At 37.8% G+C, this 72089-nt stretch overlaps 3 protein-coding genes and 1 long non-coding RNA gene across 4 annotated transcripts in view; 1 reads left to right on the forward strand and 3 right to left on the reverse strand.

Moving 5' to 3' along the window:
• Nucleotides 1–4081: 4081 nt before the first annotated feature.
• On the reverse strand, nucleotides 4082–12788 carry LOC124288518. The gene is made up of 4 exons (XM_046725042.1): nucleotides 12750–12788; nucleotides 11666–11923; nucleotides 10691–10885; nucleotides 4082–4724 (listed from the first exon to the last, which is right to left on the reverse strand). The coding sequence occupies exons 2-4, from the start codon at nucleotides 11907–11909 to the stop codon at nucleotides 4522–4524; spliced, it is 642 nt and encodes a 213-aa protein (XP_046580998.1). The 5' UTR covers nucleotides 11910–11923; nucleotides 12750–12788; the 3' UTR covers nucleotides 4082–4521.
• A 14095-nt stretch (nucleotides 12789–26883) lies between these two features.
• LOC124288536 lies at nucleotides 26884–40503 on the forward strand. The gene is made up of 3 exons (XR_006901469.1): nucleotides 26884–27080; nucleotides 38111–38117; nucleotides 40489–40503. It is a non-coding gene; the product is annotated as an uncharacterized LOC124288536 (long non-coding RNA).
• On the reverse strand, nucleotides 37494–42589 carry LOC124288527 (macrophage mannose receptor 1-like). The gene is made up of 3 exons (XM_046725052.1): nucleotides 42337–42589; nucleotides 40793–40987; nucleotides 37494–38020 (listed from the first exon to the last, which is right to left on the reverse strand). Exons 1-3 carry the CDS (start codon nucleotides 42578–42580, stop codon nucleotides 37818–37820), a joined length of 642 nt encoding a protein of 213 aa, XP_046581008.1. The 5' UTR covers nucleotides 42581–42589; the 3' UTR covers nucleotides 37494–37817.
• Nucleotides 42590–68559: 25970 nt separating this feature from the next.
• The window catches only part of LOC124288508, a 7197-nt gene continuing 3667 nt past the window's right edge, over nucleotides 68560–72089 (reverse strand). Inside the window, exon 4 of the mRNA XM_046725033.1 lies at nucleotides 68560–70725. Coding sequence (XP_046580989.1) covers nucleotides 70520–70725 — 206 coding nt within the window. The 3' untranslated portion in view covers nucleotides 68560–70519. The remainder of the gene's footprint in view (nucleotides 70726–72089) is intronic.

Below are 72089 nucleotides of genomic sequence, written 5' to 3' on the forward strand. Positions count from 1 at the left end.
AGAACCATATATAGGACCACTGGATACATAGCACTACACCATATTATAGATTTACTGAATACATGCCACAGAACCATATATAGGACCACTGGATACATAGCACTACACCATATTATAGATTTACTGAATACATGCCACAGAACCATATATAGGACCACTGGATACATAGCACTACACCATATTATAGATTTACTGAATACATGCCACAGAACCATATATAGGACCACTGGATACATAGCACTACACCATATTATAGATTTACTGAATACATGTAGATTTACTGAATCCATGTATATAGGACCACTGGATACATAGCACTACACCATATTATAGATTTACTGAATACATGCCACAGAACCATATATAGGACCACTGGATACATAGCACTACACCATATTATAGATTTACTGAATACATGCTACAGAACCATATATAGGACCACTGGATACATAGCACTACACCATATTATAGATTTACTGAATACATGCCACAGAACCACTGGATACATAGCACTACACCATATTATATATAGGAACCATATATAGGACCACTGGATACATAGCACTACACCATATTATAGATTTACTGAATACATGCCACAGAACCATATATAGGACCACTGGATACATAGCACTACACCATATTATAGATTTACTGAATACATGCCACAGAACCATATATAGGACCACTGGATACATAGCACTACACCATATTATAGATTTACTGAATACATGCCACAGAACCATATATAGGACCACTGGATACATAGCACTACACCATATTATAGATTTACTGAATACATGCCACAGAACCATATATAGGACCACTGGATACATAGCACTACACCATATTATAGATTTACTGAATACATGCCACAGAACCATATATAGGACCACTGGATACATAGCACTACACCATATTATAAGGAAATTCAATACATAACACAACACCATATATATACCCACCACCACAACATGTGTAAGGCCATTCAATACAAACCCCTAAACCATATAGAGGACCACTGAATAAATATCACTACACCATACACAGGGTCATCCTATATATACCACTACAAGATGCATCATGACCATTGAATACATACCACTACACCGTATATAGAATATATCGCATGACTCCATATACAGGATCACTGAATATATTTTACCACTCCTCTTCACCCAAAGTTAATGTTGGTACTAAATAATAGACCCGTGAAGGTCCGGGTTAGAATGAATCTTCAGTAACCCATGCTTGTCGTAAGAGGCGACTAACGAGATCGGGTGGTCAGGCTCGCTGACTTGGTAGACACATGTCATCGGTTCCCAGTTGCGCAGATCGATGTTCATGCTGTTCAAGACTCGATTATTTACAGACCGCCGCTATATAGCTGGGATATTGCTGAGTGCGGCGTAAAACTAAACTCACTCACTAAATAATAAATACATCACTCACTGAATACATTCTAATAGTTCCTATGCAGTACCAATGACTTTATAGCACTACAACAGATATGGGACCATTGAACATAAACAACTGCTCCGTGTATAGTGTAACAACATATATACATGTAGAACCACTCAATACATGGGACTGCTTCATAGATCGTACCATTCCATATACAATATCAGTCAATGTACAGTAACTTCCTTACAGAGCCGCTTCATGCATTGTACTTCTGCTACAGTACCATTTCCTGTAGACCACTACTCTGTATATATAGCCAATTTCGACTACAATCGCCAACGGCTGAAGGGATGATATAAATCCATCTAAGGTCTATGAAGGTACCAAAAGTACTGTAAGTACCCATGGTCCCTAGTATGGTGATCAGCTTTCAGTTGTTGGCGATCAATAGCCCATTTTTGCATTGTATTGTCAAAAAATAGTTTTCTACTTTTAAAGATATATGCTAGCTAGTTTTAACTCATTTTGTGATAATCTAGTAATTTTACTGTCCTTCGTTGACAGGGTTTTATATATTATATGTATATATTATGCATTTAGAACTAGTTTTAGTCACGATATGGCTGAAATATTGCCGATGCGACTTAAAATCTTAACTCAATCACTCCGTAAATTGTGCCACTCTGTATGTAATACCCTTCATTTATACCACATACATAACACAACTTGACAGACAGTACAACCTCCTAATAAACCTCGTTCTAAATCTAGAAACACTGCGTATAATACCAAACCACATGGTCAACCACACCAGGGAAACTTTCTTCGCGAGAGATTTTTGCATTAACCCTTTTCTACTGCAAGTACAACGTGTTAAGATTAGTCATCGTTAAGGGACGCGTTAATAAGCATATGCCAACAAATATACTCTGATCTGAGAAACCGCATTATTAATATCTACATACCATCATTAACTTTGGGTGAAGAGGAATGGGATGAAGCCAATATGTATTCTGCAAGGTAATATGGCCAAGAATTAACTTCGATAATTTGATCGTTCAAAAACCATCAAATAGCCAATACCCTTCCACTGATTTACCCACCTGTACTTGAATTAATCAATCAATTTGTTTATTGTTATACAGTTCATTAAATATACATGAAAATATACACATGCGTATCAAAGGACTTCTCCTCGAATACGAAACACATTCTAAAGATATTTTGCTAACATGAATTTATGATCATTGGAATTCATTAAAGATATTAAACCATTGATATTTCCACCATGCTGGAAAATAAGAGGTACATCACAACGAAGAGTTTGATACATTGGACATTAATATAAAATTTGTATTTCATCTTCCGTTACATTATATAAAGCACATTTAGAATCAGAGCTTTCATAATCACAAAATCCTTTTCTAATACATTGTATTCCTAGCCTGTTGTAACAGCTTCTGAAGATAAGCAGTGATTTACGATATTTAATATTATTAAGATCAAAGATGTACAAATCTGTGGTAAGTGATGACTTAATAATAGAATAAAACTGTAACGAGGTTTTGTTTGTAAGTTGTGCATGTCAGTACTTGAAATTAAGGAGACAAGTGAGACCGCCTCATATTTAGATCGAAGCATAAAGATATATTTTGACTTGTACGTTCCCAAATTATTATCGGTGAACAAATGATTAGCATATGTTTATGACGGGTGCCTCCGGTGGTGCAGGATACGCTCACCTTGTCGCGAACACCTGGTATCATCACTAATCAGTGATTCATAAACACATGCTCTGTCATCGTGACATGGTAATAATCACTGGATTGTCTGGGGTAGGAAACAAAGCCGGATTCCTGTCACTTGTACTCCAGAGATGTAACGACAGTTTCCAACAGAAATTGAGCACCAACTTAAATTAAAATACATGTTCATAGACATATTCCTTTTTAAAAGAACAATTTATTAGTGAAAAGTTCATCTATTGTATATACATTGTGTCAATGAGACCATCATTGGCCCAGTCCCAGTGTTGCTATTATGATGTTTTGCAAAGGAAAATTTCATGCAGTTGTAAATATATGTAAAAAGCACAGTGGTAATGCTACTGAAGAATATTTTCATGTTCGTTTGGTATGTGCTTTTTACTTCATATCACCTAAATTGACTAATTGTTCATCTGAGCAAACTTTTTGTATTCTTATGTCAACGCCAAACAGGAACCCATCGTGTAAAACTGCGTTGTTTGCTCAACATGCCATGTTAAGCTCACCCATTGTAACCCCTGTAAATACTGTGCAATGGATTTACGGACTGCAGTTCAAAGAAGTAAAACACATGAAATAATACCAATTTTTGCGTAGAATACTATTTCCAGTATTCTAATTTATCATCAAAAACTGTGTTCCACTGGAGATATCGCTTTGTCAGTAGATTTTGTACGATACCCTGACGTCAACAATTACAAGACTCACAATGCTATGACATCGCTGCACTACAAGTCTAATGGCAGTACCGTGTTCAGGGATGTTCATTTTTCATTGAAACCTAATGAAAAGAGATTTTTTAATAAAAAAATAGAACTTCACCCTCGTGTCTTCTGATATTGAATATATCAACACTCGTTGATAAAAGTAAAAATATCCTCCGCAGATATTTGTAACTTTATCAACTCGTGTTGATATAATTGATATTAGCAGACAGTGGATCAGTGAGCTTCTCCATATACTCTTCTTCCCACTAAAACCCCTACAACAAAGCAAAAAGCTTAGTTCACCAACAATACCTAACATACAATTTAGTCATTTAGTCGGCTTGCCTAAGCCGTGTGATGTAGGCACGTACATGCGTCAGTCTTTAAGTTGTGAAAACAACATTCAAATCATGATAAAGGCCATGCTTAAAGTAAGCTCTAATGTTTGAATGATAAAGGGCAATAAAGCATGAGGATACCTGCGTGTTGTTTGTAACGATCGTTATCGAAGTGGTTAACCGCCAAAATGAACAGTAATGAAGGAGGAGAAAACGTACCGATGACAAGCTATTGTTGTATACGGTTCACTTTGATCCAAATGATTAATCATTTGTAAAATTACAAATCGTGTACCATACACTGCTTTATATGTCGATTTCACATATAAATGGCATAAGAAGGTAACATGAGACGTCGTTACAACCAGACGAGTTTGCTTCCAGACACCTCCACCATCCAACGCCGCAGGTGTCACTTGGTTGACCTGGCCTCCACCTGAAGTAGGTTATGTTGTCACCATTCGAGTAAATCCAGCCTTCGTCCCCTCTACACGCGCCATCGACATGAACTGAAATTATGTGTAAATGATATCATTTAGTTTAGCTTCATAAAACTGTTAAACATTTCAACAATCAGTTTCACATCAACGTTTTATCAGAATTCTGGCTGTGCACAAAACCCACAATATGTGCCTACTTTTTCTCTAAAAGTATTTCCATTTGTATATGTGCAAATTATTCATCATCTATCCGGACAATCACTCCTGGAGAGGTCATACAGCAAATTGTAGAGATAATAGACGTCTAGATATAAACATAACTGACTTGATAATTGACGAAAATTAACGATTGAGTCGTTATTGCTTTCACTGTTCCGGGTCAATGGTTACGCCACATTCATTTCAACTGGGCGTCTTATTTGTCGGACTCGTGTAAAAGTTAGAACTGCAGGTGTTTTGATCAAATCGAATTTTACTTACTGACATTTTAACATGTTAACTTCGAACGAACTACATCTGAGGCAATTATAGCAGATATGCCACATCTGTGCATTTAGTTATAAACGTGTATCACAAAGATTTGTAAAAGCGTTGTACGACTCTTAAAGTAGGTGCAAATGTTCAAGACCAAAAGAACAATCCAAACTGTTTTATTGTTGTTGTTTATTTTTTTACGTGTGGAGGCTGGTTGGTTGTTGTTTAACGCCGCACTCAACAATATTACAGCTATATGGGGCGATCTGTAAATAGTCTAGTCTAGACCAGACAATCCAGTGATCAATAGTATTGGCATCGATCTACTCAAATGGGATACGATGACACGACGTCGTGTCAACCAAGCTGGCGAGCCTAACCACCGATTAGACGCCTCTTACGATAAGCTTCGATTCCCCACATGGGTACAATGTGTGAAGCTCATTTCTGGTGTCCCCCGCCATGATATTGCTGGAATATTGCTAAAAGCGGCGTAAAACCAAACTCACTCACTCTTACAATAAGCATGGGTTACTGTGAACAATTCAAACCCGGATCTTCACGGGTCGACGTGTGGTGGACATTTCCAAAGTCCACCACACTGGGACTGTTTTCGAACTGCTTTGTTCCCAGTCTAATTGCCAAGTGCGGATAAAATGCTTACATGGAAACGTATAAATTATCCCAATTCTCGCTATTCTGGCTCCAAAAACGGCCTTGTTCAAAAGATTCAAAAGTGTTCTTAACATTCATGCATTCACTAACAATATTTCTGGGGCCTGTTACGTAGTACTTAGTTCTTAGTCTCATTAGAGACACGGTATTGCTTCCAATGACAAAACAATGAAGGGTATTTTTAATGTTAATGTCATATAATTATTGATTTTCTAAAATAAATAGAATTACTTGATAGATTTTGATTTATATATATATATTAGAGGTAGTTTAAATTAGCAGCTTAGATTGGTTTGTTTTTTGTTGTTGTTTTGGGGGGTTGTCACTTTATTTCTTTTTGATCTGGGTACAGCATATCATGCACATTTAACAAGTCAGCATATTTGTTGTTTTATACAGGAGTCAAATTACAAAGTCATTATCTATGTAAATAGATTGTGGCAAGACGACCAAAATGTAACAAAAGTGTCGTATTTGCAGTGAGAGTACGCTTTAAATTTGTGTAATTGGTAATTGTAATTCAGTTTTGGTTTCAGACCAGCGAGAGAAGGTACAATGTTTGCTACCTTTCTAGAATATATGTATTCTTTAGTTAATATGAACATGGCATTCAGTACATCATTTCTTCTCTCTTTGAATCCGAGAATAATGGTTTCTGCGTTTAATTTCAAATGGGTGTCTGTTTCATTTTCAATCCATTCTAGTAGATCTTGCCACAGCTTTTTGACAAGTTTGCATTCATATAATAAATGAATGATCGATTCTATTTCAACATCACAAAATGTACAAAGTGGTGATTCTATTAGTTTGTATTTATAAACATCTTTATTGTTAGGATCCTATGATAATACGATATTGAAGCCATCTGTGCATAGCACTATAAGATGCTCGAAATGGTATAAAATTATGTGTTTTCCATAGATTAAGTCTAATATCTATGTTCAATTATTTTTCCAATTTACTTTCATAAAGCAGTTTTTGGTGTATAGCTTCCTTGTGAAGAAGCCTGTTGTAAAATATGCCACATCCTTTCTTAGCTTTGAGTAGTATTTCCAAATTTGGAGAGGTAAAGGTAAATCTTTCTGAATATTAATTTTGAACGAACTCTGTTTTTGAGTATGTTTTCAATGAAGATAATAATCCTGTATATTCAAGGAAATTTGTTTCAACCCCATACACTTCTACGAATTCTTTATAAGAAAGAAATGTATTGTCATCTGTTAGAAAATTATTTATAAATTTTAATTTAGATTAAATTGTTTGTGGCTGTATCCTCATAGGGGGTTGTAGTCTTGTATAAGTATTGTCCTTCTGTGGGGATACGTAAGTCCCAAAATATTCAAGGTAAATTTATACTAACCAGACTTTTTAACATAGTATTTGTATTTGTGTTATTTTAAATCATGGCTAAATTTCCCCGCAATCGCCGGCGGATGAAGGGATGGTGTAAATCCAACTAGGGTCCATGCAGGTAGCAAAGGTACTGTAAGTTCCCATGGTCTCTAGTATGGCGACCTATCTTCAGCTGCTGGTGATCTCTAACCCGTTTTTATATACTGTATTGTTTTACAGTTACATGCTAGTTTTAATTCTCTATCTGTGATAATCTAGTTATTTTACAGTAGGGGTTTTATAATTTAATGGCATTTTATTATGAATTTTTAATTTGTTAAAATCACGATATGGCTCATTGACGTCAAACATAAACTTTTGTGTTTGGTTAGATTTTAATGTTCCTTACTCTTGTAAGCTCATTTTCTCGCGTACCTAATGCCCGATTAACCTCTCAGATACAATTTGGAAAGAGCCTCGTACCTAATGCCCGATTAACCTCTCAGATACAATTTGGAAAGAGCCTTGTACCTATTTGCGATGAGTAAGAAATCAGCTACCGTCAACTTAGACTCATCAAAGTAGTATCCTGGTCAGTCCGTGACAACATGTATGTATTAACACGGTAAAACTGGACAAAGTTTTACCAATATTTATGACAGTATATATTATTGAAAACTGGTCATGTACAGATTAACTGACCACGTTTCACAATCTTCAAACTGCCAAGGGTCACATTGATAATGAACATCCGAAACCAGTATCTGGTCCGGGTCTGCAGATAGCAATAAACTAATCAAATTCACTGTGAACTTCACCTATCAACACCGATGTCTTCAATACGTTTAAGAAAATTATCATATAATCCGGTCAAGATAGAGTAGCTTAAGTGCGTGGTTGGCACCGTATCGTCAGTCGAGTTAGGCAATAGGATTTAGATATAGCAACTGAAGTTCACAACAACAACTTTATCGTCAGTGTATCAGTAAATGGGATTATCTATGATAAATGGAATAGGTATAAAACAGGGACAACACACAGTCACAAATCGTTCAGTGACTGCTGTGTAATAAGCTCCTTGTTTATTTACTCAGGTAAGAAACTTTACTTTCTTCTACTTTGACATATATACCATTGTTATTCTAGGTTAACTTTAATCTATTGTAAATACCTTAACTATAAGTTACAACCCTCGCAGTACCTTCAGGTTTATGTGGAACAAACAATCTCTTAGTATGTGTCTCATATCTTCTGTATTGAAGTTTAGGATTGTGTATTTCATACTGATTGACACTACACTGTTTTGTGACTATTATAGAATGTATAGAGTGTGTCGGATATTTTAACTATTGTATTACGTTGTGCATGAATACTATATGCTGTTTGGGACCGTGATTGTAGATTGTATGAACCCCCACTGGGGTCATGTGTAGAGTTCTGAACTAGTGTTGTGTACATTGGAATATGTATTGCGATTAATGTAGTATGTGTCGTGTATAACGAATCTACATGTGATGTTTATGTACTTTGATATCTGATTGCATTCTGATCATGTTCTAATAATTAATTGTAAACTATGCTATTATTGACTGATTATGTTAGATCGTTCAGTGACTGCTGTGTAATAAACTCCTTGTTTATTTACTCAGGTGTTGTGTTGTGTGTGGGTTGGTATGGGCAGACCTCTTGCCAAGCGAGCTGATTCCCCGAAACTCGCGTTTTAATATATGGATATCGAAGTGGACAATTCTTATGTCGGTAGTAGTTTTTGTTCTACTCGGGCTAAACTTGGGGTCCCTTTCTACACCTTGGTGCCGTTCCACTAACCGATCTTAACTAAGATCAATCTTAGCAAGTTACGCCAATTTTACAATCGTCTTAGCTAAGAGTTACACCAGTTCCACTAACCGATCTTAGGCCGATCGTAGCCGGTCCCGATCTTACGATCCGATCCAAGCTTAGATGGAGACTCTTTCGTTAGAGAGATAGAGGAATGCGAGGCACGAGTTATTTCCCTTTTCATAGTCTAGCAAATGATGGAAGTAGTTTACGAACCAACTGAGTGAGTGAATGAGTTTAGATTTACGCCGCACTCAGCAATAGTCAAGCTATATCGCGGCGGTCTGTAAATAATTTAGCTAATTAAGATGTATAGCGTTCACTAACATGAGCGTTCATGTTAGTGAACGCTATGTATCTTAGCTATAAATAATCGAGTCTGGACCAGACAATCCAGTGATCAACAGCATGAGGATCGATCTGCGCAGTTGGGAACCGATGACATGTGTCAACCAAGTCAGCGAGCCTGGCCACCCAATCCCGTTAGTGGCCTCTTACGACAAGCATGGGTTATTGAAGTTCAATATTCTAATCCGGGCCTTCATGGGTATTCTTCTAACCAAGTGTAAACGTGGAGAAAAAACCTAGAGCCAAAAATTGGGGTACTGAGCACCTTGGTTTCAGGTGCAAGTGTGTGTGAACGCTGGGTATCAGGCATAATATAATAATAATATATGCATATTTATAGTGCGCCTATTCCACATCCTGGGGCATGCTCAAGGCGCTATGTACAGATAATTTACACGAGAGTATTTACAGCCGAGATTATAAGTAATATACTGAGAACAGGTTTTAAGTCTGGACTTAAAAAATGTCAATTGTGTCAGAGCTTTTATTATGTGCCTGAACCTTGTCAATCAGAATAAACAAGGCGTGACGAGGCATCCTCTATAACGTATCTAGAATCTGTCAGTGGTCTTGAATAACACGCGGCCTGCCTTTAGAATCCCCCACCAAATAAGCGCACGTGAAATCAAACAAATTTGTATCTTTTTGTTTCAGAACAGTGTTCACTTCACGGCTGTCCCTATTCTTAACTATGACGTTGCAATATTGTTGTACAAATGTGTTACACCGACTCGCTCGGTTGTGTTCCCATGACGACAGTGGTCAGACTGGCCTGACATTTGTAAGGCTTCAGTGCAGTGTTTGTTTACATCACAGAAATATACAAATTCATTTAATGGGGGATTTTAGGGGACGCTCACGGTGAAATGCTCGCTCTTATTTTTCACATAGAATAGGAAAGCCACCATTTTGGTTTCTCTACGATTGATTTGAGCGATCCTAAGTTGGTCATGAGCAACTTAGAATTTGGATCTTAACTTTACGATTGACTTAGGTAAGATTGGTTAGTGGAACGGTATGCCGATCGTAACGTCACGCTAAGATTGGGATTTTAGGGGTTTACGATTGGCGTAGGGCTAAGATCGGTTAGTGGAACGGCACCCTGGTCATTTTACAGTGGAGGTTCTTTGTGACTATGGACAATATTTTGTGGGTTTTCATTGGTATGATATCAAGCAATAGTTGCAGAAGTAGATGGACATGAGACAGTAAAATATTCAATCGTGGGTGTATTATGAGATTTACTCATAAGTGCAGTGGCTGCTAAAAAGTGAAATATGCAAATACTGAAACAATAGAAAATAGAGATTTCTTCTTCTATAACATCATTGTTAGGACAGTTTTCAATTTTTCATGCGATTGCTTACCAGATCCAGTTGGCCAAACGACAGACAAGAATTCATCCTTGGCACTTGAATTGATTCTGATGAGATGACCACCGTCGGCGACGCAGATGCTAGCAGCATTAAAGTGCGTCGTTTGAACGTCATCATGTATTTTGAAACACGCATTCACCGTGGAATTAAAATCATATCCAAGATGACTTGGACAACCATATCCATCTGAAATAAACATTCTCTATTACAACCACGGCAACTAAAAAAAGGTACGTCCAAATGGAAATTTTGCCATTTAATCAAACAATGTGATACCACATGGTGTTTCAGTCGTACTCTCATCTCTTTTCGACAAGGAAACATAAAAAGTACAACAACGTTTAGTAAAATACAGATGTAACACAGAGTGAATGAAGTATTGGGCTCAATGACTGGACTGAAAGGGTCCGAAGTGTCATTTGTCATTTTATGGAAGCAAAATCACGACCGGGACATCGGAAATGGGGCTCTACTGATGGAAACAAACATTGATTTGTTTTCGGAGTAAAACCTTCTGTGTTTGGGTGTACGATATTCAAACCAAGGAGTAGGCACAACCAGGGGCGCCAGTCGTGTCCTTTTCTTCCGTATGCACTGCTGCTTCATTTTGAATACACGTTAATACAACTTCGAGGCTTGGGAATTTCAAAAAAGGGAATTTAGCCAAGAAGCATCACATAAGCTTGAGTTGCAGACAGTTATATTCAGAGAGGCGGTTTGGAAATGGCGATTGTTCGACACATTGTAGACACGGGTTCGATTCCCCACATGGCTACAATGTGCGAAGCCCATGTGCGGTGTGCCCCTGCCGTGATATTGCTGGAAAATTGCTTAAATGCATACCCACTCATTCACCACTGTGTGTTCACGCAAAATGTCTCCGTGTGAACGACATGTGCATTTTAACATTCATGGTGTTATGTATCACGAATCTGTTTGACCAGATTGCAAGACAATCTCCCTTACCTCTGTTGGTGTTGTAAATGTCCAAGTCAGTATTGATGTCAGCTCCCCAGAAGGGAACTTCAAGCCTGCCTGGATAGGTGTAGCACTGTTTGTTGTTCCTGTCGTAAATCAGGGAGACACACTGCTGGTATCTCAAGCAAGAGCTGAAGCAGTCTAACACGTTGTCCACATTTGTTGGTGGAGCTATGTCCGAGGGGAGGAAGTGCACCAGAGACAGATGCAGCTGGAGTCGTAGGAGCGCCATGGTCCAGTCTTTGACTATTTGGAGAATAGTGATGTTTTACAGTGAATTGAGGTTATGACGTACTTAAATGAACCACTCAATTATATTTGTTACTCGTAGTTCTTGATAAGCATTATATGTAAAATGTGAAGCAAGTTGCCAGCATTTTATAACAGTTCTTTATATCAGTCATTTCGTCGTAACCATGTTCATAATAAACATAGTTTACAGTATTTGCTTGAGATGTAATATGCTAGCTGTTAAATTGGTGATCGTGTTAATAAGTTTCTCAAACTTTCAGAAAGAATGGGCTTTGTTAAAAGCTGATTACCTGTTAAATTAATCCAGATTTCCTTTCATAAGTTTAGACTAATGCAAATATAGGCACTTACTTCAGGCAACTATTCTAAACTAACTTTTGCCAAATATTCCATACCGTTTAAAGGTACTGTTTCCACATAAACTGATGTATTGTTAAACAAATTCGTGAATAAAATCAATAAATGATAACAAATCAATGAAAATTGGCGAATTCTTAACAAAACTTTACACCAGAACGCAGTTGTTCACATGCACGATATCTGCACATGCTTTTAAGCAATTTGATCATTTATTTTAATGAATTAGAGACAATGTTTCGTGAAGACATCGAGCAAATCTTTGAACAGATACTTTCCTGTACTTAAAAGTTATCAACTTTAAAATTTCTAACAAAGTGGGTATGGCTGATACAGCAGAAGTCCGATAACATCCCTCTGTTTAATAGCAGTATCTAACGCTATATAATTACGCATACGTTTTATAAATATATACTTAGTTAAGTGTAAGTTCATTAACTTGTATCTCAAAAATCTTACTTACGAAGTGACGAAGAGCACTTCCGAAACGTGTGGTGAAGAAGGTTTACGTACAGGAAATACATTCTGCTTCAATCGAAATATGTTTTCATTCCCTTCATTCGTCACATTAACATTTTTAAGTAATTGAAACGTTTGTGTTTGTTATGCAATCATAAATGCCTTCATTATTGTGTCATATTGATTTCGGCAGAGTAATCTCATACTCATCTATACCTGCCTGACGTAGTAAGGACTATAATTGGTTCCACTTGCTCCATAATTCAGTACATGCCATTAACGGTTCTCGCTAAAAAGAAAAAAAGACAATTCCAACGCACTTGTTAGCACTAAAACTCTCCACTGAGACATGAAAAGTTAGGTTGATAATGGTTGGGTTAAAACCTGGAATCGGGTGTATTAGACATGCATTGTCTATTCATAATAGACACATACAGTCCTCATTCTTCGTTTGAGTTAGATCAACCATACTGTACCAAAAAGTCATCAAACAAAAAAGCCTAATACTCCATCAAGAGAAGAATCATTAACTTAGGAAATCCCTAGACCGACATCATAAACACATTATTAGATAATTTATCTGTAGACCTGAAAAGAGAAAGCTATCAAAGTCTTTAACGACCCTACAAAATAATGTATCACACTCCATAACGACCCTACAAAATAACGACCCTACACACGGCAACGTCCTTGCTTTTAATATCCAAAAATATATACAAGCAGTATGAAAGTAAATGCATACCGAGACACATGGACAAACAATAATCCATTCGTAATATTAAAAGCGACAAAACCCGTTTCATTTTCTAAAGAATTGTTCAATTCCGACCGTATCAAGAGTATGCTACCGTTAAATCGTGCTGCCATTATCACAAACTTACACTATATGTTCCCTATTCAGTTTAGATAAGGTCCTACTGGTCTAACTCTTGGATTCTAATGGTTCCTTATTGACTGAAGGTTTTTTAGTGTGTGCTTTCAAACAACGTAAATATGTTATCGCCATTCCCAAAATTATAATTGGCTAGCAAAATTATGTTTAATTAATCATCGAGGATTAAGGTTTCGTGAAGACATGTTATTTGCGTTAAGATACCAATGTACATACTCACAGGAAATCTCAAAAGGAATCCGTCAATTAAGAAATGCTTATGAAGAACAGAGCTGGAGTTGGAGTGGTTGGAGAATTACTCAACATATAAGGAAAGTTGACTATTGGAAAGTTGAAATAATCACTTTTGTCAAAGAGCTTTCTGAAGAGATTCTTGTCACTCCGAATCTTTATGCATATTGAAACAGTTGATACGGTCTCACTTGTCCCCCCTTAGTATCAGGTGGGTAAACCAGTGGAAGAGATTTTGCTATTTGATGGTTATTGGAAGATACTAGATCATCGATAGATGAAATTAAATTGCCTTGTCTTGACACTTCCATTCAGGCAGAAATTGGGAATCGCATACCACACTTAAATCATGATGCCTACCAAACCTGAGGACCATGGTGTTGCATACTTCTTGCCCAGATGCCTTATCCATCAGGTTGCAACTACTTGGGTTGTCAGTCCAGATTTGACGAGGTCATCATGCGACGATGTCGTATTGGCCACACAAAGATATACTCATGAATACCTATGGAAAGGTGAGGATCCTCCGTTTTGCATCCCTTGTGATGAGAGAAACACGGTCAAGCATGTCCTGCTTGACTGTGTTGAACTTTCCATCATAAGGGATAACTATTTCAATGTAAAAACTGTTAAGGTTCTTTTTACAAATATTAATTTTCATTTAATTATTGGTTTTTAAAAGAAATTGATTTAATTGATTCATTTTGATTGACATGTTTTGTAGATAGATGTATTTTATAACTTGTATAGCTTAACTTAGCAACTGAGATTCTTAGTGGCTGTATCCTCAAAAGGGGTTAAAGTACTGTAAAAGTTTTGTCCTCTTGAGAGAGGGTACGTAAGTCCCCAAACATTCAAGATAAATTTATTCTTACCACCTTTTTAGTCGTAGAATATGTGTCATTTTTAATTTATGCTAGATTGCTAGATTTGACTGAATTGCTAACGGCTGAAGGGATGGTGTAAATCCAGCTAGGGTCCATGCAGGAAGCAAATGTACTGTAAGTCCCCATGGTCCCAAGTGATCTACCTTCAGTTGTTGGCAATACATAGCCTGTTTTTATATTGTATTGTCTTCTATAGTTGAATGTTTATAGTTTTTCATACTAGTTTTATATCTATACTGAGTCAAAAAAGAAACTTCACATTCTTTGTTCAGGGCACTATTAAAGAACAAGAGATGGTAAGATGGTTAAATTGTTATTATTTCATTGCTGAGATCTGTGTGATGTACTCGATACACATGCCATAATCAGTTCCATTAGGCTACACCGCCGTTCCAAAACATGGGTATACAGAATGTCAAGTCACAAGAATAAAAATGCGAAATTTCTCAGTTCAATATCGTGTATGGCCGCCCCGGCATTCACCACTGCCAAACACCGTCTCCTCATCGACTGCCTGATGCTTGTGAACACGTGGTTGGGGATTCTGCGCCATTGCTCTTGCAAGGCAGCGCCAAGTTCCTGCAAATTCTGAGGCTGGTTCCTAAGACCACGAAGCCTTCTCCCAAGTGCATCCCAAACGTGCTCTATTGGATTAAGGTCAGGGGACCTCGATGGCCAGCCCATGACGTTGATTCCAGCGTTTTGAAGGAAATTTCGTGTCAACATCGCGGTATGCGGCCGAGCATTATCATGCTGGAACTGTAGACCTGGGCCATGAGCCGCCATGAAAGGAACGAGTTCAGAGGTGAGCACCTGGTCGCGGTAAGCAGCAGTGACCAGAAGTCGGGAACGGTTGTTCCCACAGAAAGCACCCCACACCATGCAACTTCCGCCCCCCGAATCTGTCGACTTCCTGTACACAACATTGGGCATTCCGTTCACGACGTCGTCTCCAGACTCTATACCTGCCGTCCGAGAATCTGAGGGTAAACCTGGATTCATCACTAAAGACGACTCGATTCCAGTCTCTCTGGGTCCATCGGAGGTGACGTTGGGCCCACAGCAGACGTTGACGTTGATGAAACGGCGTCAATATTGGCCCACGATATGGACGTCGAGAATGGAGATTGGCAGCCCGCAACCGATTTCGAATGGTCTGTGAGGACAGTCGACCACTAAACATCTCAGCCCTGGTTCGTGTAGCCGGCAGAAATCTGTCACGTAGGTGACGTAGGACGATTTTGACGGTCTTCTGCTCGTGACGTCACACGTGGACGACCCGACCTTGGGCGATCAGAAGTGGTGCCAGTTTGTTGTAGACGACCTCGCAAGTCATACACAGTACGACGGCTGCATTCCATTGCTCTTGCGACGTCAATAACTGATCTTCCCGCTTGCAACATGCCAACGGCACGTTCACGTTGCACATTTGACAATCGTGGCATTTCAAGTACCGTTAGAACTGTGGTTTGAAAGTGTTTTTTCCAATTCTTGAGGCCAATGCAAACACGTGCATATGAAGAAAACTTCGATGCAAAGATCACGTGATCGACTGCACGTGCAAAACCTGATTTGGCACTAACGTCATTTGCACGAGGAATGGATGGGTTTGAGTGGGTTTTGCTAACGTTTTTCTAGAGTCGAAAGATAGGGATCCCATTTCGGATACATAGATGTATCATCAGAGAAAAATTATTCATTATTTTTCAAATTACATTTTGTGAAGTTTCTTTTTTGACTCAGTATATATCTGTGATCCTCTAGTTATTTTACTGTCCTTCGTTGACAGGGTTTTATAATTTGACTTTATTCATTACGACTTTTTTTATTATTCAAATCCTCGTCACGATATGCAATATTGCCAATGTGACGTGAAATTTTAACTAACTCACTCACTCTTATCCCTCAGTTAACATTGATTTTGTCTCTGACGAAATCCAGCATTTCACATTTTATTTTTAGTACGACTAGTCTGCATATAGCGTCAAAGTACTCACTGTATTTAACTTCGAAGTGGCGTTAAAACCAACGGCATTCAGCATAGAAGTGGCGTTCAATACAACTCACTTACTGTTCAATTAACACCAAGTCTCACTGAAAGAATAACACATTAAGATTGATCCTCATCCCACCTAATGAAACAAACAGAAACACTTCAGATTCTTAACCTGTTGTTCTACATTCACTTTGTACAGGCCTTTGTCTCAAGCCATTTAACTGAAAACATGTCCTCAATGTCAAAGTGTTATTGAAAGCTATTGTGTTTATGCTGACTCTTTACCCGTTTAAAAAGGGTTACAATTGGTCCTCAGCAACCTTTGCTTGTCATAAGAGACGACTAATGGGATTGAGTGGTCAGGCCCGCTAACTTGGTTGACACATGTCGTATCCAAATTGCGTAGATCGATGCTCCTGTTGTTGGTCACTGGATTGTCTGGTCCAGACTCTATTACTTAGAGGCCGCCGCTAGGTAGCTGGAAAATTGCTGAATCTGGCGTTAAACAACATACAGGTAAACGAGTATAATGTCAGGGGTCATAGAGTGAGTGAGTGAGTTAAAATTCACATTGAAGTCACATTGGCAATATTTCAGCCATATCATGACTAAAACTAGTTCTAAATTCATAATGCATACATATAATATATAAAACCCTGTCAACGAAGGACAGTAAAATTACTAGATTATCACAAAATGAGTTAAAACTAGCTAGCATATATCTTTAAAAGTAGAAAACTATGTTTGGACAATACAATGTAAAAATGGGCTATATATCGCCAGCAACTGAAAGCTGATCACCATGCTAGGGACCATGGGGACTGACAGTACTTTGGCTACCTGCATGGACCCTAGCTGGATTTACACCATCCCTTCAGCCACTGGCGATTGTAGTGAAATTTAGCCATTATTTAAAACAACAATTATTCTACGATTAAAATATTTTCGTAGGTAGAAATTGACTTTGAAAGTTGTGGGACTTTCGTACCCTCTCAGGAGGACCAGGGGTCATAGATAAATAGATAGATATTTTCAAATTATGTCTTGACATTTTGATGACAAGAAACATACAGATTGCCTCCCTTGGATGGCTAGGTGTGCGCACATGTGAACGCCAGCTCTCGCACAAAATGCCCTACAAAGCTATTTATGGAGTTCCGAGTAAGTCCCTAATGGATTAAAACGTAAGTTTCTAACCAACCGAAATAATACCTGTGAAATTTCTGACCACTACCCCCTTGAAACTTTGACTTTGAAAAAACCAACTCAACCCACGTGTGAATCTTTCACCTGTGGCAGGTCAAAGGTGAAGTCGCGTGAAGCGTGCTATACATGTATCGTGGAGTGGGGTGATTACAGGTGTGTTGACTTTCATTTATCAGCTGTTTTCTCTCTCATTAACTATGCCGCAAAAAAAAACTAATTTGACTGAAATAAATGTTGAAATACAGAACTTCGTCACATGATATCAGAAATGCCTACAAAGGATAAAATTAAAGAACTTTTGAAGGCCATTTTTGATGAGTGTGTTAAATCTCTAAGAGAAAGCTTAAAAGCCGAAATTTCACAGGCTGTTGTGTCCGAAATTGGCATGGGCAGGTCAAGAGTGATGTTATGGCGCTACAAAATGAAACTGAACAACTCCGTAAGGACTTAAAAGAGAAAGAAGAAAGAAGTCAAACTTAACAACTTGGAGATGGATTTTTCAGAAGTAGAGGCGCGGGCAAATCAAGCTGTCAAGCAAAGTAATCAGAATGAACAATTCTCAAGAGAAAACAATATTAAAGTGTTTAATGTACCTCAAACTGAGGATGAGGACTTGAGAGAGAAATTCACAGATTTGATGAAATCCAAGGCCAATTTTTGATGTAGACCATAGCAACATATTGGCGATTCATAGAATCGACCATGCCAATAAGTCGATTACCAAGCCCATTTTCATTAAGTTTGCTTCATCTGAAGCAAAGTCAACAGTAATTCGGTTGAGGAAACAAAAACAGGAGAGATCCGAGGCGAGGTTTTCGGATGACGTGACAAAGGCTAATGTCGCACTTATTAATAGACTTAAGAATCATGACGGCATTGACAATGCGTGGTACTTCTACGGGCGGGTGTACGGAACCACAACTGAGGGTAATAAGCGTTATAAAACAACCCGTACGATGACATCGACAGTGTTATCAGCCGTCACTAGCTAGACTTCCCTCCATCTCGCTATTCCACTGATAGGGGATACAGCATAAACATTCCATGCATCGAGTAAGATGGAGTGTGTTATTCTTATTCGAAATCTTACTATGTTTCAAGTTTCAGTTAAATACTGCATATAGATGAGGTAAGCCTATGATGTGTTGTGTGGTGTTTAAAATGTGTTACGACAATCCACATAATGTGTTATGTGGTGTCTTATACTGTTGAAAAAATACAACACATACGTCCATGATGCGACCATTAGACGTGACATAATGTGTTTAAATATTATCTTCAGGAGATATGGAGATAACTATGAACAGCAAACTCCAAGACGCTACTTATTGGACTCAAGTTGCGTTTTTTCTTTTTCTTTTTTCTTATTGACTTAATTCTGTTCATTTGTTGAACATATTCTTATATAAATATACTATATATAACTAGAGGATCACAGATATATACTGAGTCAAAAAAGAAACTTCACAAAATGTAATTTGAAAAATAATGAATAATTTTTCTCTGATGATACATCTATGTATCCGAAATGGGATCCCTATCTTTCGACTCTAGAAAAACGTTAGCAAAACCCACTCAAACCCATCCATTCCTCGTGCAAATGACGTTAGTGCCAAATCAGGTTTTGCACGTGCAGTCGATCACGTGATCTTTGCATCGAAGTTTTCTGCATATGCACGTGTTTGCATTGGCCTCAAGAATTGAAAAAAACACTTTCAAACCACAGTTCTAACGGTACTTGAAATGCCACGATTGTCAAATGTGCAACGTGAACGTGCCGTTGGCATGTTGCAAGCGGGAAGATCAGTTATTGACGTCGCAAGAGCAATGGGATGCAGCCGTCGTACTGTGTATGACTTGCGAGGTCGTCTACAACAAACTGGCACCACTTCTGATCGCCCAAGGTCGGGTCGTCCACGTGTGACGTCACGAGCAGAAGACCGTCAAATCGTCCTACGTCACCTACGTGACAGATTTCTGCCGGCTACACGAACCAGGGCTGAGATGTATAGAGGTCGACTGTCCTCACAGACCATTCGAAATCGGTTGCGGGCTGCCAATCTCCATTCTCGATGTCCATATCGTGGACCAATATTGACGCCGTTTCATCAACGTCAACGTCTGCTGTGGGCCCTACGTCACCTCCGATGGACCCAGAGAGACTGGAATCGAGTCGTCTTTTGCGATGAATCCAGGTTTACCCTCAGATTCGCGGACGGCAGGCATAGAGTCTGGAGACGACGTCGTGAACGGTATGCCCAATGTTGTGTACAGGAAGTCGACAGATTCGGGGACGGAAGTTGCATGGTGTGGGGTGCTTTCTGTGGGAACAACCGTTCCCGACTTCTGGTCATCCGTGGAAACCTCACAGCTGCTGCTGACCGCGACCAGGTGATCACCTCTGAACTCGTTCCTTTCATGGCGGCTCATGGCCCAGGTCTACAGTTCCAGCATGACAATGCTCGGCCGCATACCGCGATGTTGACACGAAATTTCCTTCAAAACGCTGGAATCAACGTCATGGACTGGCCATCGAGGTCCCCTGACCTTAATCCAATAGAGCACGTTTGGGATGCACTTGGGAGAAGGCTTCGTGGTCTTAGGAACCAACCTCAGAATTTGCAGGAACTTGGCGCTGCCTTGCAAGAGCAATGGCGCAGAATCCCCAACCACGTGTTCACAAGCATCAGGCAGTCGATGAGGAGACGGTGTTTGGCAGTGGTGATTGCGCGGGGCGGCCATACACGATATTGAACTGAGAAATTTCGCATTTTTATTCTTGTGACTTGACATTCTGTATACCCATGTTTTGGAACGGCGGTGTAGCCTAATGGAACTGATTATGGCACTGTCAGTGTATCGAGTACATCACACAGATCTCAGCAATGAAATAATAACAATTCAACCATCTTACCATCTCTTGTTCTTTTATAGTGCCCTGAACAAAGAATGTGAAGTTTCTTTTTTGATTCAGTATATATTCGACGTTGTGTTATCGTGTACTCACATGCTATATTCAGCAAATATGGAGATGACAATGATTACCGTATTACTATAACTGGATTCCTGGACTCAATACATGTGTATACTGCTTTTATTTATTCTAGATAAAAAATGGAAGATACTCCACTATCACTTTTTATTGTGGAAAGGGCCACTATCCAAGGCATATCAATCATTCATATTTTATTTTTAATCTTTCTCTCTCTCACACACACTCTCTCTCTCTCTCTCTCACACACACACACACTTAGGTTTTGAATACCCTTAAACCTGTGTTAGCATTATAATAAACAATAAATAAATCCACATGCGTGTAAGTGTGCAAGTGGTTTATGTGTGCAAGTCCTGCTCCAACTCTCTCTCTCTCTCTCTCTCTCTCTCTCTCTCTCTCTCTCTCTCTCTCTCTCTCTCTCTCTCTCTCTCTCTCTCTCTCTCTCTCTCTCTCTCTCTCTCTGAACTAAAAATGTAGATCAATTGGTTTTGAGATATTAAGCGAAAAAACAAAATGTAGAGGTAAAGAAAGAAAAGAGAAAACTGGAACGTGAAATATATGAAATGGAAGCCAGATTTTCATATAGATTTATGCTACAAAAAGGAAAACTTGAAAATATTAGAATTGCTAAAGTAAAAGGGCTTAAATTTCGGAGTAAGGCTAGATGGTACAAAGAGGGAGAAAAACATATGGAATACTTTATGAATTTAGAAAAGAGAAATTATATCAATAAAAATATGGGTGAACTTATAACACCAAGCGCAGTTTTGACAAAAAAGGAAGACATCGATGTTAAACTTTGAAATGATAAACGGGAATTTTGTGAAACTGAACTCACGCTTGACGAACGTGCACGAGCATTAAAAAATATGAAGAACAGAAAAAGTCCTGATACGGACGGTTTTAGTGCAGAATTTTATACTTTTTACTGGAAGGACATAGTTGTAATTCTCTGGCGATCTATTACATGTTCATACAAAACGGGAAATTTGTCAGATTTCCAAAGACAAGGTATAATTACATGTATACCAAAGACTCTCGCAACAGACACTACTTGAAAAATTGGCGACCAATTAGTCTTTTAAACGTAGACTATAAAGTTTGTTTTGGGGTTTTTCACATTTTTTTTTTGTTTTGTTTTTTTTAAATTTATTTTATTTATATTTTTAAAATTAGACCATAAAGTTGCATCCGCTGCAATTGCTTCACGACTTAAAGAAGTCCTTCCTGATATAATAAGTGAAACGCAAACAGGTTTTTTTAAAAATAGATTTGTAGGGGAAAATACTAGAATACTGTATGATCTAATGCATTATTGTGAAGAACATAAAGTACCAGGTCTTTTGGTTGCAATTGATTTTGGGAAAGCATTCGATACATTAATTTGAGGGGGACTCATTGACAAAACGTTGGAAGCCTTAACTTTGGCCCTGTACTTAGAAATTGGGTTAAACTTTTTCAAAGGAATAGCTGAAGCTCTATTATCAATTCTGGTACATTATCAGACTTTTTCACTTTAGGGCGTGGTTGTCGTCAAGGTGACCCGGTCGCCCCGTACATCTTTGTTGCTTGTGTCGAATTACTAGCTATTGCAATTAGAACAAATAAGAACATAAAAGGAGTTAAGATAAAGGGTATGGAATACCTCATTTTTCATTACACAGATGATATCAATTTTACACTTGAAGGATCTGAAAAGGGATATATGAACTTATATATGTTATTAAAAAATTTGCTACCGTGTCTGGTTTAAACCTCAACTGTGATAAAAACCATAGCAATATGGTTTGGTTCCAAGCGAAATTCTAATGAGCAACTCTGTCCGCATATACCTCTTAGTTGGTCGAAAGAACCATTCAAAATTCTGGGCATTACCTTTTTAACTAACTTACATGAAATGATTTCACTAAACTTTGAACAACAATCTTCAAAAATCAGAAAAAATACTATTTTCATGGTCAAACAGATCTTTAACTTTGAGAGGCAGAATTATGATTATCAAATCGCAGATTATCCCCCTTTTTACACACCTTTTCATGGCGCTTCCTAACCCATCTAAGCGCTTCTTTAAACGTTTGAATACGATCCTTTTCAGGTTTATCTGGGGCAGCAAACGTGATAAAATTAAAAGAAATATGTTAATAAATGACTATGAAAAGGGTGTGTGTATGTGTGAAAATGATAGATATCATATCTTTTGCAACTATATGAAGATTAAATGGATCAGCAGACTATTCAAAGCAAAGGGATTATGGCAGCACTTCAAACACTATCGCCTTTTGGGGACATTGATCTCTTTAACCTTCAAAGAGAAAAACTTTTTATCCTACTCCAAAAATAGTAAAAACCTGTTTGGGAAAGATGTTGTAGTATGCTACACTTGTATCAATAAAACACATACTGAATGCATTATGTCTACCAATTTTGAATTTTGTACCATATACTGATATAAGTCTGTTCGTTTCGTGGTATAAAAAAGGAATGAAAAATATGCGAGATATTATAACAGACGCTGGTGAAGTGAAGTCTTTTCTAATACTAAAAGAAGAATTTAATCTTCATGAAACATATCTCCTATATTTCAGATTTTTGAAGTACATACCTAAACAATACCTTAATCTTGCAAAGGCAACGCCTCATTATGATGAATTAGCCAATACTGACTTTACTATTCTTAAACAAATATGTAACTCAACTGACTGTAAATTTGTCTATTCACAATTATGTGATAATCACACAATATCATTGGATAATCTTCAACTCAAGTGGGAAACTAAGCTTCATACTGTTTTATCCGATACTTATCTTGCTGACTGTTTTACAATAATTAACGCTGTTACCATAGAAAATGAAGCTAGGAATTTTCAATCTAAAATATGCACAGAATAGTCTCAACGAAGTCATTTCTTTGTAAAATAGGTATTAATCAGGACGACATTTGTACTTTATGTGGCAGAGAAATAGAAACACTCGAGCACTTATTCTTTTTATGTGAGAAAACAAAACATCTAATCTCTCAGTTTGCAAACTGGTACAATTTGAAGACTAGCACTCGCCTCAATATTGATAGCGCAAAGCTTTTACTGGGGGACCCTGAGGCAAGTGTATTAGTGAACCACATTTTTATCATTATCAAGCAATATATCAATAAAACAAGATATACCTCAGCGGAATTAAATTTCGATCAACCTTTTTTATTTTATAAAACACCACTACCATTTGGAAAAATATATCTTTGGTGAAGATCACTCAGATTTCAAAAGAAAATGGTTATCTCTCTTTCAAAATGATTAAACCAACAAATTGACATAGCGAGTTTTTCTAGGCCGCACTCTGCACTCTTTCATCTTTTCTTATCTCTCTTTCCTTTATCTCCTTTCTTTCCCATCTTTATAAAAAAAATTCATATATATGTTGTCTATGTAACGCGTGATAAAAAAGAAAAGAAAACAGCAGAATACAGGCTTCAAAAAATGTTCAATCTGAAAAATGTATACGGTAACTCGTGAAATGTGTTTTCTGTAACATTTGACTGACTCAAAAAAAAACAAAGAAAGAAACCTAATACATCCAAATGAATAAACGTTGATCAAATTGGATGTTTGATGCCACAGTTTGCAGATAATAACAACACATGTACTTTATGTCACACACACACACATGTCTCTACAGCTGTGTTCTGTGCTGTTTTCCAATGTTGGCACGATTTCGGGACTATTCTGGATAGTTTCCGCAAAAGATGAAGACACAAATAGAATAGAATTTTTAATGATCTTGAACAAGATTACGTTTTGATAATGAAAAGAATGTGTAATAGAAAATAATTATCTTGAGAAAATAACAAGTACACATACTGCAGATTCAAAAACACACACCTCTTGGAAGAGGTATAATTCAAGTAAAACATCATAATCAGTATTGTTATCTAAAATTAACTCCACCTTCTCGTCATTGCCCAATCCCCTAATGCAGATGAAATATTTATTCATTTATAATAATAATGTAGTTTTGTTTCCCGCTAGATTTCATACATACGTGTATGCACAAAGCTGCACATAGTTCAAAGGTCATAGTGTTCACAGAATAGGAAGGTCTTTAGTCGGGATCTGAAAGAGTCAAATGAAGGAGAGAGTTTTATGTTTAGAGGCAGACTGTTCCAGAGTTTTGGGGTGTATAGACAGAATGACTTATCATTAAAGCTTGTGAAGTTGTATTGAGGAATTGACAGAGGGTGCAGGCTATCTGAGCACAGTGAACGTTGAGACTGGTGGTGATTGAGTAGACAGGATAGATATGCTAGAGCCAATCCATAGTAGCACTAGTACTGGACCCGGTTGTATCAACACGTAATTATGTAATCATCAATTAAACACTAATCATTGATTAAATACTTAATGTTTGATTAGTTAATGAAGTGTTTAAATACGGTTGTATAAACCCTTATTTAAACACCCATTAACTAAGTATGCCTCTAATAAAGGTCCCGTCATTAAACCATGATTAACTTAGGGGAATCCCTAATTATTATCCATGATGCATTGCATGTAAACACTCATCGATCGTCTGCATCATGGCTGCCGTCAGAAATCGCAGCAAAAACTTTGAAAGTTGTGAAATACAACTTCTAACAGATCTAGTTGAAGATCATATCGGTGTGCTAAACAGCAAACTTACCAACTCCATAACTAATGACAAAAAGAAGCAGATATGGGACAAAATAACGGCCGAGATCAATAGCCTTGGGGTAAGCAATAGGACGTCCAAAGAAATCAAGACAAAATGGAATAATATGTTTCAAAATGCAAAAAAAGAGTTTTCAGGTAGAAAACTTCAAACGAAAAAAACAGGTGGCGGTCCATGTCCCAAGCCTGTTTCCTCTTCCATCGAGAAAATCATGGATATTTATTCGGGATTCCGCATGTTTCAACGGTGTGGCCGGAGTGGAATCTCCTGTTCCCTTGCAAGGTAAATAGTTCTACAAACTGATAATAAAGATCATTAATTTTAAGTTTGATTGATGTTAGTATAGATTATATATGTCGATGCAAGTATTAAAACAAAATAGCAAGTAGACGAAGACATAGGCTAGCTGGCGACTTCAAAACATAATGTCGAAATTGCGGACAGTTTCATTTCATATTCTTACCTTCTGTGCAATGCAGTTGAACTTTATTCAATCACATTTCACCCGCTGTACATAACGTGCGTCCTCTTTCAACGAATATCCAAATCAATGTGAAGGCCGTTCACTCTTTTCTCACAAGAGTGAAGTCCCCCCTGTTACTATTTTTGTACATGGAACCCATCCCGTTACACTTTGCATACGCTTCCTATTATGTTTCTCACAATGCAAATATTTAAGAAGCGACAATATTAAAAAGGTTGTGCAAAAATGTAGCAAAGTTAGTAACAGACAGAAGCATTTGACGCTGCTGTTATTATTAATTATGCTTTAAAATTTAGAATATTTCAGGGAATTATCATCGAAAACTCGTAATGTAATTACATCAAATAAAAAGCGCTTGAGGAAATACAGGCCTGTGTCAACAGTATTAGTAATGTGATGTAATTTCCAGAGACTTATACGGTATGTTAATTTCGTGTAGCATAAATATTTTCCATGAATTTAATTTTCGTTGGGTCCTAATTAAAGTGAGCACAGTAATCATCTCAGCTACACCCACATAATTTCGACAGAATTTTCCGATTCCACCAGAATTAATTAAATAAAAATTGTGTTTTCTACACTAAATTCACATGTAAGTCTATTGAAATTAAGTTAAGTGGCAAATATTTTTGGCTCGGGTCCGTATTTGCATTTGTCATTTTTATTTTATTTTCAATGACTTTGTGGAAGGGTGGCATATTTTATATCTAATTTTTAAAAAACACAGTTTGATAAAAATCCTATCTATTTTCAGAAGCTCAAAGTGTAGAGATCCATGCCATGTTGATACAGCTAATGACGAGTTAATGATACCCCCAAACCTTCATTAGCTTAATGATGGATTAATGAAGGGATTCCTTTATAAAGGGTTTCATGCAACTGAAGATAATCAATGATTAACTAATCATAGTTTAATTAACGATTAAAGCTTTATTAAAGTTTGATACAACCGGGTCATGGCGTAGGTACGGATAAAAATATGCACGTTATGGTAGGAAATAATTTACAAAACGTCGGAGATACGCAGCAAATCAATGGTTTACGGTCTTAGAAGCATTTACAGACATATATATCTAAAACATATCAGTCTGATCTGATATGTCCATCTTTGAACTTACGTGATTGCGACACATTAGGGTTTCCCTCCTCTTTTTCAAATCTCAGTTGCTAAGGAAACCGCGAATTATCTCGGTTAGATTTGATTGGTCAAAATTGTGCACGTTTATATAAACATGGCGGCACAGAAACAAATTACAAGTTTCTTTCAGAAACAAGACTCTGCCTCGACGACTTGTAAACAGCCAGCAAGTAATCAAATTGCTGTACGAATAATAAACGAACTACTACCATCACTCGTTAGGCTTGTCGTACTCACTCTCCATTAAATTCCATTCAGTTCTCTTAAGTTTTGCCAGTATCCTATATTGAAGACATAAGGAGTACATACTCCTGACGTTGAAAAAGTATCTGGAGCCCTGGAATATATACCATTGCACCATATACAGGACCACTGAATACATATCACTACACCATATATTGGACAACGAAGTACGCAGCACTACACAGTATATAGACTACATACCACTACACCACACATAGGACCGTTGAATACATACCACTACACTATATATTGGACAACAGAATACATACCACTACACAATATATACTTATTCATACCACGACACCATATAATGGATCGTTGACCGTTTTACCTTGTGAAGCTTCAGCTTTTGGTATGGCCGAAATGTAATTGCCAGTGTGTTTAAAATAATAAAAAATTATGATTCTCATTTTGAGTAAATGAGTGACTAGGATGGAGGAAATACCTTCGGACTGTTAAGTAAATTTATGTCATAAATGGTTTTACCTCCGTTAGGGAACTGATGGACGCCAACAATGGACGCCGTAAACTTTCACTTTTCCTTCAAATAATACTTGTAAACAAATATACCTGTTGAAACATCAAGATATATACTAAGCAGCAAAAGAAACATCAGTTTAGAATTTTCCTTCGCATAAACGGATAACTGTAAACTCATTTAATGTTTTGATTGTATATTTTTGACAACATTTCGAACTTTATCTGAGCAAAGACATTCTTTCCCAAACTCAGAAATGAACCCAGAAATGGAATCAAAAACGCAACCTGAACTCGGAGATGGTACGGTGTTCTCCATGTTTTTCAGACAATTCATGCTGCATGTGCTGTTCACAAGGACCAGCCCTATAAAAGGCACCCCCAAACCTGGTCGTAACATTCACATTACAACGTCAGCAATATGCCGCGACTCACGACAGCTCAGAGGAACTAGGCGCTAGGAAGACTTCCAGGTCAACGTTCGGAACATTTATAGGCTGCAGGAACGTTTCCGGGCCACCATGATCACAAATGATCGCCCCGTACTTGCAGACCAAGAGTGACCACAAGACGACAAGACCGCCATGTTGTGCGACAGCATGTACAGAATCCCCCATGCAGGCATCCGAAACAGCACGCCAGACAGTTGGAACACACGGGAGACCAATCGGTACTGATACAGTACGCCAACGTCTTAACAGTGGGAACCTCCATTGCCGTATACCTTACCGTGGACCTATCCTAACCCCTCGTCATCGGCATGAACGTCTACAGTTTGCCCTACAACACCAAAAACTGGCGATACAGGCAATGGAGAACTGTTCTGCAGATGGCAGAACAAGAATATGGCCAGCGTTACTCAGTGTTATGGAAAGAGACTCATGGGGAGGTGCAAGCATCATGGTATGGGATGGAATAGACCTGAACCAGAGAGTTGGGTCTGTGGTGTTCCACAACCTTGGTCCAGGGAGAGGAGGCGGCACCACAGCGGTGCGCTACATCGACCAAGCTCTCAGACTCCACGTCATACCACATTTCGCACGTCACCGGAACAACATTTCCAGCATGATAACGCCCGGGCCCATACCGCCAGAGCTACACGGGACTTCTTACAGCACAACGGTGTCAACATTATGCAGTGGCCAGCTCTTAGTCTTGATTTACACCCAATTGAGCGTCTTTGGGGTGAAATTCAGAAGAAACTGGATAATGTAATACCAAGGCCGAACACAGCCGATTTATTGCGTCGGGCCTTTCTCAGAGTGTGGTTCCAGGTGCCATTGGCCATCGATTGGTGCACTCCATGCATAGACGCTGTGTTGCAGTTATTGCCGCTCGTGGTGGTCACACTAGATACTGAAGTCAAGGGTCTGGGTGGACTGCAAACGTTCACGTAATGTCTTAAAATTGTGCTGAGTTATTCATTGATGTGTCAAGATATTGTACACAAAAATGCTTTTGATCCGCTTATTATGTCAATTTCTGTAATGATTTGATTACAGTGCCTATCTAATTCGTACTGACGTTTTGTTTTTGTTGTTTGTTTTTTGCTGCTGAGTATATGTCAGATTTCCGAGGCAACTCTGGCTTCAAGAACGGAAACAGGCCTTGTTAACATGGAGTTCTTAACATTATTTCAGGGGCCTGTTACTTTGGGCTGTTGTAACTAATTGGTGACATCGTATTGCCTCATTGGCGCTACAAACAGTTGGTAGCGTTGGTGTACGTAATTACAGACGATATATAGAGAATACTCCACAAGGTCTCATTACATACGAATTATACGAAACGAGTGTCCTTCCTATGGTATCTGACCGAGCAAAAGCGAGGTCAGAAACCATAGGAAGGTCACGAGTTTCGTATAATTCGTATGTAATGAGACCAAGTGTGGTATTTTATTTATTACCCACGTCTTACATGCTTTAAATTGACAAAATAGCGTATTTTGGTTATTGTTATGGTTTCAAACCGAAACCGGTTTCATAAAGAGGTTGCGGAAGAATTTTGTTCTGAAGTACACTTTTGCATGACGTCACACTGTATTGACGTCACTAGGCCATTCTCGTCTGTCCCCTTGGTAACCGACGTCACGATGCATGTCAGTTTTCATCGCCTCTCGTACAGCCTCCTACAGTAAACTACTCCGTAGTACCCCGTTTCTTGGTTTGCAACTGCTTCACTCGGCTAACATCACTGGTGGAAACATTGCGTTTATGTTTTTCGACGGATATAATGTCTCAGTTCGACTCACAATTAAACAGCGACACGGCAACGTTCGCAATGTTTACATTCCCACAATGCATCTAAGTTGTAGAATGAATGAATTCACGTGTTTGTTATGAATGAACAAGTAGTTCCGTCACAGGTGACCTAACTGAGAGGTCATAGGTTATCCAATCAAATCGTTAGAATCTCAGGTCAGGTCGTTACGACACAGGTCAACGCGATACGACACTCGTGTGACGTACGAGATTAGTATGCAACTACCAATACGTTGACCACGTGGGTAATAAAAACTGCAACTACACCGATCTTGTCTTTATGCAGTTGTAAACTAAAAGAGAGTTTGATTATGGCACAGAATTATCTCGCAAATATGAAATCGCCTACAAAGAAATTGTGACAGCATTAAGAATAATAACATATTGGAAAGGAATGGCTTTTGAGAGAGAAATGGAATGGGTTGTTCTCTATTCGCCTACATCCCAATTCGCCTACTGTCTTAAAACAACATTTCATGGTCTGTTGACTGTTGATTACGCAATGATAAACTAGTGTCACCCCTACGATCTAAACGTGGACTCTTTTTGTTGAAGTAGTTGATGGACAAAAAGACTTTATTTAATTCACTAACTTGTCATTTTCTTATCACAGTGAAATAATAATGGATCATATATCACATCATACCATAACATCATATCATTTTCTGATCACAATGAAATTATCATTTATTTATCATATATCACATCAGTATTAAGAAAGTTGTGGGGATGTCCATTCTCTGTCTGGAAGTAGGGAAAAGACAACTGGATACATCTGGTCATAAACTTGAGTATTTTATAGTGAGAAATTAACTATATCTCATCATTGTTTTTACAATTCAGTTAATGAATGAATGAATGAATGAATGAATGAAGTCATCTGGTCATAAACATGAGTATTTTATAGTGAGAAATTAACTATATCTCATCATTGTTTTTACAATTCAGTTAATGAATTATTTCCTTTTATTGAATTATAACCCAGTTGTTACTTCTTAGTGGATGCACTATCTCTACTCAACTACATATCCTTAAAACAACAGTCGATCAAGATTAGTATGGCCCTGACCGGTCATGTCCCATTAGTCATACGCCTATTAGTCCTACTCCTACAGGCATATACCCTTTGCGCAAAATGGACTAGCCCGCTAATTAGAGAGCTTGAGGTTAGCTTAATCTCTATCACTAACACTGAGAATGCCAAAGTCTTTGGTAATGAAAACATATAAACGAATTTTATTAAAGTAAATTACATTGAAGTCATATGAATTTAATACACGACAACCGTTGGTTGATAATCAAAACATTTATACCAATGTTCAACTCTACTGAGTTTGATTGAGTTTACTCAATCTCGTAAGAAACATAAACTAGTGCAAAAACTTTCCATGTTATAGACTCTAGGATATCTTCAATTATTATTCCGTAAGAGGCCACAGGCCTATAGTACATAAAACAAACAAACATTTATATTCGCCCTAGTAGTAACTTTTATATTTTTTCAAATAATATTATTTTTCTTTCTTTAATGTTGCATGGAATATAAACATTGATAAATTCCGAAGTATAAAAATCTTTGTACTTGTTAGTAGGGCTCTGACGGGTAGCAAAAATCGGACTCGAGTACCCGGGGATAAAACCCGACCCGGACTCGAGTACCCGAAACTTATAGTATAAATTTTAGTGACAGCTATGTGCTTGTTTTAGGCAGTTTTCAATGGAATTTCACGCAAGAATGCAGCGTCTGTATTAAATTGAAAACTTACACGAAATCTTTCCTTAAAACACGTGGTTATCAATTTGACGAAATACAAACCTAAACTCAATGCAGGGCCACATTACTCAACTGAGCAATGGCGCAATAAGCCCACAGCAGAAACCGGTTCATGTGAGGTATAGCGTCACGTGTCGCAACACGTGGTTATGAATACACAAATATCGAGGGTTCTAAAAGCTTTGAGACTGGGGTAACAATGAGGTTCAACCCACAATGCAGAGAACAAAATTCAGAAAAAACAAGCCATTGTCAAAATCAGAACATTTATTAAAGCACATTTCGTTTAACCAATATCAAATGTGAATTTCTTTGAAAGGATTGTACATTGTAACAAAGTGCATCATGGACGATCGTCCACGCGTCTAATGGTAAGAATGCATGATTTTAGATCCCACTCATCTGTGATGTAATGCCCTGTGACGGTGATGTATTAAACCGTGGGTGGCACAGCTGGGCCAGATATCTGTTGTCAAAGACACGCCAGGTTACTGCTATAGAATATCTTGAAGCTGAATTTTGGTGTCGGCATATTACTTCATAAGGTAATCATGGAGGGTCTTTGGGCATGTTACTATACTCAGCAGCAAAACAAACGTCAGTACGAATTCAAAATTAGATAGGCACTGTAATCAAATCATTACAGAATTTGACATAAGCGGATCAAAAACATGTTTGTGTACAATATCTTGACACATCAATGAATAACTCAGAAGAATTTAAAGACATTACGTGAACGTTTGCAGTCCATTCAGACCTTTGACTTCAGTATCTAGTGTAACTGCAGCACAGCGTCTATGCATGGAGTGCACCAATCGATTGATGAAGCCCATTGGTACTTGGAACCACACTGAGAAAGGCCTGGCGCAACAAATCGGCTGTGTTCGGCCTTGGTATGACATTATTCAGTCTCCTCTGAATTTCATCCCAAAGATGTTCAATTGGGTTTAAATCAGGACTAAGGACTGGCCACTGCATAACATTGACACCGTTCTGCTGTAGGAAGTCCCATGTAGCTCTGGCAGTATGGGCCCGGGCGTTATCAAGCTGGAAAATGTTGTTCCGGTGACGTGCGAAATGTGGTATAGCTTGGTCGATGTAGCTCACCGCTGTGATGCCGCCTCCTCTCCCTGGACCAAGGTTGTGGAACACCACAGGACCTCTGGTTCAGGACTATTCCACCCCATACCATGATGTTTGCACCTCCCCATGAGTCTCTTTCACACACATTGGTCTGAGTAATGCTGGCCACGTCGTCGCCATATTCTTGTTCTGCCATCTGCAGTTGATACGCAGTACCGACTCTCATCTGAACAGAACAGTACTCCATTGCCTGTATCGCCAGTTTTGATGTTGTAGGGCAAACTGTAGACGTTCATGCCGATGACGAGGGGTGAGGATAGCTCCACGGTAAGGTATACGGCAATGGAGGTTCCCGCTGTTAAGACATCGGCGAACTGTATCAGTACTGATTGGTCTTCCATGTGTTCCAACTGTCTGGCGTGCTGTTTCGGATGCCTGCATGAAGGGATTCTGTACATGCTGTCGCACAACATAGCAGTTGTCGCCTTGTGGTCAGCCTTGGTCACCAGTGCGGGGGCGATTATTTGTTGTGTTGGTGGCCCGGAAACGTTGCTGCAGCCTGGAGATGGTCCGAACGTTGACCTGGATGTGATTGGCAACGGCTTGTGCAGTGTGGCCAGCTTCAAGTCTTCCTAGCGCCTGGTTCCTCTGAGCTGTCGTGAGTTGCGGCATCCTGCTGACGTTGTAATGTGAATGTTTCAACCAGGTTTGGGGTGTGCATTCTATAGGGCTGGTCCTTGTGAACAGCACATGCAGCATGAGTTGCATGAAAAACATGGAGAACACCGTACCATCTCCGAGATCAGGTTGCGTTTTTGAGACCATTTCCTGGGTTCCATTCTGAGTTTGGGAAGGAATGTCTTTGCTCGGGTAAAGTTGGAGATGTTGTCAAAAATATACAATCAAAACATTAAATGAGTTTACAGTTATCCGTTTCTGTGAAGGACAATTCCAAACTGACGTTTCTTTTGCTGCTTGGTATATATAACTGGGATTCAGTGAGTGACAAAAATCACGAAAACCTTTACCTTTAATGAAGGTCTAAGGTTTCTAAAGCACATCATCATGGCCTTGCGTGTGAGTGTCTCGTATGTTTTTAAGTCAAGCTTTTTTCGGTTGTAACCCCACAAATATCCCTGCGTCAGCGTGGATTGCTTTTTGACTGGATTTTGGGAAGAATCGTCCACACTAACGGACTTGTGTTTTCATGTTAAGATGTTTTCTCATTGAGCTTGTTGAGCTCCCTGCATAACACAGCATAATGCCGCAAAGGCGACACTTGGTTTTGTGTTTTGAAGTGTCAAGATCAAAATGGGCCCATACGTTCGACCTTTTCTGATCCATCACTGCACACGTTGTCACGTTTAGTTTAGAATTATCTCCCTTTGTCGGGTACTCGAGTCCTGGAATTTGGACTCGAGTCCTGCCATACCCGACCCGTTGCCGAGTACTCGAGTACCCGTCAGAGCCCTACTTGTTAGTAATGAGTGAGTGAGTGAGTTAAGATTTATCGTCACATCGGCAATATTTCAGCCATATCGTGACGAGAACATTTTATAATTATAGTAAAGATCAATAAAGTTAGAAATTAAAAAACCTGTTGACGAAGAACAGTAAAACTGCTAGTGTAGCACAGATATCCATTTAAAACTAGCAATTAAATCTAAAATATTGGAACTTTAAATGACAATACAATATAAAAACAGGCTATAGATTGCCAACGTGTTAGTAATGATATAAATTTAATAACGTTAGGATATCTATACAAATGATTTGGTAAATATTTTCTTCTAAGATCTGAGTACAGCGGACAAACAAAAAGGCAATGGTACTCAACCTCGACAGTATTTAAATCACATAGTTGGCATGGTCTCTCTTGTCGATTAATATTACTATAGCGTTCAGTCTCTATAAATAAATCATGAGATGAACATCGAAAACGTGATTATGCAACTCGGAACGTCATTACTGTTATCTTAGCGAGGTGCCACACGAAACTTATTAGCGCTTTAAAAGGTTTGTAAAAGAAATATTTGTTTGATAGAGTGACATGATAAAATTAGGGTAGCATCTAACGTTTTGCTCATACAATGCGTTTCCAAAACCAGTTTAAAACAGCAACGTTTATATATTCGTTACCCAGTTATTTTTTAAATTATTTTCATAAGCTATCATCATATTGTAACGCATTTTGGGAAATCTATATGCAGGCATGTTCAACAATCCTAACCATTATTTGATAGCCTTAACTTGAGAAAATATGTGCATCGGCAATCTACCACATACACCATAAACCATAACACTAGATGTACTTGTCTTAACGCCAAGAAATCTGTTACTAACATATAAATTAAGTTTTGTTCTATTACATCAAAATGGCTACATAAAATATAGCATATCACTCTTGTTATCATGGCAGGATTGATTGAAGTGGAATACTTACCTCTAGGCGAGGTATACAACATGCGATACTGTGAATTTAAGTTATTTAAGTTATTGAAGTTTTTGAAATAAAGAATAATGTGTTAGTGATACAGTTTAAGTGTACAGATTATGTATGTTTATTATGCTCAAAATCAGATTATCCATGTATACTATGCTGGAGACAGATTATTTAAGTTCACTAATGTGAAGCTGTACTTTTGTCTTTTGGATCATTCCACTTTATTTTTACGAAGGTGTTACAAAGGTAGTTGTTGGTGCAGTCAACCATACCATATGTTGTTTTAACCCGTATGACTAGTGGGGCGTATGACTAATGGGAGGACACCGCCCTGACAAGCGAGCCAGGCTCATTATAAGAGTATGGGGGTGCATTTTCTTATCCCAATTAGCCTACATTGTTTTTGTATGCGATATGGGTTGAAGGCGAATTGAGATGTAGGCGAATAGAGACTAAACCATTGGAATTACTAAACTGTTCAGTCTATATAACTATACATTTCTTAACTTATGCTGGCGCAATTATCGTGTACAAGGTGATCAAAAGCCACCTGAGAGAGCCATACACACAGTGAAGGTAACACGACTGACACACGATTTTAAGTTGAAAAATGAAAAATAGCTATTGCAGAAAACGTTAGTTGTAAGGAGTTACATATTATTAGAAATTTTCAGTGCCCTATTTCTTAAAACATAATAATGTCCATCATAAATGGGGGTGACAACTTTTATTGCAACTTTCTATCCAAGGTACATTCGTTTTTCGACCAATCGCCGCATAGCATGTACCCAAACACCAAAAGCATTTTGAAAACTGAATGTATGTGCTGAACGTATATGTGCAGACTAAATGACCATTGTTCCTTGATTTTAAACATTCATCTTACTCTCTGTTCTGTTACAACCATTAACGATTTTATGGACAATTCAGTCAGTTTATCAGCTATAGAGTTACCTCCCCCAGTAGAACTCTTCCCAGTGGAGATAGATTTGTGAGTCCTCACCAACAAGATGTCGTCTGCTACCCAGCAGCTCAATTTAGGAACCAATTAACTAAAGTCAGACAATTTTACAGTGCCCACAGTGTAAGTTTTGTTTCTTTCATCTGAGTAAGGCTTTTTTTCACTTTGATCATAACTTTTAGTCAGGAAATTAGCTTTAAATGTACTTTTAAATGATTTGAACTCTTGCTATGTTTTGGCTCCATTGGCAGAGGTCACAGAATTTAACTTCACTGAAAATATGATTGAATTTTCTCTTTATTGATTATTCATGTAGGAATCATTTCCATGAGTTAAATGCACTCTTTGCCTCATATTAGAATGTATAACGTAAGAAATATAAATAAGCTAAAAGATTTTGTACAGATTAATTTCAATGACCTTTTAAACTGACAGAACTATTGTTGAACTAATTCGATCTTGTTATGTCCGTTTCAGTCTTTTCACCATATACTATCATGTACTACCACATGAATATGTCAACTAAAAATCACCACTCTTCTGTAACGCTCTTTTATGCGTCAACAAGAATCTTGATAGCTGGTTAGCTGGCTGTGTCTTTTACCACATTGAATAACTGGTCACAGTACACTCTCAATACTAATAGTTGTGTTGAAAACAATTTCCAATATTTGACGACAACTGAGTGCTGTTTGTAGGAAACGTATCCAATACAATCAAAGTGTTCAAACCACCAAAAAGAAAAATAGTGAAGGAGTAGAAAACATACCGATGCCAGCTAGTGTTGTATACAGTTCAGATCGATCCGGAGGAGTAATCGTTACTAAATACAAATCGTTTATGATGGGATATTGATAGCTACAGCTGAGGTCAATGAAACCAGAGATCAGACGTCCCTCCCATTCGTCAGAGTTGCCATTGGGTCGACGTTGCCTTCATCTGAAGTAGGTTACAGTATCACAATTCGAGTACTTCCAGCCTTCGCCTGCTGTACACATGTCATCGATATGAACTGAAATTGTCTTTAAGATGAGCTTCCCAAAACAAATGTGATATTTTGATAATCAGCTTTACATCAACATCTTATTAGATTTCTGGTCACGCCCAAAACCAAAATATGTGTCTCTTGTTTTCTGTCAAATCATTTTCTAATTTCATGTTTGTTCAAATTGGGCACCACATGCCAAAATAATTTTACCCATGGACAGTCATTTCTCTGGAGGCCTACAGTATATCCTCCAGATTAAAAACGTGTCGATTGAAACTCACATTAGATTTGACATCTGGACAATTAAATCTTTCTGTACTTTACAATGATTTACATATCAATTTCGCATATGAAAGGAAGTTCATAGACACATGCAGCGTCGTGAAACCCAGACCAAACTGAGGCCAAACACTCCCCCCATCCAACACCGCAGGCGCTATTAGGTTCACCTTGCTGCCATCTGAAGTAGGTTACGTTGTCACCATTTGAGTACTTCCAGCCTTCGCCTGCTGTACACATGCCATCGATATGAACTGAAATTGTGTGTAAATGACGTCATTTAGTTCAGCTTCCTTAAAACACGTGAAATGTTAATTAACAATATTACATCAATGTTACATGAGATTATTGGTTATGTACAAAATCATAAATACTAAGTGCCTCTTTTTTCTCTCAAAGTTTGTTTCCATATTGTCTAATTGTATATATGTTGAAATTGTGCATCACATACTTTAATTATTTTACCCATACATCGTATTATCCAGATATAAGTTCACATGATAGGTGACTTGACACTTGACCAAAATTTTTAAAAATTGTGCCGTTTTTTCTTTCACTGTACCAGGTGACATCGTATTGCCACATTGACTACAAACCTAAACTTTAGTGTTTCAAAAACAAAGCTACGGATATTGAAAAGAGCAATTCTCATAGGGTAGAGGTTCCTGCACTGTTAGGGCAACTGTTGGTGACTTCATTCCACACAAATACAGGGAAATGTGAGGCATCAGTGACTTACAGTCTTGTCGGATACAAATCCTGTATTGTGTTTTACCAAATGTTTCCGTGCTTTGTCGTGTTTCGTTTTTCATAAACACCTGGTATCATATATATGTGCACGATACAGTCAGATTCGCCCAACCGATCCTTATAGTTTGGATTTCGTATGATTACAGAATATGTTGTGTCGCTATAAATTGATGTAATATACAAAAAGAGTCGTAGATAAAGATGCAATCAGTAGCATATATACTGAGTCAAAAAAGAAACTTCACATTCTTTCTTCAGGGCACTATAAAAGAACAAGAGATGGTAAGATGGTTAAATTGTTATTATTTCATTGCTGAGATCTGTGTGATGTACTCGATACACTGACAGTGCCATAATAAGTTCCATTAGGCTACACCGCCGTTCCAAACCATGGGTGTACAGAATGTCAAGTCACAAGAATATAAATGCGAAATTTCTCAGTTCAATATCGTGTATGGCCGCCCCGCGCATTCACCACTGCCAAACACCGTCTCCTCATCGACTGCCTGATGCTTGTGAATACGTGGTTGGGGATTCTGCGCCATTGCTCTTGCAAGGCAGCGCCAAGTTCCTGCAAATTCTGAGGTTGGTTCCTAAGACCACGAAGCCTTCTCCCAAGAGCATCCCAAACGTGCTCTATTGGATTAAGGTCAGGGGACCTCAATGGCCTGTCCATGACGTTGATTCCAGCGTTTTGAAGGAAATTTCGTGTCAACATCGCGGTATGCGGCCGAGCATTATCATGCTTGAACTGTAGTCCTGGACCATGAGCCGCCATGAAAGGAACGAGTTCAGGGATGAGCACCTGGTCGCGGTAAGCAGCAGCTGTGAGGTTTCCACGGATGACCAGAAGTTGGGAACGGTTGTTCCATCAGAAAGCACCCCACACCATGCAACTCTCGCCCCCGAATCTGTCGACTTCCTGTACACAACATTGGGCATCCGCGAATCTGAGGTTAAACCTGGATTCATCGCTAAAGACGACTCGATTCCAGTCTCTCTGGGTCCATCGGAGGTGACGTTGGGCCCACAGCAGACGTTGACGTTGATGAAACGGCGTCAGTATTGGCCCACGATATGAACGTCGAGAATGGAGATTGGCAGCCCGCAACCGATTTCGAATGGTCTGTGAGGACAGTCGACCTCTAAACATCTCAGCCCTGGTTCGTGTAGCCGTGTATCTGTCACGTAGGTGACGTAGGACGATTTGACGGTCTTCTGCTCGTGACGTCACACGTGGACGACCCGACCTTGGGCGATCAGAAGTGGTGCCAGTTTGTTGTAGACGACCTCGCAAGTCATACACAGTACGACGGCTGCATCCGATTGCTCTTGCGACGTCAATAACTGATCTTCCCGCTTGCAACATGCCAACGGCACGTTCACGTTGCACATTTGACAACCGTGGCATTTCAAGTACCGTTAGAACTGTGGTTTGAAAGTGTTTTTTCAATTCTTGAGGCCAATGCAAACACGTGCATATGAAGAAAACTTCGATGCAAAGATCACGTGATCGACTGCACGTGCAAAACCTGATTTGGCACTAACGTCATTTGCACGACGAATGGATGGGTTTGAGTGGGTTTTGCTATCGTTTTTCTCAGTTCGGATACATAGATGTATCATCAGAGAAAAATTATTCATTATTTTTTCAAATTACATTTTGTGAAGTTTCTTTTTTGACTCAGTATAGTATTGCCATCGTGACGCAATCTACCAAAATATAGAATGCGCGGTTCCCCTGTACAATTGTATTGATAAATAGTGTATGTTGGGATACAGCAGAGTTATCATGGTTAAAGGTTCTGGCCCCGATTTCTCGAAACAAACTTAAGTTTATACTCAAATTTCAAACTGAGTTTGACAATTTGAAACAGCTGAATGTTTAACTCAACTGCATTTTTAAAATAAAAAAGCCCAAACAACTTAAGTAATCTATCCACCAAACTCAAATTGTCTACTATGTTTAAAGTTTAATATCGATTTCAGTTCATTCTGGAAAATGCATTTGGTCAAATTTGAGTAAAATCTCTAACTTAAGTTGTTTCGAGAAATCGGGCCTGATGTGGGACCTCCATTAAATACTTATGCGATTCGTAAATTGATGGTTGTGTCGTTTGCAATAATATAGATATTTTTACACATAATGGCACTGACTAGAAACAACTCCTATCACACAATACCATAACAACATGCAAATATCGGGAAAATATAAAATAGACTTGTATAAATTGATATTTGAGGTAATTGTTTTGATTCTTCCTGAGAATGCTTACCAATTCCATCTGTCCAAATGACAAATATGAGTTCATCCTTTGCACTTGAATTGATTCTGATGAGATGACCTCCCTCAGACACGCAGATGCTAGTAGCCGAAGAGCGCGACGTTTTAACGTCACCGTGTATTTTGAAACACACATTCATCGTGGAATTGAAATCATATCCAAGATGACTTGGACAACCATATCCATCTGAAATAAACATTCTCTATTACAGCCACGGAAATTGGTCACACACAAAAATAAAAACAGATGACACTCTGAGTGAATGAAGCATAAGGCGATACCGTGAATCTTTGCTACTCCTTTTCATTGAGGGTTATCAGAAATGCAGAATATAATGTCCGGCATTGTCCGCATAAATTAACAGTTTTTAATGAGTAATGTCTATATCCAGATAGCTTTTTCCAAGGATAGGGTCGCAGGTTATGGAATAACGAGGTCCGAGGTAACAAGGTTGAATTTTATTGAAGCAGACTCAGTCTGAAAGGGGCTTCACACAATCTAACAAACACTGATGTGTTAGGTCGGAGAATAACCTGTGTTTCAGCGTATGATATTTAGGCAAGCAAAAGGCATGAGTTGTGCGTCCCTTTCTTCCTTTTACTCTACTGCTTCTTCATGTATGCACGTCTGAATATCTTCTAAGACTGGCAAATTCAAATTTAGCCAAGAAGCTTCACATACGCTTGAATGTTGAAGTCCTTGCTCCTGCATCGATTTTGCTGGATTATTACTAATTGCTGTAAAATCATACCCACTCATTGTATTCGAGGTCTCCGTGTAAAAAGACAAGTTCATTTTGATGGTCGAAGTGATTGTTCGTGACGTCGAGGACACAATTCGATTCCAGTACAATGTGAAACCAATTCTGGTGTCCCCTGCCATGATAATGCTGGGATATTGCTTAAAGCGGCATAAAAACATACACACTTACTCATTCATTGTGTTTTCGCAAAACGACGAGTTAATCTTGGTGTATCTAATGGAATGAATGACGTTAGTTCAATCACTTTTGGGGAAAAGATAATCAAAAATCGGTTTGAGCAGATATATTGCCAGACTATCTCCCTCACCTCTGTTGGTGGTGTAAATGGCCACGTCACTATTGATGTCAACTAAAAGCTAAAATCATACGCACTCACTGTATTCACGCAGAAGGGCCACGTGTACATTGTAATGTATGTAATAAAGAGTTTTAAAAGGCTCCCACAATAATGAATAAATTGATGACTTCAACTTTTCAATTTTGTCAAGATGCAATCGAGCATGCTATTTTGTACAATAGCTGTGACTTACAGAGCGATGTATTCAGAGGGGCGTTGGTATATTGGTTAAAGCGATCATTCGTGAGGACGAAGACCCGGGTTCGAAACACATTTCCGTTGTCCCATTGGAATATTGCTAAAAGCGGCGTAAAATCATACGTACTGACTGTATTCACGCAGAATGGCTCCGTGTACACTGATGTGTATCCAAACGCTTTAATGACGCTATTTTAATCACTTTTATGGAACACACTAGCCAGGGATATCCCTTACCTCTGTTGGTGTTGTAAATGTCCAAGTCAGTATTGATGTCAGTTCCCCAGAAGGGAACTTCAAGCCTGCCTGGATAGGTGTAGCACTGTTTGTTGTTCCTGCTGTAAATCAGGGAGACACACTGCTGGTGTCTCAAGCAAGAGCTGAAGCAGTCCAACACGTTGTCCAGATTTGTTGGTGGAGCTATGTCCGAGGGGAGGAAGTGCACCAGAGACAGGTGGAGCTGAAGTCGCACAAGTGCCATGATCTAGTCTCTGACAATATGGAGAATAGTGGCTACAGTAAAATGAGGTTATAACGAACATAAAGGAAGAACTAATTTAATTTGGTTATGTCAGCCAGTTAATGTATTTTCCAATACCATACCGTCATACAGTAGGGATTCGGAAATCATTCCATGTATAAAGTGGTGATCTTTTCAATAATTTTATCTTATATTCAGAAAGAATGGGCTTGGTTCTCAATGTTCAATTACCTGTTCTTTTAGCCGTCTATATTGAACCTGCTATCACGCGTGAAAACGAGAAACTAAACTAAGGTAATCAGACTCTTTTGTGAAAGGATTTCTCTATCATAATAAACTTAAGGCTAAGGGCAACAAATCATATTGAAAGAATTAAACAGTTTGGAACCGAGTATATTGACACATATCGTAATCGTTTTAGCTTCTTTTATTACCCAAAACAAGCATAAACCCAAGGTGTTTCATGAAGCAATTGTGCCTGGTAGTGAAATAAATCTTTGAAACAAGCTCTTTCTGTACTTAAAAACTGACACTCTTACATGTTTCTATCAAGGTGAGTATGACTGATGCAGCAATGATACCTCTGAATAATAGCCATATTTAACGCTACATAATCAAACATGTGTTACATAAATATACACTCAGTTATGTACGTGAAAGTGTAATACAATAATATTACTTACAAACTGATAAACAGCTGTCCCGATACGTGTGGTAAAGACGACTTACGTACAAGAATTACATTCTGTTTGAATCAAAATACGTTTTCGTTCGGTTCATTCGTCACATCAAAATTTTATTGAACAGCCGTTTGTTTGTAAAGCCCTAATAATAGCCAAATTGGGCTGTATTGATTTTGACAAGGTCATCTGATACATGTTCCGTTTGCTCGATAATTCAATACATGTCATTATGTTGGGTTACTTAAAGGATACATATACAGTTCCAACGCACTTGTTTGGCACTGAAATTCTTCAATAAGAAATTAAATGTTAACGTTTTAAATGAGTATGTTAAGGTGGTAATGAGTATAGCCTGCATTGACTATTCAACAATTATAGGTTCATAAATCCCTGATCAAACAAGCTGTACAATGACGTTATCAAGACCAAATTACTTATGACCGATGAAGCGATGAGTCATTATCTTTGGAAATTATTAGAGAGAGGAAAGGACCTAATGCCATGTGACATCATAAACATATGATTTTGTAAAGTTAACAAGTAATGTATCTGTGTACTGGAAGACATTTTCGAAGACGGAAATGTATCAAACGCTTTCAAACGAAAATAGACACGACGTCTTCCATGTTTTTAGAATATGGAAATTCATATAAGCAGTAAGAAAGCAAATGAATACCAAGACACTTGAATATACCGTAATATACAATCCATTAATATTGATAAAAGCGACAGACCCCGTTTCATTGTCTTCAGAAAACACTGCCAATAACCAGACATTAGTTTTCAATTCCGACCACATCAAAGAGCGTGAAACCAATGAATCGTGCCATCGACGGGTACCAACTAACCCCATATATATAACCTAAGATTTCTTGGGGGGAGGGGTGGTTTGCCTGGATAAGTATAGGGTCTAGGGATTCATTATTGACTGAACGTTTTTCATGTGTGCTTTCAAGCCAAGTAATGCAATTGTCACAATTATAATGAGCTTGCAAACTGCTGTTTAATTAAATCAGCGGGGCTTAAAGTTTGAACGTGTGGGTTACGTGGTGTTAGCTCTCAGATACAGACTTTGATACGTTGATTACAGTACTCAGGGGTTTGTTTTAAATTATTACCAGTAAAAGCAAACATGTGCCTACCTTGTGTGTGCTAATAAACAAACAAAGCCACAAACAAACTTGTTCATTATCACAAGAAATCTCAAAAAGATTCATACAATTTCAGATATATCACAAGTATGTGCAGGAATTGTGGATTCATATGCAATTAAGAACAGATCCGCTAGGGGACGAACTATTACTCATGAGGATGCTCACTCCTTGTCTACATGATTTACGCCCAAATTTGGCATAGTTGTTATGAATGAGGAAGCCAAGCATTTCTCATATTGTTTGCTCGATAAACGTCAGGTGATATTTGCTTTCAGTTTGGACCTCTGAAGATTGATATTTCAGCTATGTCTATTTCTCCCAAATCAACGTAGTCAAGGTTATTCGCTCAATAGAGGATTTGGTTAGTTTATTTCCAGGTGATAATCGGTCACACCTGATTTAACTGGTTGTGCACCTTCTCGGTTGTCTTGAGAGAGAGGCATAAGCTATCTTTAATAACAGAACTGTTCGAAATATTGTGTTTACTATGTTTTGTAAATGCAATGATTTTGTTTTATAATCAATAGTGGCATTGTCGCCAAAGGGGAAGTATTGTAAAAGTGTTGTCCTCATGAGACAATATGTAAGACTTCGTCATTCAAAGATAAATTTACGTTTAATTTAATCGTAGAATTACCGCATGGTCTCCACATTCGGTTGCTGACAATCTATAGCCTGTTTTAATATAGCATTTTATATTGCACAAACGTTGCATAAACATTTATAGCCTGAAGCCGCACACTGTTTTACAATGAATAATACTGGCACATAGTATATGACAGACAGATTTTATTGACGCAAGCCACATGGGCCTCAGGCCATACATACAATATAGATAATAATTATGTTGGATGGTGAGGATGACATTATTATTAAGTTAAAAGTTGTTTCTAACACGTAATGCTTCATACACATGTCTACCTAGAGAGCGTTGAGTATTAATATTTTCTGATGATAATAACTGTACACATTTATAGACTGAATAATGTTTACAGTAATATTTCTTTAAATGAATAGATCTTAGGTGAGCATATGATGGACACTTGAGTAAAAAGTGAAATTCGTCTTCTATGTCATTAAGATTACAGTTAGTACAAATTCTTTCATCCCGTGGGATTTTATTACTACCATGTCTACCAGTTTCAATTAATAATGTATGAGATGATAATCCTAATTTGCATAATGCAGACCTGTGGTTACAATTTATAACATTAACTAAATAAATTTCGAAGCCAAATGTCACCTTAAATTGTTTGAATAGCATATAAGTAGTAGAATTTTCATCTCTTGGTACCAATAAGTAGTAAATTTATCTTGTAGTCGTTTTAATAAAGGCATGAAAACTGGAACATTTATCTCTAAGGGAGGCAGCCATGCATAATAAAAACTGTTGCTCATTAAGATATATTTTACTTTAGAATACCACCCAGATCTTTCATCTAAAGTAGAATACACTTCCCTCATAATGCAATTTTCTGATTGGTTGTACCAAAACTTAACCATCTGTAATTCACGCTGTATGCCAAGTGGGAATCTTCCGAGTTCACCGTACACTAATAAATTATTTGTACTACTTTTAACGCCGAGAATATTTTTACAATATCTACGATGAAAACATTCTGCCTGTTTCTATCCCCAAATCTCAAAACCATAATGCAAACAGGTACATGTACAACACAGTCATCAAATAATTCTAACGCAACATTCACATTTATCTTATTGGTCCTAACTTCTCTGAGTAAAGCATTACACGCCTCTATCCGATAATATGTTAATAGCTGGTGACAAGTTTCCATTAGATTTAAATCATAAACCTACATAATTAAATTCTGCAACACTTTCAAGGGGTATATTGTCATAATAGAAAACCTGCTTTGATAAAATATATGACTTTTGGATTTACACTCCAACGTTACACAGTGTAGTTTACAAGAACGATATAGTGACTGGACATCGCCCAGTAACTGGTTAAGACCAAGGACAGAACGCGTAAAAGAAACAGGATTGTCGTAAAATTTAAGTAATGAGAAATATTGGTTCCAGACATTCGGTGCATACATGAGTTGGGTACAGGTAATAGATACTATCAATGAGTAAAATATGGTCGTAAATAACAATTACCTTTGAAAATGAGTCTGGTTTACATGTAGGTTTGAATATTATTTTAGAGAAGGAATGCATGACATATCCAACAATTGTTTTCGGTTACCGGTTGATATTGGGGGATAGGACATACATTGTATAAGCAAACTGTGGGCCGTCACACATGAAATATAACTTAACGGAAAATGAAATGGAAACTTATGTTTCAGTTAGGTTTCCGGACCGTTTCTCTACATTTCCTTCAAGTTTCCGGAAAACGGAAACTTACAAATTAACCATAAACCGGTAGGGTTCCAGTGTGTTTCCGTTACCCAGATTCCCGTATGGCTCCAGTGCGTTTCCGTTACACAGATTCCTGTAGGGCTCCAGTGCGTTCCGTTACCCAGATTCCCGTAAGGTTCCATTGAGTTTCCGTTACCAAGATTCCTGTAGGGCTCCAGTGCGTTTCCGTTACCCAGATTCCTGTAGGGCTCCAGTGAGTTTCAGTTACCCAGATTCCTTTGAGGTTCCATTGGGTTTCCCTTATCCTCTACTTTCAGATGGTTTCATTTATTTACTTAGTTCAATTATGTTTCCCTTTGATTTCCGTTTCTATTAATCACATTAACCAGGTTCAATAAGTTTCAGTAAATCAGAATCTGTATGGCTACATTTGGTTTCAATTATTAGTATTCAGTGATTACCATATGTCTACATTAAATTATGATTGAATATATGACATAATACATTCAAATATATAATAAACTCATTTCAACTACAGTTATCTCAACACCAAGATATCTCTTTATTATTATGCTAAGACAGGTTTAAGGGTATTCAAAACCTTAGTGTGTGTGTGAGTGTGAGAGAGAGAGAGAGAGAGAGGGGGGGGGTCATCACAGGCCCTATGGATTTGAATTTTTTGTCTGGACATTAGGACATTACTTTCTTTTTAATCCTAGACTCAGAAACAACAAATTTAGTTGTTGTTCCTGAACAGGGTGAATACAGGAAATAATTAAATGTACATTTAGACGTTTCCATCCTATCCCTAACTATCATGAATCATATTCTCAATGACCAGGATGGAAGACCTTTAGGTGGTTGGAATGCATCGTGTTGGGTGGTGTCGCAAGTTCTTCATTTTTGCCTCTGTAGCATCAAACACCACTGGCGATGTCAATTCTGCAGCCACCTTCTGTGTTCTTTTCTCAGTCCAGTCAATAGTAGCTAGATTCTTCAGGCGCTGTTGGAGTTTTCTAGGGAATATAAAATTGAAATAGGAAAGTTATTCTATTATAGGTATATTACTCTCTCCCTCTCCCCCTCCCTCTCCCTCTCCCTCTCCCTCTCTCTCACACACACTCACACGCACACTTAGGTTTTGAATACTGATTCCAGCTAATGAAACAAACAGAAACACTTCAGATTCTTACCCTGTTGCTCTAAATTCACACTGGAAAAGTCTCTTCTCAACACATTTAACAAAAAACAAGTCAACGTCAAAGTATTATTCAAATCCTTTTTGAAGTTCAATAGCACATTTCCTACACGTTATATAAGGCCATTGCGTTCATTATCACTGATAAATAAATACAAATTTCATATTTTCTGTTGAAATTTTGGCTTTGGTGATAAAAATGCCTAAACAGTGGTATGAATAAATGTTGATCACATTCAATATATTTTGCCAGATAACAACCATGCGTACATGTACGCTGAATGGCACAGACACGTATCTCTACAACGGTATGCTGTGAGATGTTCTGCAATATCCGCACGTTTCGAGACTAATCTGGATAGTTTCTGGAAAAAGATAATGACACAGACTTTATAAAGAGTGGAATTTTAATGGTCTTCTACAGGACTACATTTTGATAATGATCAGGATGTATAGTAAAGAGGAATAAAGAAAGTACAAATCTAATCACTATTGTTATCTAAAATATACTTTCCCTTTTCGGCATTGCCCAATCTACCAATACATACGAAAGAATATCCAGTCATTACTAGCGTTGAAAGGAAAACAAAAAAATGTAAAACGAGAAACTTTTGTTTTTATTCCAAGACATCTGAGTAGCAATATACAAAGAAGAACGGATGCCGTTATTGACCAGAACTTTCTATGGATTACTAGAGTAATATTGGAGTAATAAAAGGGACAGTTGTAACAGTATGTTTCCTAAATTTCATTTGATATGGCATATCCGATGCGGAATAATACTACACAATAGCAAGGACCACCGAATACATACCACTACACCATATACAGGACCATTATACCATATATAGGAAGATTGAATACACACCACTACAGCATATATAGGAAGATTGAATACATACCACTACAGCATATATAGGAAGATTGAATACATACCACTACAGCATATATAGGAAGATTGAATACATACCACTACAGCATATATAGGAAGATTGAACACGCACCAGTACACCATATATAGGAAGATTGAATACATACCACTACACCATACAAAGGACCACTATACCATAGATAGGAATAAATAGATACCATAGCTTAAATGGATAGGATTATCATTGAAACGCCCGTGTGTTATCAGAAATGAGCGGGCCACTGTAACTTGATACTGCCCCCAAATAGCTTGACGACGGGCCATTATCACGCCCGTTGTTAGGCGATGTCATAAGGAGCTCGACATGTCCTACAGCTCGTTTGAACTTGGGTTCATTATTTCGATATTTCCGACTCACATTCTTCACATGTACCCATTTCGAGTTCCGGTGCCATTATGCACTTTCTTGCCGGTGCCAACCTTAACAATTGTCCCACAAATTACAACATCGATGAAATGAAACAGCAATGAAAACATCGACTGGAACTCTAACGATGGCGGCTGGTAGTTTGGGCGAAGGCAACGGTCGAATATCGTCACGCTCAATAGTGACGTCATCTGTTCTATGACGTTTCCATATTTGTAAAAAGTGGGTCAGTGACCTCGGTGGTTTGTTGTTAGCAGTAAATGCTTCAAAACTGAGACCGTTGTTTGTGTTTATTTTATTAAAAATTCTATCCATTTTAGCTTTAATAACGGTAAGGCTATTTTTCAAGGCATTGTCATTTGCAGGAGTCCTCGGTCTAATTAAGTGACCGACGAAGGAGAAGAATGAAAGACCTCGGGCTTCTGCAAATGATAATGCCCTGAGAAATCGCGTTACCCTTATACCATTACACCATGTATGGGGCCACCGAATAGATATTCAACCATATGTAGGAAGGATAACAATATATGGATGAACAACTTTATTGCTGTGAGAGCGACGCTTCAGTGTAGGTTCTAACACCGTTATCAAGGAAGTGATGAACAGCATAAGGATAGAGGAGCATATATGCACGTTAGAGGAGATGTTTGTACAGTACAATAGGGTTTCGAAGCCGGACACAATAACAACACAAGAGCTTTGATAAAAGCGTTAACAAATGAAGCCTGCAAAGTACACAGGTGATAGTGAATCCTGTGGTACACATAAACGGGGGATTATCGATGATGAGGATCTTTAATGAGTTGGTAGTATGCAGGGGGTATGTAATAACCTTGGTCACGGTTGACTGATGGCTGGAGTCTTTTGATGTAGATGGCTTCTTGGAGTTTCCTCAGTTTAAAGTCTTTGAGGTTGCATTGGTTTGTTAGGGTTTGGGTTCTGTCCCACTGGATACTGCGGTCGGGGTTGTCTTTGATGTGATCTGATAGGGCTGATTTTGAGACAAGTTTAGATTCTGAGGTCTGATGCTCTTTGATTTGGCCTGACCACAGTATGCAGTAGGACAGAATCCAAACCCTAACCATGTATGAGGCCACCGAATAGATATTTAACAATATATAGGACCCCTGAATACAGACTAATGCACCAAATATAGGGCCACTGAAAAGATATCAGTACACCGTATATAGGGCCACTGAATACACATATAGCCATACATCGGACCTCTGAACACAGAGCGGTACACCATATATAGGACCACTAAATGCATAGCATTACACGGTATATTTGCCACTACATCATGCATAAGACCACTAAATATACACTGTACACCACTAAAACATATGTATGACCACTGAATGCATACCACTACAGCATGTAGTTAAGGCACGTATCTGATGCGATAACAAGCATTAATCATCAAATATCCAGTGATAATGAAATTGTGTTACCTTACAGAACATCGTGAGATTTCACACATTACCATACTTTCGTTCTGAATGGAGCTGCATTATGCCCAGTTACATTTTGTTATAAAAATATTGAATGCGAACTTTGGGTGTGGTGGGGGAAAGGACGATGTCCACTTATATGGTTTAAACAATATTCATTCTGTACTGAAAGCATGTAAAGTGGGATTCACAAACAGGGTTTTCCCTATATCAATGTCTGTCCCCAAACAAATACAGGATATTTACATCAAAAATTATTATACATTCATGCAGAAAAAGCATTGTGACAACTGATATTTTCACGTAAAACGTTTGCTTAGTGATATAAACTTATGTACCGGTTGGATTATTTTTGTATTGACATGATTTGATAGCTTCTTATTGCCAAATAATACAGTGTTCAAGTTGTTACCATTGACATAAAAGTAGCTTACATGACGAATATCTGCATAATTTGGGCATATAAACAGGCAATGATGTGCATCCCCATAGGCATGACCAAACGAACATCGTGAATCATGCACAATGAATATATATATATATATATATATATATATATATATATATATATATATATATATATATATATATATATATATATATATAAGCTATAACTTTACCGTGTAAATACATTTTTGCAATAAAGTTTGAGCTTTTGGTATGGTCGCAGTGACATTGTATTTTTTAAAACGTAAAAATAAATGATGATTTTCATTTAGAGTGGACGAATGACGATGACCGTGTGATGGAGAAATTATCTTTCTTTCGGATTGTTTAGCAAATGAAAGGTGGGATTAATAATGTGAAGTTTTATCTTCGTTAGTCTATCACTGTTTTATTATAAGGAGATGTTCACAGACGACACCAAAAATGGACGCCGAACACTTTGACTTTTCCTTCAAATAATAATTTTAAACAAATCCATAACAAAACTTCAAACGAGTGAGGTGTACATAATTACATACGATGAACGCCGATCAAAACAAAGGACACAGACGTTGTTTCAATGCAGTTTTCAACTGAAAGAACTGTTGTTAAGTTTGATTATGTCAGTTTAACTGCAACTCTTTCCTTCCGTTTAGTACATGTAATCTTTGTCTGAGATTTCAACTTTGTAGAACATGTGATTATCCTGCCTACAAAGATATTTTGACAGCATTATGAATAGTAACATAATATTATAGTATGACCAGAAATTATTGATAATTCTAGGAATATGTTTAATTGGATTTCTAGTATAAACAACCTTGATTAGTTTTCAAGTGCTTGGTTTCTTCAAGAGAGACAACTCCGTTAATCCTTTTGCATTAGTTGTGAAGAGTTATCCCCCTTTGCTTACTTGCTATCAGACGACATTTTCAGTGATCCTCAGTATGGATGATTTAGACAAGAGGAAGTTGATTTTAGAGTATTATAACAAGGACATCAGATCAGCTAAAGTGATTTCAAGTAGAACAGGCATCCCTTTGTCCACTGTTTATCGTGTTTTGAAAACTATTGCAAATCGATAATGGCATTGAGCACCAGAGAGGCGCAGGTAGGCCAAACAAATTGACTGTCGGTGACAGGAGGCGGCTTGGTATTCTTGTTTCTAAAAACAAACGAAGGAGTTTAGAAAACTTAAGGCTGGATATGATTGATAGAGGAACTGTGGACGTCTGTAAGGAGACAATTAGAACTGAGCTGCATGCAATGGGTTTGCAGAAAAGTCGAGGAATTCCATCACCGATCATGAAACCTGAACAAAAGGAGCGAAGGTTGAACTGGTGCTTACAGCATAGAAATTTTAACCCTCTGTGTATTTGAAGGGAATATGAACAGTGAGCGGTACACAGATATTCTCGAGGGACATTTACTTCCATCTGTGCACGTGTTCTATTGACATTTTGGATTTTCCAGCAGAGCAACGACCCAAAACATCGTTTAAAGCATTCACAGGCCTGGTCCGACCCAAAATATGACATTATTAGATTGGCCAAGCTATATATAGCCCTGACCTAAATCCAATAGAAAATGTTTGGGGACTTATGAAGGAAAGTGTCATTAAGAATAATCTGACAAATATTGCTGAAATGAAAGAAGAGGTGGTCCGATATTGGGACAGCATGGACCACGACTTTCTAACTTCTTTGATCAGTGGTATGCCCCGCCGCATTGAAGCCTGCATTGCTGCCCATGGTGACTTGGCAAAATACTAACTGTTCACCTGTCTTTGAATCTGGAGTTATGTTCTGCTAATATTCACATTTAATACGTGAGTAATGAGTGAATTATTTTTTTTAAATTACAATCTTTAAATTCTCAATAATTTCTGGTTGTACTTATTGGATAAGAATTCCTTTGGACAGAGAAAATGGAATTACTGGTCTGTTCAGGTTATATATTTCTTAACTGTAACTTTTTAACGTGTACGTGCTAATCAAACACCCCCTGAGAGGGTCATACACACAGGGGAGGCAACAAGACTGACGTACGATTTTTATTTGAAAAATGTGAAATATCAGAAGACCATACGAGGAAGTTTTTTATAGGAAACCTTTAAATAGCGTGTATTCTTATAATTTGTCTCTTTTGATATATGAATATGGATATTAAAGTGCTATACTTATATATGCAGACACAATGCTAAGATTCTTCTTGTAATAAATCCTGAAAATAAATAGCGAACACAAAATATAGTCATCCCTATTTTTATACAGCTTTCCTAAGACCTTTGGCGTAGGAACGTCAGTCCTGAAGTTATGACAACCACAATCAAATCGTGATGATGTATGTCAACATGAAAAGGACATGCATTAATTAAGCTTTGATAAATGAAAGATAATGACATAAAGCTTAACAATAACTGAACTGACCCAATACTATAAATGTGTTTTGCCACCAGAATGAACAGGAGTACAAGAGTAGAAAACGTATCAATATCCAGCTAATGCTGTTTTCAGATCAACCCAGACGATTTAGCATCAATAATTACAAATCGTTTACTGCTTTACATATCGATTTCACATATGAATGAATTTTTTTGATTACAACCGATATCGTTAAAACCAGACCAGGCTGTGTCCAGACAAAAGCTTTGTTCCCCACAGTTGCCATTGGGTTGATCTGGCCTCCATCTGAAGTAGGTTACTTTGTCACCATTAGAGTACTTCCAGCCTTCGCCCACTGTACACATGCCATCGATATGAACTGAAATTAAGTGTAAATGATGTCATCTGATTTAGCTTCCAAACATATTTTAACAATACGATATCAGATTTCTGGCTATGCACAAAAGCAACAGATACGTGCCTTCTTTTTCCCTTACAGTATTTTCCAATTTTACATATGCTGTAATGGTTTCACCCTTGCGACGTAGGTTATTCCCCTCTATTCAGGTCATACAGTATATCGCAGAGATAAATGACATAGCGATTCATACTGACATGATTAATGACATGTGACGAAGATGATGAAGTCATTTTTTTCCACTGTGCCATGTCAGCCGTTACACAAAATTTAGTTTAACTTGGCTTCTTGTTTGTTGGATTCGTATAAGTGTAAGAGGTACAGGATTTTCTATTGAATTCCTATTTTACTTAGTGACAAGTTAATTACGAACGGGCTCTCCATGTACATACATGTGTAGATTTGAGGCAGCCATAGTCAATAGGTCACATCTGTGTATTTAGTTATAAACGTGTATTACGAAGACGTTGAAAAGCGTTATACTAATCCTCAAGAGGATGCCAGAATTCAAAGCATATAGAAGTTTTTGAAAACATTTTTCGTTGAAATGCGAAGATACACATCAGATAAGTTGGTTGGGATACTCTTTAGGGGACAGTTTTTAATGTTACATTTGAATGCTTACCGTATCCAACTGGCCATATGATAGACACGAATTCATCCTTTGCACTTGACGTGATTCTGATGACATGACCTCCCTCGGACGAGCAGATGCTGGCAGCCTCATGCTGCGACATTCGAACGTCACCGTGTATTTTGAAACACACATTCACCGTGGTATTAAAATCATATCCAAGATGACTTGGACAACTATATCCATCTGAAATAAACATTTTCTATTAGAGCAATGGCAACGCAAGTTGGTACGTCCAATCCTACTCTCATCTTTTTTTCTGTAAGGAAACCTTTAAGTTAAAAAATAATTTGTCTATGTTAGATATTCCCAGAAGATAGGGGCGCAGGTTCCGGAATAACGAGGTCCAGATGGACATTGATGTAATATTTCGGAGAAAAGACTTCTGTGTTAGGGAAAAGGATATTTGAGGAAGCAATAGGCATACCCAGAGGCTCTAACTGAGATCTTTCCTTCCGTTTCTCCTACTGCTTCTTTATGTTCACACGTCAGAATTTCTCCTCATACTGGCAACAATCAAAACTTGACGAAGAAGCAACACATAAGATTTAGTTACAGATGAGCTGGTATTGTTAATTAACCATCAAAACACACTCCACAGGACTACAACTTTCCCTTCACATCAAGGCCCTGTTCCAGTAGCATCGGCATTTACTGTATGCATTTCACGCATACTGAGGTGCACTCGAGCATGCTCTTCCTAGTAGAATTTCATCGCATCTAAGATCACAATGATACCCGATGCAATTTGTACTTTGAGTGGACATTTTATCCTCAGGTGAACAATGTATTGACGTTTCATGTGTCCATGGTGGGTGTCATCTATGAGGAAGGATACGCCCACCTTTTTCGCGAACACTCACTCAGTCACTCACGCATTGTATTCAAAGGGTATCAGTGTGCAACAGAGTACATTTGGGCGTATCTAATACAGTGAACTAGCTCGACAGACGATATTTACTATATTTAAGCAAAGAAATAGGCATAACCAGAGCAAAAGTTTTGATCTACCCACCGGAATTAGAAATAAAGTAGTGCAGTGACGCCTAGTCAGTTTCATATGAGGCATAAGGAGTTTTAAAAGGTTCCCACAATACTGAATAAATGATGACTTCAACTTTTCAATTTTGTCAGGATGCAATCGAGCATGCTATTTTGTACAATAGCTGTGACTTACAGAGCGATGTATTCAGAGGGGCATTGGTATATTGGTTTAAGCGATCATTCGTGAGGACGAAGACACGGGTTCGAAACACATTTCCGTTGTCCCATTGGAATATTGCTAAAAGCAGCGTAAACTCATACGCACTGACTGTGACGCTATTTTAATCACTTTTATGGAAAACACTAGCCACGAATATCCCTACCTCTGTTGGTGTTGTAAATGTCCAAGTCAGTATTGATGTCAGTTCCCCAGAAGGGAACTTCAAGCCTGCCTGGATAGGTGTAGCACTGTTTGTTGTTCCTGCTGTAAATCAGGGAGACACACTGCTGGTATCTCAAGCAAGAGCTGAAGCAATCTAACACGTTGTTAACATTTGTTGGTGGAACTATGTCCGAGGGGAGGAAGTGTACCAGAGATAGATGCAGCTGAAGTCTCACCAGCGCCATGGTCTAGTCTCTGACTGTATTGGAGAATGGTGGCATGTTACAGTAAACTCGTTATATGCATTTCATGTTAAATGTAAAGCACATGGCAGAGACAAAAACAACAATTCCTTTTATCCGTCAGTTCCTCATAAGTGCGTTCTTAATAAACGTGTTTTACTGTTTTTTGTTTGATATGTAATACGTTAGCTGATAAAGGTTTATGAATTTTCAAAACCATTCCCTTCAAACTGAATACTGAGCCGCCATACTGCGGGGACTCGGAAACCATTCCACATATATAGTGGTGATGTCGTTAATAATCGTCGCTAACATTAATAAAGAATAGGATCGGTTTTCAATGTTGAATGATCTGTTCTCATAACCGTCAGTATTAAGCCTGCTATCACCTGTTAAGTTAAAACTAGAAAAGAAACTACTATTTACTGACTCTAAGTCAGCCTCTTTCGTGAAAGCAGTATTCTTTCACAATATGCTTAACCCTTGCGTTAATAAACCGTTTATATTGCGTAAACTTCAAACGAGTAAACTAGGCTGAGGTAATATGCCTATGTACGTCTTTCATCAACCTATTTTGTGTAAGAAGTGTTCTTTCTCAAGGCAAGGGTCAATCAACCATGTTGAAAGAATTCAACAGTTTTGAGCAAATTGCATTGAAACATATTTAAATCGCTTAAACCTCCTCAGTTCCATAAGACCCAAAACAAGCATAGACAGACAGGCGTATAGACAGATCACATGATGTGTTTCGTGAAGACATGATACTGTAAATTGCAAGATACTGAAACTAATCTTTGAAATAGGCACTTTCTACACTTAAAATTGATCATCTTACTTACTTCTAACAAGGTGGTTATGACTGATACGCAAAGTCTTAAAAGTGTGTAAACAGTTTGTAGCCGATTACATTGAAAGAAATGTTAATCGGTAAAGCCTCTTTAGTTTCATCATAACCAAGGCAAACATAGACATTCAGTCAAACAGAAATCTTATTGAAACAAATGTTACATTTATACACGTTATGTGCAGTAACGTTAAAGGGTATCTGAGTAAAATTACTCACAAACTGATTAACAGCTGTTCCAAAACGTGTGGTGAAGAAGGCTGGCATACAAGAACTACGTTCTGTTTGAATGGAAATACGTTCTCGTTCCGTTTATTTGAGCTGTCAAGTAATTGAACCGTCATGTCTTAACACATATTAGATACCTTCATTATAAGGCCTTAATGATTTTGACCACTACATCTTACACAGATGGTTGCGGATAATGATTACAATTTATTCCATGTATTCGATAATGTCATATACTTAGATATGTTGGGTTCACATAAGATGAGATCAATAGACAATATTCACAAGTATGTGCTAAAACAAACAAGGCCGAAGTCCTGTACAAATACGATACCAACACAACAGACACGTATTGATCGTAGGAATAGAGATAGCGATGATGATATTTGACAAGCAACAACAATGTACATGCTTCCAAATAATCCTTGGTTGTGAATCCAAGGTGAAAATAGATCTTCACCTCTTGACTGACTGACTGAGTTTGGTTTTACGCCGCTTTTAGCAATATTCCAGCAACATCACGGCGGGGGACCCCAGAAATGGGCTTCACACATTGTACCCATGTGGTGATTCGAACCCGGGTCTTCGGCGTGACGAGCCAACGCTTTAACCATTAGGTTACCCCACCGCCCCTTCACCTCTTCATGCCATGTAGGAAATGTTAAGTGTGTGCCTGTCCCACGTTTATAGTCATAGAACCTTCCATGATGGAGAAGACCAGCTGTGCTACAAAGTTCAAAATTATATATTTGTCCTTTACATATTTCAAATAATCTTCTTTAAAGGACCATTCTAATAGTGTTAGTTTTCATTTACATCTTTCAATGAAATAGGACTGTGTGGAACATTTTAATTGGTATGTTTTGTAAATAAATAAATGATACTTTATAATTAATAAAGTAGCAACTGAGATTGTTAGTGGCAGTGGCCTTAAGTTAAAGTATTACATAATGATTGTCTTCCATCATTTCAATATACACTTAGGCCCAATGTGTTTTTAATCGTAGAATATGTGTTATTTTAATTCATGGCGGAATGTTGCAAAAATCGCTCACATCTGAAGGCATGGTGTAAATTCAGCTGTGTCTAAGCAGGTAGCTAAAACAGTCTTCTCATTGTGTGATCTCAACCTTCAGTTACTGGCGATTTATAGCCCGTTTGCTTAGTGCAGTTTATATTGAGGTGACATAGTACATGAAATTCATCTCATCTGTTCCTATGTACTTGCCCCTATATATTGTTTAGTGTTTGAAGTATCCGAATATTTAACGTTATGCACGAACTATATAAGTTCAACAAATCACTTGATACTGATATGTAATACATTTTCACATGTTCCGGGTCTGCAAAAGATCGAGGTTAACCCTAGAAGAGCAAAGCTCTAAAGCCAAGAGATGAGAGCATCTGATTATCGACCCAACTTTGCATAATACCGGTCACTGTCGTGACATGGATTAGTACGCAGTTATTTTAGCGTTGTTTACACCCTGTTACCCTCGGTGTATATCAAACCTGACGACATACACTCAATTGTCGTTCTCAACAGGTTGTGTTTCCACAAACCACATGCAGTTAACCTATCGCCATAGTGTAGTTTACCTCAACCAACCAATGGGGACATATTAATATCCAACAGGTATGGATATTTTAAACGTTCTGTATATTTGTAAGATTTAGTCGTTTTAATTTTTTTTTGGAGATATTGATGTTTCTAGGTGGCATTGTCGAATATAAGGCAGGCATCACCCTCCACTTAGTATCAAAGCGGCGTTCATCTAATTCACTTTGCATTTAAAAACGATTTCAAAGGTGTAGTTGTTTTTATTCACAAAATATATCGTTGTTGCATGACTCAAGTCTCAATGAAAGAACAACGCATTAACGTATGCTACGGGGCTTCCTTTACGAAGAATTTAGCCATGGGATCACTCAGAAATGAAATGAAATTTATGTAGTTTGAAAGCACAAGAGAAAATCATTACATTTTCTTTGTCCCACGGTGATATCAGGATTAGGTGCTTGGTGCTTGGTGGATATGCATTTTAACCTTGGCAAGTCTAATGCTGGTATCAACATCTGGTTGATGGAGTGAGATTGATCTTCATTTCAGCTAATGAAACAAACAGAAATACTTCTGATTCTTAACCTGTTGCTCTTAATAAACTTTGAAGAGAACTTTGTATTAAGGCATTTAACTAAAACATGTTCTCAACGTCAAAGTATTATTCACAACTTTTATACATAGATAATGATGTTGGCATTTTGACTTTGATGATAAAGTACTCTAAACAGTGTGATGAATAAATATTCAATATACTGTGCCACATTTTGCACATAACAACTACGTCTGAGCTTAATGACCCCGTTTTATGTCCTGAAATATTCACACGGTGCTGGGATTATTTTGGATAGTTTCAAAAGGATCCTGACACAAATTTAACAAAGAAATTTTAATGATCTTAAACAGGATACCATTTTGACATTGACCTGAATGTATAATATAGGAGAGTGGTCCTGACAGAATAGGAAGTTAATAAACCTAGGTTCAAACACTCACACCTCTTGGAAGAGGTATGATTCAAAGATTTTATGGATTACCAGAGTAATATTCGACAATCCAAAGGGGGTGTATTTACTGTTTAAGCTTGCTACAGTTCATTTCATTTATCATTATGATAAAAAGGATACCCAACGTTTATAAACCTTCTTTTTGGAAGTACTTACTACATTCATGAGCATGTCTGATCCCAAGAAGAGATTGGTAAAGATCCAGATGTACATTTTGAATCTCTACGGCACAATAGGTGGAAAACGAGTATTGTATAACCATTGATAAGACAAAAGAATAATATTGGTTGACGACTTGTTTGATGAAAAGGGTACCTTAGGGTTTTACCTTATCAAAATTGCATTAACAACCTGATAACCTAATATCAATTATGCAACCAAGCATTACAAACATGACATTGATAATACGCACACGCACCGTGCGTTTAATCCTGATATATTTATTTAAAATTTAATTAAAAGGCTAAAAGCTACATTGTAATTGCTTTGGATGTTGACAAAGAATTAAAAGCGGGTAACATGTTATTGCGACTTTGTACCCAATGTATTCGTAACTGGACCAGTCGCCATCTAGGATATAATCAAACATTAAAAGCATTATGAATATGGATATTAAAGTGCTTCATTTATATTTTTAGACAAAATGATGATTGTTCCTTGATTTTAAACATTCATCATACCAGTGATGTTTCAGAATAGTATTACTATTTCATTTATTCTAACATACTCCATTCCAAAGCAAACTTTATCTAAGTGAAGTATTGAACACTGACAAAACAGAACTTATGCCAGTTGGTGCACCTAACCGTCTAAAACTCATCAAGGATGAATCAGCTGTTATAGGAGAGAGTGATATTCCCTTCCAACCTTGTGTGAAGTATCTGGGGGGTGCACTTAAATCAATCACTAACTCTCCATAACCACATCAGCAGTGTGTCCCGTGCTTGCTTTCTCGAGATGCGCCGACTTGCTTCTATAAGACCATATCTCACTGAAGACGCAGCAGCCAGTCTTGTAAGTTGCTTTATCACTTCAAGGCTGGACTACTGCAATTCAGTTTTCTTTGGTCTCCCTCTTGACGAGATGGCTCGTCTCAAGCGAGTACAGCACGGTGCAGCTCGTCTTGTGATGAAGAGACGGAAGTACAATCATGTGACTCCCATGCTGCAGCATCTACATTGGCTGCCTATCACGCTCCAGCGCAAATACAAGATTGCAACACTTGTGCTTCGCCATTTTGATGGTTCACTACCTCCATACCTGTCCAGAGAGCTCTCTACTTCCAAGGCTCCACGAAACCTCTGCTCTTCCAGTTAAAAATCCCGAAGTACCACTTAACGTCAGCAGGGCAGCGCTCTTTCAAATACAGTGCGCCCTCAGTTTGGAATGCTCTCCCAAATGAACTTCGCAATTCCGCAATATCTTCTCTAAGTTCACTTAAGACCGGTTTAAAAACATGCTTATTTAAACCAGCTTTCCTTTAATATGTACTTTTCCGTCCTAGTTTTGTGAGAGAAATGTGAGTCCTTTCGAAGACTAGCGCTATATAAATGCTATCCATTGTTAGTATTATTAAGTATTTCAGTCCTTTTGTAGACGTACTTAAATGCTCCTACTTACAGAGACAGACATTCTGAGGGGCAGTAGTTACAGCGTCCGCTCGTCATGCTTGGCCGGGTTAGATTCTGCACATGGATACTGCGAAGCCCAATTCAGGTGTCATCTGCGGCGCTTGTGCTGGAATGTTGCTAAAACCAGCGGAAATACTTACTCAGTCGCTCACTCATTTATTGTAGTCATACAGAAGGTCTCGTGTGAAAACACGAGTTGATTTTGATGTATCTAATGGAATTCATGACGTTATTTCAGTCACTTAGCCACGAATCTGTTTGACCAGATCGCCAGACATTCACCCTAACCTCTGTTGGTGTTGTAAATGTTCAAGTCAGTGTTGATGTCAGAACAAACTCCCATGCCTAAGATGAGACCATTTGTATCACAGATGCTTCGTTGTGGGGCAGGACTGAAGTCCTACAATCTCTCAGGATTTAAGCTGCTAAACATGGTCAACCATCCAAAGACTCACCGCGCCCAGCGCTGCCTAACTTCAACTGATCTCCCCTGACACCCCTTTGATAAAGACTTTCCTATTATTACCCATATGGGGAAATGGGACTCGGTGGTATTCTGTTTCAGAAAGTAACGATATTATTGGTTAAAAAGTGTATGCCAGAACTACTTCATTCATCTTTTCAGTTCATTCACTGTTTTACACTCAAGCTCCCTTGCACACGAGAATAAATAATTGCTCAATAATAAACATTCAGTTTTGTTTAATTATAAACACATAACTGTAAACCCTTAGAAATAACAGATGTAGAACAACAACAAAAGACAATGTTGCGATAGGTAACACAATACGTCTGCTAGAAATCATGTGAAGCCTTAAGAAAATCTGTTATTGGTGACGTCACACTTTGTGACGTCACGAACCATCCTTGTTCTGTTGACCATGTAAACAAACATGGCATCATTACTATATCCGTTTCGTTTGCAAATATGTGTACACAATTCGAGCACAGAAAACACATGGGTATTACTATTTAACAAACTGTACAGTTAAGTAAGTTGAGAAAAACACATGTTTCTAAGGGACTATTTAATCTCGCGTAATATACCCGGTTAGGAAATTCTTGGAGATAAGTCGCATCATGGGTTTCCTACGAGAATCTCGTAGTTATTATCACTCGGGAAAGATAATCTATCATTCCTCGTCACTCGTTAGTTATTATCTAATTCATCCCCATAACACAAATGCTACTAACTCTTAAACTACATTAACTTATTTTCTTAATAAAGAATAATCTTTTCACTGATATGACTTTCAGATTATGATTAAGAAGTGCATTTAACAATATTAAGTTAAATAAAAAACCTGTGGCCAGTGTTTAGCAATAGTTAGTTAGGAATTTTATAAGTATGAAAGTCGCCATCAGAGGGAACTGAAACGTTAAATTATATCTGTCTTAATAAGATACTTAAAAGATTTAGGGGTCGACAGACATAGATCCTGCGATAAAGTATGTATTTTGAGTAGCCTGATCTGACGTTACAAGGTTGTTAAAATTCTAAAGGGGTGGTGGGGCAGATGCCATATAACGAAGCCGTTGTCACGACAAGAGCAAACTTTATTCTTCGTCACAGTACACTGTTGGCCATGTGCTCGGCCCAAATCCCATCATGAGGATGCCATGGGGAATAACTCTTGAATGGACTACCACTCTAAAATAACCAATACTACAGTAGACTTGAGGTTAGCTCGTCACGCCGGAGACAGGGGTTCGATTCCCCACATGGGTACAATGTGTGAAACCCATTTCTTGTGTACCCCGCCGTGGTATTGCTTGAATATTGCTAAAAGCGGCGTAAAACCAACTCACTCACTCACTCCAATTCTAAAATATGCGATTCCAACCCGCGATCGTAAATGGTTGATTCACCCCTGCAGAATATACTCTGATACGACCACGTGCTGTACAAATACGTAAAGCTGTGGATTTCACGCACGATCAAAAATGTAATCCAAGGTAGTCGGACACAATTATGGTGCTGAGAAACCCTTAAACAGGGTGAAAATGGGATTCAAACCTAAGGTGACGTTTCTCGCACTCAGCCACGCACAACGACTGGCGGTACAAGCAAAAGGACGTGAGACATTCGAGTCTTAAAGGGGCACTGATCGAGTGCAATTTCTGGTTCGCACCAACAATCTTAATCACGACGTCTAGCTGCCAGGTGGTCCCTCGACCGTGAAAGACACGGGGACTGGGCAAACTTAGACTGTACAGTACCTTCAGAAACGAGTTTGGGTTCGAAATATACGTTTTTAGATTTTTGAAGAGATCGTTTAGAAGAGCCCTAGCACTGTTCAGAAGTGGAAATGCCCCTTTAAGAGTGGAAATTGGGCGTTACAGTGACTCCTTTGAACGTGAGATCATGCCCATTCTGCGATGACCAAACAGAAGATGAGATCCATGCTTTGATTAAGTGTCCCCAAGACCACCATGAGAGAAAGGAGCTTGTAGACCTCTGCAGCCAAGTTTGTAGATTTTACCCATCTCTATGATACTGATAAAGTAGGTCTTATACTCTCACATCCGGACATTTTACACACTGCTGCCAAAATCTGCAAAGCTATTTTATCCAAGCGTTCCACTATCTTATACACCTGATGATTTTTTCACCTATTGTATAAAGGTTTCAATGTTTTAATATTTTTGCCTATGTTTTTTTATCTGCAATGTAGTCTCTCATAATCCCATGGTGGGTGGCTCGATATATTTAAATTCTATATTCTATATAATCAATGTTAATACGTATCGAGGTGAGACTTAAATAAAAAGATATGTCTGTCTGTCTGTGTGTCTGCGAAACAGGAATTGTACCTGTAATTGTACATCCTCCTCTATATTTATTCCATTGTCACCATGTCTGCAAACCTGTGCCAATACCGATGATATTGTACCAATTATCGGTAATAAACGAATCGAATATGAATTGTTACGACCAAATAATTTCTGAAGTCTATGTTCAAAGGGAAAATATATTTGATATATTCAATTCTGATAATTAGTGTACACTTACATATAAATATTCTACATAACAACTAATTTAAGTTGGTTATTTCCTTGTATCCGCCTGTTAGTTAGTTATGTTAGATGTCAACGTCGTTTAATGTAGTTTAATGTTAACTGACATACGTTTATGCATTTTCCAAAACCATCCCCTTCTAACTGAATACTGAGCTGTCATGCTGTAGGGATTCAGGCATAATTCCTATTATAAAGTGGCGATCTTTTCAATAATTTTATCTTATATTAAAAAACAAAGGACTTGGTTGTGAATCTGGAATTACCTGTTCTTTTAGCCGTCCATACTGAACCTGCTATAACGCGTTAACCCCAATCGAGAAACTGATCTGAGTTAAACTGCCTCCAGTCAGCCTTTTTCATGAAGCAGCTTTCTTTAACAATAAACGCAAAGCTAATGTTAACAAACCATGTTGAAACAGCTTGGACAAAATTATTTTGAAAAATATTTTACTCGATTTAGTTTCATCAAAACCAAAACAAGCATAGACAGACAGACAGACAGACAAGCAGACAGTTCTTCTTAAACTAATCTTTGAAACAGGCACTTTCTGTACTTCAAGCTGATCGACTTACATATTTCAAACAAGGTGGGTATGACTGACACAGCAGAACATACAAAGTGCGCTTACAACCCCTTTATAATAGCAGTATCTAACGCTATACAACCTGTCATGCTTCATAAATATACACTTAGTTATGTGCAACTTACTTACAAACTTATGAACAGCTATTCCGAAACGTGTGGTGAAGAATGTTTACATACAAGAATTACATTCTGTTTGAGTCAAAATACGCTTTCAAACCCATCATTCGTCACATTAAAATTTCAGTTAATTGAACAGTCAAGTGTTTGTCAAGATTGGTATGACTCATACAGGGAAACATGCAAAGTCAGAATACTACCTCTGTATAAAGGCACTATCTCACGCCATATAATCACGTATATGTTACATTTCTACAGACTCTTTCATGTGCAAGTACATTCGAGTGTATCTCAGTAATATTACTTCCAAACTGACGAACAGCTTATCCGATACGTGTGGCGAAGAAGGTGTACGTACAAGAATTACATTCTGATTGAATCGAAATCCTTCATTCCGTTCATTTGTCACATTAAACTGTCAAGTAATTGAATTGTCATGTATTTGTTAAGCCATAATAGATGCCTTCATTACTGTGTCGTATTGATTTTGGCAAGGACATTTCATAATTATCTGTAGATGTGTGCCACAAGCAATGATTATAATTTGTTCCACTTCCTCAATAATTCAAAACATGTCATTATGTTGGGTTAAAAAGAAACATAGATACATTCCACTGAACTTCTTCGAGTAGCAATGAAGCGATGTGATGTTAATGAGTGGATCACCACTTGAATCGGTAGCATCAACAATGAGTTCATAAATTCTTCATCAAACAAGATGTACAAAGGAGTCATCACACCATAACTGTTGATCCATCAAGAATACTGACATTAAATCACTAAAGAGGAAGGACTTAATATCATGTAACATCATAAACGTATTTTGTATGTTAATAAGTTATACGTTATCAGATAACATGTGTGTAGAGTTGAAAATTAATATGTATAAGCAATAAAAAGTAAACACATACGAAGACACATGAACATGCACTAATCGATAATCCATTCGTATCAATAAGGCGACAAAACCATTTCAATTGTCTTTAGAAAACTCTGCCAAAACCAGGCTAAATTTGTCAATTCCGACCGAATCAAGAGCATGGAACCATGAATCGTAAATCGTGCTGACACCAGGCACTAACGCTATATGTTACTTATTCAGTCAAGATAAAGTTCTACTGGCTGTGATTCTAACGATTCCACATTGACAGAAGGCTTTTATTTTGTGCTTTCAAACTACGTAAAGCAATTGTAACAATTATAACAAGCTAGCACACTCGTGTTTAATTAAAACAGTGGGGTTTAAAGTTCGCGAGAACGTGTGGGTTGTGTAACTCTAAGAAAGAGTAGATTAAAGTACTCAGGGGTTTTTTTAAAGCAAATACTGCCAGCAATATTACCAGGAAAAGGCATCACGTATACCTTGTGTTGACACATTGTGCTAATAAAAGACACAAAAAAACTTACTACAGTAACACAAGAAATCTCAAAAAGAATCCATCATACAATCTAGGGTATATCACATGCGTATGATGACATTGTGATTCATATGCATAAAGAAACAGATCGTCAAGAAGAAGAGCACAACTGGTGCTGATGAAGATGCATTCTTCTTGTCTAAATGGTTTGCACCCATGGGCCACATTTTATATAGATGTTTGTGAATGAGGAAGCCAAGCATTTCACATATTCTTTTCTCGGTAAACTTCAGATGACATTTATGTTCATGTTTTACAAATAGTCTTCGACCTCTGAAGATAGATATTTTGGTTAAGCTATATCTACGCTCATCACGTTTATAAACAAACATCCCCTTTCAAACATATTTAAGGGGGAGGGCCAATCCCAACCCCCCCCCCCACCCCACTCATCCTAGTTAAGGATACTCGTTCAATAGAGGCTTGAGTTAAGTTACTCACAAGTGGAATTGGTCACAGGCGATTTAACTGGTTATCTAAGCATATTCTCTATTGTCTTGTGAGAGAGGCATACGCTATCTTTGGTAACAGAACTGTTTGAAACAAAGGGACTTTTTAAAAATATTGCCCTCATGAGACAATATGTAAGACCTCGTCATTCAAATATAAATTCACGTCTAACGCTTTTTAACTGTGGAATATGTAATGTGTTAATTATTTCATGGATAAACATTGCAAAATCGCTAACATCGGAAGTCCTCGTGGTCTGTAATCTCCACATTCAGTTGCTGGAGATCTATAGCCTGTTTTCATGTTGCATTTATATTACACAAACATCTATACATCTTAGCAACCATCCCGTATATACCTATTATACAGTGCTAGAGAATTCTGGCAAAACTCATGCCACACTACGATCATTTCATAGCTTCCAGCACCCTATCGAAAAGACCGGAAGCAAAACAAAGGGAGGCAACTCCTCAGCCCACTCTTAACAGGTGAAACTACATAGCCTAAGTTCAAGATACGACTTCAAATCCACATTCAGCGCTTCAAACGTTTGTGACCCATAACAGTTACAAGTTAATTATAATTATAATTAACAAAAACACATCCCCATAACACTTCAAACATAAATATTTATAACGTAATGTTTTCCAATCAATATATGAATGAATATATACACTAAACGCCAACAGAAAACGTTACCATCCTTCCTTAATAAATTTCTTAAAATCTCCTCAAGTGAAGATGAAACTTTCTGCTGCATTATGATGCGTGGACGTCCACTTCTTGGCCTGTCAACGGTGACCCCAGTCACTGAATAAGTCTTATAACCGTGATACGGAGGCATCCGAGGGCGTTGGCAAGAGCGCTGTATGTCGATCACCATCTGCAACATCTCAGTGGCTCGTTCTCTCTTCAGCTGTTAATCGTGGCATATTTCTCGTACATGTGTATCATATTGTGCATTCTAGGCTCTCTTTATACCCTATAGAATCTTTCTAGACGTGAAATTGATGCAAATACTGCTTGAATATTGCTACGTTTTGGCGATTGATATTGCTATGTGCAAACAGAAAATGGAAAAATGTTACTTTGCAAGCCAAAATGTTAACAAAGATAATTTTAGGTGTCCCTAAACACTTTTTCACAATATCAAAGACACGTTGTATGTTCACTAATGCAAATCAGCAAAAAAATGTTATAAAAGACTGTATCATAGGAAAGATTCGTTTACAATTTTACACACTCTACAACAGTTGTTTCTTGCTTTAACAGTTGAAAAAAAGGTGACTTTGTATGGTTTATCTTTGTCTCAAAGCAGAATTTTATTTCAGCCTTTCTTTTGGTCTTCTAAAGCACTGGTTTATTTCGGCATGGTCGAAAATAGGACAATTTAACTCTTCTGAGAAAGATGCATTTCACCTAAATATAAATGCATTTGAGACATTGTTTTCGTGATTTGCATAGAACTGTGATTATTTGTTAACTAATACCTTCTAACATATCTTTGATAATTTATAAAGGTAGGAGCATAACGTATCTTTTGGCGTTTAATGTATGTGGACACCAACTCTTATTGCGACTGTACCCAATATATTCGAAATTAGATCAATCAGACAGACAGTTTATTCAGTGTTTTAGGCCAAACGACCCATAGTACTGTTACATATTTTCAATTTGTTTATACTTATCACGTTGTACATCTACATATAAACACATTTTTCAGACAACGAGCAACAGAGGTAATAACATCTTCATTCTTAGAATTTAGAAGATTTATCATGAAATATTGATCCTTTTACCCTGTACATAAGTTTGGAAGGTATTTATTTTGCAGGTGTCGATAGTATTTACACACAAATAACACATGAAAATCATCTTCGATCTGGTTACTATTACATTTTACACATAAAAGGTCACTTGGATTCAAATTGTTACATTTACGCTCAGAGTTTACATTGAAATCATGCAAGGAGATCCTGAATTTACAGAAAGCTATTCTCAAAGATTTGTCATGTAATACAGTTAAATATGTTTCTGGCTCTAATAGCGATATTACAAGAGCATAATGAGAAAGATATTTGGATGAATGTACATAAGAATGCCAATCTTGGTAAAATATGTCTATTAGTCTTTGTTTAAGAATAAAATTAAACATCTTTTATCACTGATATCCTGTGATATCCAAACATAAGAATACCCACACATGAAAAGAATATTTCTAATACCAGACACCAAGCTATTGTTACCTTTGTCATCTAATTGTTTTATGGTTCGTAAGAGGCATATAGATGTTGGTATTCAAGTACAAGCCAAAATGTTATGGATGCCCAGAAACGTGTATACAATAAAGAAGGAGTTGACATCCATAACATTTTGTCTTATAATTGTTTTAACATAAAATAACATCGATATGGGTATCTATAAACATCCATACTTATTAACCTTATCGAAAAGCTAACTGCTCTTAACTGTGTTGATATAAAAATATAATATCTACCTGTTACGCCAAGAATCGCTCTGTTGGAAGCATATTAACCGACACCTAAGTATTTCTTAAAATAAAAAGGTTGTATTTTTCTCTATAGTCATGGTATTTTACACCCAAATGTTCAGAACCCTATAATAAAATGGGTGCAATCTTGTTATCAACAATAGAAGTAGCTACATTAAATGATAAAAGGTCATTTTGCTTGAACAAATTATAAACAGGCATTATTGCTTTAGATGCGTGAAGTGCTAATGGCTTACATGCTGTAGACCATACTAGTCTAGAAGACATCATAAATCCTAAATAGATATAATATGAAACTACCTTCATAGTTGTATTACAATATGTCCATTTTTCAAATCTATTTACAATACATCCATTTCTAAAATTAGATCAATCGCTGCATAGCACATCACAAAACAAGAGCAGTTTGAAGACTGGTATGTCAATTAAAGTGCTTAACGTATATGTGTTGACTAAATGACAATTGTTTCTTGATTTTAAACATAATTCATCTTACTTTCAATACTAATGGTTGTGTAGAAAACAATTTCCAACATTCGAAGACAACTAAGTGTTGTTTGTAGGAAACGAATCCAGTACAATGAAAGTGCTTAAACCACCAAAAAGAACAGTAGTGAAGGAGTAGAAAACGTACCGATGCCAGCATGTCATTGATTTGGACTGAAATTGTCACTGAGTTTAACTTCTAAAACCAAATGTGACATTCTAATAATCCATTTTACATCACTGTTTTATCAGATTTCTGGTCATGCACATAACCAAAATATAAGGGCCTCTTTTTTCTCTCAAATTATTTTCTAATTTCATATTTGTACAACTTGTGCATAACATGCTATAATATTTTTACCCATGGACAACCCCCTCTCTGCAGGTCATACAGTATATCGTACGGATGAAAGACGTCCGGATTCAAACTCACATCATTAGAGTTTACAACTAGACAATTAATCATTCTGAAAATTCAAATCATCTACTTTAGACTGCTTTACATGTCAACTTCGCATATGAAGGAATATCCCCAATAGGAACATGAAATGTCGTGAAAACCAGACGATTCTGAGGCCAGACACTTTCCCCATCTCGCGCCGCAGTCGCGATTAGGTTGACCTTTCTTCCACCTGAAGTAGGTTGCAATGTCACCAGTCGAGTACTTCCAGCCTTCACCCTCTGTACACATGCCATCGATACGAACTGAAATTATGTGTAAATGATGTCATTTAGTTTAGCGTAAAACAGTAATAACTAGTTTAAATACATGTTTCGTCAGATTGCTGGTTATGCACAAACCCAAAGAATAAGGGCCTCCTCTTTCTCTCAAAGTCTTTTCCATATTTTCCAGTTGTTCTACGTTCAACTTGTGTATCGCATGCTTTAATTGTTTTACCAATAACTCTTACTATCCTCACAGTTCACTCTTTTCAGGTCATACAGATTTTCGTAAATATAATAGACGTCCAGATATAAGACTTAGTTCATATGATAGGTGACTTGACACTTCACCAAAATTAAACATTGTGACGTTATTTCTTTCACTGTACCAGGTCAATGGTTGCACCACTGTTACTTTAACTGGATTTCTCGTTTGTAGAGTTTGTGTAAAATTTAGAACTACAAGAGATTCAAATCAAATGCTTATTTTACTTACTTGCAAGTTAATTACGAATGGCTATACTTCTCGATATATGGGTAGATTTCAGGCAAAAATAGTGAGTGAGTTTAGTTTTACGCCGCTTTTAGCAATATTCCAGCAACATCACGGCGGGGCTCACCAGAAATGGGCTGCACACATTGTGCCCATGTGGGGAATCGAACACAGGTTTTCGGCGTAATGAGCAAACACTTTAACCACAAGGCTACCCCACGGCCCCTCAGGCAAAAATAGCCAGTATGTCACATCAGTGTATTTAGTAATAAACGCATATCACTAAAAGTTTGAAAAGTGTTATTCAAATCTTCAAGAGTGTATCAGTACTCAAGTAATAAGAAGCTTTCTACATATTTTTTGTTGACCTCTAGATAATATTCCTAAATATGGTGCACCGTTTTCGATCTGCCTTGTTTCTAATCTAATTGCCAAGTTCGGATTGGATATCTTTTGAAACACCGAGATTTGTTCGGATTTCTGAGGCCACTTTGGCTTCGAGAACGGAGACAGGCCTTGTTGGAGAGATTCAAAAGTGTTCTTAACATTATTTCTTGGGCCTGTTGCTTAGTGCTGCTGTCACTTATTTTTGACCTCGTATTGTTACGTTGACTACAAACCTAAACATTAGTATCTGAAAAATATTCACATTTTATCACAACCCAGTAATCTCAGTATGGAGCGAGTGACATTACAGCTGCAGTGATCATAGACTCACCAATGCAGTATCTCAAAACTACGGCTATTGAAAACAACAACGCTCATGTCTGGAGAGATTCCTGTTCTCTTAGGGCAACCGTTGGCGACTTCATTCCACACCAATACGGGGAATTGTGAGGTATCAGTGACGTACATTCTTCTCGGATACAAATTCTGTATTGGGTTTCACCAAATGTTTCCTTGTTTTGTCGTG

The sequence above is a fragment of the Haliotis rubra genome, unplaced genomic scaffold, assembly GCF_003918875.1.
Source record: "Haliotis rubra isolate DU_JTF1 unplaced genomic scaffold, ASM391887v1 Scf1111, whole genome shotgun sequence".
NCBI classification, from domain to species: domain Eukaryota; kingdom Metazoa; phylum Mollusca; class Gastropoda; order Lepetellida; family Haliotidae; genus Haliotis; species Haliotis rubra.

Bases quoted from the DNA above. Each gene is read 5' to 3' on its own strand.
- LOC124288518 (XM_046725042.1), bottom strand. From the start codon at position 11,909: ATGGCGCTCCTACGACTCCAGCTGCATCTGTCTCTGGTGCACTTCCTC. The intron at 10,886-11,665 runs GTAAGGGAGATT...TGTTTATTTCAG, and splicing joins CATTTACAACACCAACAGAG to ATGGATATGGTTGTCCAAGT. The intron at 4,725-10,690 runs GTAAGCAATCGC...ACATAATTTCAG, and splicing joins CGTTTGGCCAACTGGATCTG to TTCATGTCGATGGCGCGTGT.
- LOC124288527 (XM_046725052.1), bottom strand. From the start codon at position 42,580: ATGGCACTTGTGCGACTTCAGCTCCACCTGTCTCTGGTGCACTTCCTC. The intron at 40,988-42,336 runs GTAAGGGATATC...TGTTTATTTCAG, and splicing joins CATTTACAACACCAACAGAG to ATGGATATGGTTGTCCAAGT. The intron at 38,021-40,792 runs GTAAGCATTCTC...ACACAATTTCAG, and splicing joins CATTTGGACAGATGGAATTG to TTCATATCGATGGCATGTGT.